General features: G+C 36.1%; 2 protein-coding genes across 2 annotated transcripts; both read left to right on the top strand.

Annotated features, from left to right (window-relative positions):
* The first annotated feature begins 12886 nt into the window (after positions 1-12886).
* LOC126969770 (protein tramtrack, alpha isoform) lies at positions 12887-15613 on the top strand. The gene is made up of 2 exons (XM_050815331.1): positions 12887-12955; positions 14112-15613. The coding sequence occupies exon 2, from the start codon at positions 14129-14131 to the stop codon at positions 15611-15613; it is 1485 nt and encodes a 494-aa protein (XP_050671288.1). The 5' UTR covers positions 12887-12955; positions 14112-14128.
* Positions 15614-24278: 8665 nt separating this feature from the next.
* On the top strand, positions 24279-53237 carry LOC126969763 (sterol regulatory element-binding protein 1). Its single transcript, XM_050815322.1, has 16 exons — positions 24279-24513; positions 24591-25196; positions 27904-28184; positions 28577-28807; positions 31439-31631; positions 34514-34701; positions 36104-36291; positions 37649-37885; positions 39225-39408; positions 40557-40692; positions 41945-42095; positions 43289-43388; positions 46230-46307; positions 49385-49543; positions 50075-50210; positions 52129-53237. Exons 1-16 carry the CDS (start codon positions 24447-24449, stop codon positions 52341-52343), a joined length of 3150 nt encoding a protein of 1049 aa, XP_050671279.1. The 5' UTR covers positions 24279-24446; the 3' UTR covers positions 52344-53237.
* The last annotated feature ends 10233 nt before the right edge of the window (positions 53238-63470 follow it).

Here is a 63470-nt window from a genome sequence, read left to right on the forward strand (position 1 = left end):
TGCCGCTCAGGATTTTTGAAAAACCCAAAAATTCTGAGCGGCTCAATTGCCCTCGTAACCTTGAGACATAAGATGTAAAATCTCATTTGCCCAGTAATTTCTTTAGCTATGGCGCCCTTCAGTAACACAATAATACTTGCACATTACTGCTTCACGGCAGAAATAGGCGCCGTTATGGTACCCATAATCTAGCCGGCATCCATTTAAATGTAAGTAGATATATGTAAATAAATAAATAAAAAACTGGTGAATGCATGTTACCCCAAATATTTAACTTTGAGATGTCTTTGAAAGCTGACATTATATTAGTGATAACCCTCACTTCTAGGATTAATAACCAAGTGAGCTAACCGCTCAGTTAGAGCACCGGCACGGAACGCCGGAGGTCGTGGGTTCGAATCCCGCATCGTTCATATAATTTTATTTGTGTATTACTGCCTACTGTTTATACATAGAAGTGCACGACTAGGTCGACATATTTCATACACATTCGCTCTATTTTGTGTTGTTAACAAACTTTTATTCATACTCTCTACAGTCTACAAGACTAAACCACTCCATCATTTCACATGCAAAGTCGAATAAACTTTTTTTAAATAGACTTAAACGATATTAAAACTTTAATTTAAATTACTGAATCTACCATATATATGGAAGGTATATATATACTCGTATTTAATGGGGAAACGTAGAGCTCGACAGAAGAACATACAAGAAATTAATCGGGCACGCTTCAACAACAAGGCATTAAAAGGCATTTATTTTCTCAAAATTGATTCCTTTAGAATTCTTTTTGATGTAATTTCTAATAACTACTAGATACTACTATCGCTTCGGAAACAAATGGCGCTCTGAGAGAGTAGAAGCGGCGCAAGAAACTCTCCCGGCATTCTTTTTTGCGCTCTTTTCAATAAAAATATACAATATTGTACAGTCATTTCTATCGCTATATAATAATCACAATCAAAAAATAACAACAATTACCCAGGCTGTCATACAATAATTATATCATTCACTAGCTGAGCCGGCAAACGTTGTTTTGTCATATAAAGTATAATTCACGCGATAGTTTTATAAGTAATAAAATATTGCCTATATTATAGCCTGTACATCATTTTGTTCTATTGTCAATAGTTTTTGCAGCGCACGCAAAAATAGGTTTTCGATTTTACACCTTGTGTTACAAAATAGCAATTTTATTACGGATTCCTAATTTTGAAAAAAAAAAATATAGCCTATAGCCTTCCTCGATAAATGGACTACCCAACACTGAAAGAATCATTCAAATCGGACTAGTAGTACCAGAGATTAGCGCGTTCAAACAAACAAACACTGCAGCTTTATAATATTAGTATAGATAACAAATTAGTTGCATCCAATATATGAATCATATTCAAAGTAAAAAAGCGTTTTAAATATAAAATAATTCGTAAAATGTAATAAAAAATTACTTTATATTAAATATTATACATAAAGTATATAATTTAATTACTCTCCCTACCTCTTCTTTCACATCGAAAAGGGTTAACTTAAACGTGGATTAGAGTAATTAATGTTTCAACATATTAAGTTATTATGAATTATTTGTAAGGAGCAAGAGCAGTAGGAAAGGTTTTACGATATTGTTTTACTTTGGTCTTGGGGAGTTTCGCTACAATGAATCGCATCCGGGCACACCCATTATAACCTATAGATACATTATAATAGATTTTGTGCCCAATTACTATTATACGCGATGAGAGCCAGATTAGGTATGAGATATTTTATCAAATATAGATCGAAGATAGTTTAAAAAGCCGACGAAGTACCTAAGTAGTGATACTTAGATATTGTCAACGATATTTTGCAGTTATTTAAAAATCTATATACATAAAAATGAGTTGCTGTTCGTTAGTGTCGCTAAAACTTGAGAACGGTTCGACCGATTTGGCTTATTTTGGTGTTGAATTATTTGTGGAAGTCCAGGGAAGGTTTAAAAGGTGAATAAATAGGAAAATGCTGCTAAATTAAATAAAAACAACAAATTTGTTTTTCCTTTGATGTGTCCATACATAATTTCTATGTGAGAATTTATTGACGCACGGTTTGACAGTTCTGCTGTGAAACAATTTCATTACGACAGCAGGGTGCATAATTTTACGAGTAATTTTTGATGTTATGATATATATTATTGACAAATTCATATAAAAACATTATTTTATTTATTATATACAGAACAACGTCTGTCGGGTCAGCTAGTTAAACATAAAAATAATGACGTACGTGTTTGTATAAAAAGTAATACTAATGAATAATGTTATATTGATCCGTGACGTTTCAACACAGTACAGTAAACAACGAATAAAAAACAAATGTTTTTTAATGTTTTTAATATCATTGACGCTGAATAATAATTATACATTGCGTCACGAAAAGAACTTGTGTTTTAATATGAAAAAATTGTTATGAATATAATAACATATTGTCGATCTTTTTGATCGCAATAATTAACAGGTCCCCATTTTGTAAGATATATTATTAAACCAATTAATTCTCGTAAGCCCATTTAATTGATCCGCTTTAACAATTTTCATGAAATTAACCGTACGAAGGTTTTTGAGGGTTAAATACCAATCTAACTCTAGGTCACGTCTCTGGCGAAACGCGTTGTTCCGAGTTTTCACACCGAGCAGAGCTCTGTCACATAGTTAGGTATTACTTATATCATATACTAGTTAACCCGACAGACGTTGTTCTGTATATAATAAATAAAATAATGTTTTTTATTAATTTGTAAGTAATATATATCATAACACCAAGAATTATTTCGTGAAATATGCTCCCTGTTGTTGTTATGAAATTGTTTTACAGCAGAACTGTCAAACCGTGCGTCAATAAATTCTCACATAGAAAATATGTCCATACAAAACGAATATCGGACGACGGGGGACACATCAAAGGAAAAACAAAATTGTTGTTGTTATTTAATTCCGAACACTTTCATATTTATTCACCTTTTAAACCTTCCCTGGACTTCCACAAATAATTCAAGACCAAAATTAGCCAAATCGTTCCAGCCGTTCTCGAGTTTTAGCGAGACTAACGAACAGCAATTCATTTTTATATATATAGATCTTTTTTTAGGATTCTTGAAAAACCTAAAATTCATAGCGACATCGTAATTGTGCTTGTTACTTGGAGAAATAAGATATTAAGTCTCGTCATCAGTAAATTTCACTAACAATGTGCCCCCTCAAACTGAAACACCATGGAATTAATGGATGAAATGGTTGCATTTTTCTGCTTGGAAGAAGCCTTCCACTGGAAATAATAATATAAACAAACTAAAGGGCTATGTGCACATAGGCTTTGTAACGTGAAGCCTCTGTGTCACACGTGGGATCGATTTGTGAAGTGAAACTATTGAATTGCTTTTCATTATTATATATGATTCATTAATAAATATTAAATGTGGCTCATTTCGGCTACACTAGCTATAATTCATTTATATATATATATATGTCGGCTCTACTTTCTCTTCTCGCGTCATCGTCTTACAAAATTAAAGTAAATAAATTTACTCCACATTTTTTCCTACCACCGCGGGAAGGAGAGCTCTTCTATCCTTCCAGCGTTTAGCCATTCAACAGCTCCTGAAGGCGCCGCGTGTAGAGGCGAAACACGTGTCGAAGTGATGTAGTAAAACTTTATCAAAATTTATAACATTATAAATAGCAATGGATTTACGTACAGTTGCACCTTATTCTACAAATTATATTGTTAAATTATTTTGTACCTTTGTGGCGAACAGAATTAACATGGATAAGTAACTTATATTTTAGGAAATTTGCAATCTCTAGCCGCCGATAGATACCTAATATTGTCCGGCATTCCAAACATGTTCTTTGCGGCTATTCAACTTGTGTGTGGGTTCACATTTATTAATGTATTGGAGAAAATAGGCATTGGCATAGACAGAAGGCCTGAATACTCTAGGCCTGGTCCTCAACGAGGAGACATATCTGTTACTTTGGGCTAAGTGATGAATGAATTATTGTATTTGTTGGATGCAATTACTAATTATGACCATCATGTTCACGAAGCATCCTTACACAAACAATGAGTTCAAGCTCTAAGGGTTGATGCATCCAATAAACGATAATTTATATTTTTAAACATTTAATTATTTATTCCTTTTAATGAAATACTTTATATTATTTAAACACGACTCATATATTGGATGCAGTACCTTACAAACTAATTTATTATGTATATTACAGCCATTGTAAAATACTCTATTTGATTGAAAAGAGTGGACGTTGAGTTTCATGTATGTTTTATTATTTTTTATTTATTAATTTAGATTCACCAGTGGTGATTACAATAATGCATTTATAATTATGCTAATTTATAGGGGTCTTATTACTAAATGCATTAACTTTTAAGGTGAATACCGCATGCTAAATGATGTGTGAAATCTATAGTAATATTATAAAGCTGCAGTGTTTGTTTGTTTGTTTGAACGCGCTAATCTCTGGCACTACTGGTCCGATTTGAATGATTCTTTCAGTGTTGGGTAGTCCATTTATCGAGAAAGGCTATAGGCTATGTTTTTTTTTTCAAAATTAGGGATCCGTAATAAAATTGCTATTTTGTAACACAAGGTGTAAAATCGAAAACCTATTTTTGCGTGCGCTGCAAAAACTATTGACAAAAGAGCAAAATGATGTACAGGCAATATTACTTATAAAACTATCGCGTGAATTATACTTTATATGGCAAAGCAACGTTTGCCGGGTCAGCTAGTAGTTATATAAAATAAGTGCAAGTTATAAAACAACCATTCTATGATATATTCTATTTAAAAGTTATATTTGTAATGACGATTCAGAAGCGCTTATTTTAAGCCTGTTTGAATAAAGTTCATTTGGCTTAAGCTTTGTAAAAAAAAATCAAATCAAATCAAAATAACTTTCTTAATGTAGGTCACGGAAATGAATGTCAAAAAAATATTGAAATTGAATCTACTGCTACTTCGTAAAGGATTGAGCTAATGAGACGACTTCTTCTCATTAGTAAGAAACTCATTGCCACTCTTTTATATCAAGATTAACATTTCCATCGATTTAAAAATCATTTCAATTACAATATAAGATGTAAAATGATGCAACAAACATACTCAAACGTCAAATAGTGAATGCCTTAACGTTTCTATAAAACACCGCAAAATTATTGTAAATAGGCAAAATATATGAATTAATATTTTCTGATTGTAATATTAAAATAGAAACATTGTGCTGAATGCTTACGCAAAATTTTTTTGGCTCTGCTTTTTTCATACGATTACCAACCAATCCTGAAAAGCTGAATTATATTAATGAAATATTAATTAGTTGATAGGTTAGACCTATTGGTTGAAATTGTAATATTAGAAATTGAATAAGGGTACAACCAAAGACAATAAACAGAAGCACTCCGGGAGTGCCGACTGACCTGAAATCTTGAAAAATTACGTGTAGGTACAAGTTTTTTGAATCGTCAGTAAATATTTTATTGTGCAGGAAATACTTATAAAAAAGTGTTTTTTGTAACGATAACGGTGTTGAGAGTTGAATCGTTTTAAGTAATCGTTGAAAGAAGTTTTCACTTCAAAAGTCCCATTAAATTTTGAACACAATCTGATACAATGAAAGCGTAGGCAAAATCGCGGACAGCCGGCTCGTATGCATTAAAAAATGTTTGGTATTTAATCTACAATTGTCTCCTAGTTGCTAATTTGAGATAAGAGGGTAAAGTGTCCCCAGATAATATAAAATAATAAATGGGTGCGGGGCGCGTGGCAGGATGCTGTTGACAAATGACATGGCGGTCGCTCTGCGTGAAATTACAATTATTTATCTCTTTATTCTGTATGCCAACCCTTCACTCATTATGCAAACTCCATGTTTTAATTGTTATCCTCTTATTAACATGTATTTACACAAATATTTCCTTTATTGTATTGTTCTTTTTATGGAAGAGGAGGACAAACAAGCGTACGCGTAACCTGGTGTTATGTGGTCACCGCCGCGTACATTCTCTTGTAACGTCAGAGGAATCACAGGTGCGTTGCCAGTCTTTAAGAATGAAACTGAAACACCGCATAAGGAAGCTCATCCCACAGTTTTGTTCTACGTGGAAGAAAGTTCCTTGTAAGCCGCACCATGGAGGAACGCCATACATCAAGATGGTGGGGATGATATCCTAATTTGTGGCTTGTCGTGCGGCAGGAATCAAGTGAAACAGCTCTTCGGAACTTCGATCTTTTACTTCAGGCAATCATATAAAGTATTCAAATGTTATTAGCTATGAAGAGTCACGAATTTAGTTTCGAGCCAGTATTGGCTCCAGAGGATGCCTTGTACAGGTGAAACACGTGTCGAAATGATTAAAGACTTATCTTAGAGGAATCAGCACTCAAGAAAACTCATAATTATGTATTTCTATTAACTGTTAATTACAAAATACTTACAACGCATTTATTACTCGCACTCAGAATTTACTAACTTAAAACTTAGCTATTTTATAGTCCTTTGACAGATGAAATTATGCTGAGCACAAGCTAAGACAACCCAATGCAAATTTTAATTTCGCGTTTTATCACACTCAACTAAGTTTCACCACAATTGAGCTCGTCACCTTGAGACATTAGATGTTAAGTCTCATTTACCCAGTAATTTCAGTAGCTACAGCGCCCTTCAGACAGAAATACAGTAATGCTTACACATCACTTCTTCACGACAGAAATAGATGCCGTTGTGGTACCCATATTCTAGACGGCTTCCTGTGCAAAAGAGGCAACCCACTGATAAAAGTGGATAAAGGTAGTCTAAGGCATAAGTATCATAACATGCAGTGTTTTAATATAAAGACCTACATCAACATTAGATGCACCGTCCCCCAATATATATTCGGTTGATCAGACACATCATGTCGGAGCCTCAACAAGCCGGCATGCGGGATCGCGTTATTGCTTTTTTATTAGTTTTTTCAATAACCTCCCTTCGCAGTGTTTTTGCTGCGCGTGCGACGCCGTGGGATAGGTCGCGAACGTATTATGCTGGTATTAGAATATTACGCATTGTTTAGCAATTGACGCTGATATTTATAATATCTAAACGAGCAACCGGTCATGACTTTACGAAGATCTCATTAAAAAGGACACCATTGGAGTAGAAAATGCTAGAATAGAAATATATATTATTCACCATTGTGACAATAATATAGCAACAAAACTTGCTAAACAACAGTTCGTTAAAAACATCTTGCCAGTGGAGGCTCCAGTCCACGGGATGCCGGCTATATTATAGGTACTACAACGGAGCCTAGTTCTGCCATGAAGAAGTAATAAACATTATTGTTTAAATAAAACTTAGATCTCGTTTTCAGGGGGACCCAGTCCCCGTCTTCTGTCTTCTGAAAAGGTCTTGAAACGTCGGGTTAACTAAAATAAAAATGTAACTTTTACGCAAACATCTAATGTAAAACCGTTACAATTACACGCGTTTTAATTCTTTAAAAATGTTTTATTTAAATGTGTAACACTCGCGTTAGTCAAAGAAAATACTAAGCATTATTGTGTTTTAGTCTGAAGGGCGCCGTAGCTAGTAAAATTACTGGCTAAATGAGACAATATCATATGTCTATGGTGACGAGCGCAATTGTAGTGTCACTCAGAATTGTTGGGTTTCTCAAGTATCGTGAGCGGCACTGCAATGTAATGGCGTATCATATACCATCAGCTAAACGCCCTGCTGGTCTTGTCCCTTACTGTCATAAAAAAAACATGGTCATCAACGATCAACATCACCAACATCAACGATCTTTGCACTATTTCCATTCTGTGGCACTTGGCATCATTAATTAAGTTATTTAATATATTTTTACCAGATAAATATCTTTTAACAATTCTTTAATATTGATTTACACTTTTGTTTTGTATATTTTCTGGATCGTATTGTAAAATATACATCGTCAAACAAAAGACTTTCTAACTCGACTTCATTGCGGTATCTGCCGTGAAAGTATCACCAAAATCAATACAGCCATTTATATTTCTAATCGAATCATTCACAGTATTGTATTCAACATATGGGTGATTGTATTCGGCGAACGTGTCCGCAAAGTTCCAAAGGTCATGAGGGCTCTAAAACACATTTGCATTTCTGCATTAGCGTTTCCGGGGACTAGCTAAATTATCGTCAAAATTTAACGGTCGTGCGGTTTACCACCGACATTGAATATCATGAGAAACGGTTCGTCGACACATCTTATCTATACTCGTGATCACATTATTGTAATATTACATTACTGATAATGTATTTCTTTATGGAAAAGGAGGACAAACGAACGTACAGGCGCCTGGTGTTAAGTGATCACCGCCGCCCACATTCTCTTGTAACACCAGAGGAATCACAAGAGCGCCCCGGAAACACCGCACAAGCAAGCTCCTTCTACAGCTTTGTAGTACGTGGAAGAAAGTACCTTGAAAACCGCACTGTGGATGTATCATCAAGTGAAACAGCTCTTCGGAACTTCGATCTTTTCGAGTCACGAATTTAGTCTCGTGCCAGCATTGGCGAGTCAACACGTCCAGAAGATGCCTCGTGCAGGTGAAACTCGGGTCGAAATGATTAAAGACTTACTTTAGAGGAATCAACACTCAAGAAAACTCATAAAATTTTGATAATTATGGATTTATATTCACTATTAAATACAAAATCCAACGTATTTTTACTCCTCATAAAACTTCTCATTAGAGTTTATATGTCGTAATAGTACCTATTTACATAAATCTACACCATTTTGCTCTTACAATAATTACTGTCTGGTATACTTAGGTTGAGATCTATAAAGCGTACTAAGACTTTGCTCAGACTTTACTCATGTAAAACTTAGCTGAGTGTAAGCTTGGAATTCGGCGGCAGGAATCAGGTAAAACAGCTATTTGGAACACTACCCGTGCTAAAAGCGGGAGAAGACACACAAATAAATTTTATTTATTTATCTATTATTATAATTATATGATTAAAGGTTAAATTAGTGTTTTCTAAAGTGTTTGATTGCCAATAAACCTGCTGAAGTCCCTCGTCCAACCCCCATTAGATGTCTCCTCTCCCTAGTTTACACTCCTTTTGTAAATATTTTGTGTAAATATATTAAAATAAATAAGATTAAGTTGTAAATATCATTAAGTGCTTATATTAATAAATAATTGAAGTAATTCTATCTGTGTATGTCCTTTATAGTGTAATAGCATGTATATTATTTGTTTCAGATTTTATAAGAAAATAAAACTTTATGTAATCTTAACACCGATCATTACCGTTAAACTTGGAGACACATACTCATAGCTCGGTAGTCTACTATAACGTGATACTGGCAAATCTGTGGTGAATCTTCCACAGAAGCCACAGTAGGAAGAATAGAATAGAATAGAGTGGCATTGCAATTGCAATCGTCACTTTAAGACAAGATTTCACTTTAAGTCTCATTTGCCCAGTATAGCTACGGTGCCCTTTAATGCCCCTGCTTAAGGGCAGAATATGGCGCCGCTGTACTCCTACCAAGCCGGAATCCTGTGCAAAGAACAAAACAGAATATAGTTTAACGTATATAATACTTTTCAAATCCGAACTCACGGCTAAGAAAATTAACGCTAATGTTTTAAGGATCTTTATCAGATCCAGCCATATAGAGGAATAAATAAATTATTAAGGCGACACTAAATGCCAGCGACCTTGAGCGATATGAGTTCACGGCTGCCGGCCCGCCATCTATGTAACAAAGCCAATATTTTCAAAATTCTTGGGTGGAAAACAGTTTATATGCTTACAATCCTCGTTATTCACTACTAATCTGAATAAATGAATCTACACAAAAAAGTACAAGCTATAAGAATAACTTTTCTGAGAGAAGTACAAAAAAAACGTCACGCCATGCCAAAAAACTTGTTTAACTTCAAAGAAAAGTGGTAGTGCAAAATGGCTCGGCAGTGTTAACTATAACCAACAGCAAGCATTAGCAACCTACAAATAAGACTTAAGGATATGTGTAACAGGATTAAGTAGTGTTCATAGCTCGAAATGCTATACCACAAAACTTGTCTAAAAACACCATGTTTGCGTGTTTTCTGCTTACTCTTCGCCTGAAGGTGCCTCTCTCGTTTACTTATGAATAAAAAAACGTTTTAAAAATAATAATAAGCGTCAAAAAAGCAATTGTTTTAAATAGCAAACATTTAATGACAATAAAAATGACGGAATCTTTGTGTCAATTAGACAGTTGATAATACTTAGGTACAAGTGTATTATATGCGTTCACGGGGTACATGTAATAACATTCGATATTCATAAATCATAGTGTAAATATAATCTAACAAAATGTGAGAGTAAATCTGTTGAGTATACAAATTCGTCCATGCACGCAGGTACAGAGGAACGATGTTAGTTAATTATTTTCATAGATTTAATATTATTAATATTATTACAAACAAGACTTTCTAATGCATTGCCTTTGCATTGATATTATTCCCACCAGTGGAAGGCTCCTTTGCACAGGATGCCGGCTAGATTATAGGTACCACAACGGCGCCTAATTCTGCCGTGAAGCAGTAATGTGTAAGAATTACTGTGTTTCGGTCTGAACGTAGCTAGTGAAATTACTGGGCAAATGAGATTTAACATCTTATGCCTTAAAGTGACGAGTGCAGTTTTGGGCCGCTTAGAATATTTGGAGTTTTTCAAGAATCCTGAGCGGCACTGCATTGTAATGGGCAGGGCGTATCAATTACCATCAGCTGAACGTCCTGCTTGTCTCGTCCCTTATTTTCATTAAAAAAAAACTGTATTTATGTAGCTAGGAACTTATACTTAACATAGTGCAACTAAAAATTAACTTTGTTTACGAATTGGGCTCGAATCGATTTATCATTAGAGTAAATTGTTAAGTAAGTCATGCAGGTCTAGAGTTTACCTACTCATAGCTTGTTTTATATTCTGTAATGGACCGCCGTTGGCAGTAGCACTCGAATTTGTATTCACTTCGATTGGTTCCCACATAACCGTTAGAGTACGAAATTGATTGAATTGGTTTGGTACTTGTTATCGATATGCAAACGATACTCAAGTGCTCTACATGCCATTATTATAATATACTCTGTGTTCTAGCGATTTGATCCCAACTTATTCGTGTGAAAGTTTTAACATTCCAATATTATTTTGGTTAGATATTTTTTATTTTATTACTAATGTTGTTTGAAATTGTTAACTATTTCTATGGGTCTGGGCAAAATATGAGAATCAAGAAAAGACCCAAAGTTGTATATATTATTTAATATTTCTCGGAAAAAAGTTGCTCCAAAATTTAATTTAGTTAAATAAGAAAAACACCCATAACAATTTATTGTATTTTTAATACCTATTGCTACAAAACTATTAATTTAGCACTTGGATATAAATACACAGTATAGAAATGGATAAATTTATAGTTTAAATATTGTTGTCGAATCAAAAATCTATAATGAATTTGTAAATTCCCCTCGATTCTCTATACATTTGACATGTGAAACATTAATAATGGTATTAATAGAGTCTTCTACCATCATTATTAAATGAAGATTGACAATTTATCCGTCCAACAGGGCAACTAATATATCTCGACAGTATTTTTCGTTTTAGAGTTATAATGAATTATCAAGTTGAATACCTATACTGAATGTCAGCCGGATGTCACTATTAACAAAAAATATTGCACACAGCCTGTTCTATTTTTGAGTGCATTTCGCGCTATTTTGGCGTTCCCCACACAAGTAATGTGTCAATGACCCGGTTTCGCGTTTGTTCACGTAGAATTGGAAACTTTTGGGGCGCTCTATGATAAACTCGATTTAGACTGATTTTGGTATTTATGCGACTTTCAAATAAACAATGAAACATTACTAATTGCAAATTTGCTATTTATATAATCTGACACATTTAGGCATGTACAAAATATATATCTGTACTTATAATATGTATGTAGGTGTAGCATTAATATATATTTTGAGGTTAATTAGAAAGGTATTTATTACTTATCTGTATATTAAATATACATGTTATTTTTTATATTATGATATTAAACTTATGTCAAAAAATCTAGAGAAACAGTTATTAATATTTAAGTACTTACAATAAATATACAAATGTTATCAATGGTACAATTTGAATTCGCATTTTTAAGATTCATTATACATAATATCTAATAATATTGGTTCTAAATTATAATTAGAAAATAAAAGAATGTGGTCGTCTTGTTATAACTTTTCACCTTAGTGAAATAACAATAAGTTATCAGCCATTCTCTCTAAATAAAGTTAAGAAAGGGCATTTTAATTCGAAACTTATGATAATAAGGTAAAGAAACAAAATACATGCGGATGGCACGACGCGAAGTTCAACCTTAGCATACAAAGAGTCAGGGCGAGGCAACAGCTTTTTATGAGCCGAAATCAGCTTTAATCTATAGAGCACACTAGGATAGTGGTATGCGCGGGCGCAGACACACACACACGCCCGCACACACACTCGCACGAGCCGGTCGCCCTCCTCAGCGCGCTGCAATTCGACGTCGCGCCGTACGCCCGCTCCCTGTCCTCTCGCCCGCACGCAATTGCACTCCGAAGCGGTGCGTGCGTAAAAAGCGCACGCAGAGGCGCGGGGAAAGAGGACCGCGAGTGTTCGCTGGCTCGATGGCGATGGCGATGCAACCAACAGTCGCAGAGAACAGTCACCGCTAGTCGCTCACGAGAGCACGCCGCCCCCACAGGGCGTCCCACGACATTCGCGATCAACCCCTGTGTGCTGCGAACTTTGTTCAGTGCCAATACGAATTTTTTTACATGAAGTTTCAACCGACACTCCGCTTCTAGTGAAATCGGATATTCAATTCTAACAAGCAGGTGAGTGTTTTATATGACTTTTTACACACTTTCGCGCTTCCTGAAATTTTTTACATACCTAGTTTAATTTCTTCGGTGGTTTGACCTTAAAAGTAAGATTTATTTAATTTTTAATTTGCAATTAATTTTAATCACGTGTAAGAATATAAATTAAGACAATTTGTGGAATCGATAAGCATTGAAATTGGAAGGGGATACATTTAGTAGTCCCCCATTCGATTTACCTGAATAAAAGGTAAAAAGTCAATTTGGCAGCAATGAAGGGCTCTGAAGCCGTATGTAAATGGGGTAGGGCGGTGCAGTGTGGCTTGAATTGCGAGTTGGCTGGTGGCTAGTGGCTAGTTGCTCTGGCTACATCGCTACAGTTGTTCAGCGCCAGTTCGCACTGAACCATCGCTGGTGACGAGCGCGGATTGTTAGTTGTTACTCGCGAAGTGCGTGCGTGCACTCGCGGACTTGGCTCAAACGTAGTTACGAAACGGACTTTGCTATGTATCCCGCTTCTTCGTGTGATAGCGTTTTGCCAGGTACGTGTTAGTGTTGCCACTCGCGAATTAATTTATGTGATTATTTTATAATATTAACGATTGCTTGTTAGAATTTAAATAATATAATATTTTTTAATATGTTCAATATAGAGTTTTGTAGATATTTATTATTTGTGTTACACATTGATAAGAGATAAAATTTTAGCAGTAATATTTTTTATTAATTTATAATAAAATACCAGTACCTATGTATAGCTTTAAAATTATTCAAATTATTAAAATATAATGTAATATTTTAAAATATTCAAACTTAATGTTATAAAGAGGTAAAGTTTGTTTATAGTGTATGTTCTTAGTAGCTAATCACTGGTACTACTGAACCGATTATGATATTTCTTTCACCTGTAGAATTCTACATAATTCCTGAGTTATATTATGCTACAAGTATTTACAATTAATAAAACAATTACAATTAAAAGTATGGCACAATAAGTGGATAATCGAATTAAATATAAAATTTAATTAATCGGGAATTAAATAATAATTGTTATTAAAATTTACAAATAATTAGGTAATACTTAATCGAATTAAAACGGTGCGGACTGTGAGTGTGTGTAAATAAAATCTTATAAGAATATTGTCTTATATTCATTTATTTTTGTTCACAGAAGCTCAATTTCGAAAGATGGGGAGCAGTGAAGGTCAGCAAACGTTTTGTTTGAAATGGAATCACCACAAGACGAACCTCGTCGAGATCCTGGACGCGTTGATAAAGGTCGAGACGTACGTAGACTGCACGATTGTCGTCGACGACCAAGTCACCTTTAAGGCACACAGAGTAGTGCTCGCAGCCAACTCCCCTTACTTCCAGTCAATACTAGCAGACGTTCCCATGGATCACTGCAGTATTCTCTTTCCCGGTGTAAAAGAGTTTGAAATGCGCGCCCTATTGGAATATATGTATACAGGCGAAGTGAACGTCACGCAGGCGCATATTCCGAGAATTATGAAAGTAGCTGAGCAACTTGAAGTTAAGGGTTTGTTTGACATGACAGAGTTACGAAGAAGGCCCGGAAGCACGGAGAGAACGCCAGCGGCTTCGCCCCCGCGCGTCGTTCCTGCAGCGCCATCTAGTATCTCCCCGCCTGCACCGATCACTCGTTGGCCGCCGCCGCCAACCGCACCTCTACTGTCCGCAGCTTACGACTCGGCCGATATGAATCCGTTAAAACGTAAAAAACTCTCAAGTATGCTCGCTACTCGCGACACCCCTATCCTCAGAAACGTCCTCGCCCAGACCACTTCTGTAGACTCGTCACAACCTATATCGCTAGTATGTCACCCTATCAATCATAACGAATCCACTCGTCTGCATTCCAACGACTCCACGCACGAGCCTGAGAGAGCTGGCAGCCCGCAACGTCCGTTCGACTACCGTCCTCGCAGATTATCATCAAGGGCATCATCACCTCATTACAATCGTTCAGATCGGTCAGAAGATGCACATTCGCCATACACAGAACGTTCATTTGAAGAAGACACTCAGCGCAGTTTTCATCCCTCGTCACCTCCTACTAATTTCCAACAGGATGTTAGAGGTGGATTAGCCCCGTATGTGCCGCCTCAACAAAAGCCCGAATGGAAAAGATACAAGCAATACACACGATCGGATATTATGAGCGCTATCGAATGCGTTAGAAACGGTATGAGTGCTTTGCAAGCGTCTCGTAAATATGGCGTCCCATCCCGTACGTTGTACGACAAAGTAAAGAAACTGGGCATTACGACCAGTCGGCCAATGAGCCGTGGCGTGAAGAGGGAGCCTAATGGAGCCGCTTTCCCGTACGGATTAAGTGGCACAGGAGGTGATGATGGTAATCCAACTACCCCTCTTATCGACCCTTCGTTTCTGCAGCAGGCCTTAGAAGGTGCCACGAGAGATGGTGGTAGAGAGGCTCTTCATGCAATGGCTCTCGCTGCGGCCGCCCATGCTGCTCTCACTCCAAGGACACCACCAAGATCGTCACCGCATTCACCTCGTACCCCACCTCCTGATGAAGACCACGTTGAAGACCTATCAGTTTCAAGACGTCGCGACCATGACCCACCAGCGGGCGTGATCGTTCCGCCTCGTAACTTTGCTCTTGATTGCAGCAGTGAAAGAGATTGAGCACCACAAAGCTGATCTAATGTTCAACTTGACAAGACTGATGTAGACGTACAAAGTTAGAAATAAGACAGTTTATCGGTAGGGTACTGGTGGGATGCGTTGCGAGAGCCACGTAGACCTGGCGCGCCGGCCGGGCGGTTGCAATGGGCCCCGTGGCCATTCTTATCTTCTACCTCTTTCTATTCTATTTATTTCAGTTAGCTACAATGCCGGACAACGAAATAAAATTTCCGTTAGTTGGCATGGCTATATCTTGTGATTTTAAGTTTGATAATTTTCTTTTTTTTTGTTTTTTCTTTATTACATCTCTGTTGATATATATTGTAGTATAGTTTAGCTTTACCTAGTAACGTAGGTCACGTTGAGTGGTAACCGTTAAGGGATGTGGGCTACCTTGGCAGTGCCGGCCACATCAAAAAAGTACCTCTGGTAGGTCCGCCTCTACGAGTTATTGTGCAATTTATTTTCCGCGACTGTGATGTTTATAGACTGAAATGCCGCCATTACCTCACGCTCGCTAAATAATTAACTCTAGTCCACAGCCATCGCACGTTGCAAATCCGAATTCACCGTTTCAATATGGAAACCAAATAGTTTGGTCCCTGCGACTGTGACTCTCGTACAATATTACGTAGCGATGTTTTACGAAATACAAGTTTTAGCTAAGTTAAAATTTAGATAAAGTTATTGTTTGCAATATTAACATACTTCGTTCATTGTTATTTTAGAAATCCTCACGGTATCCTTAACATGTTAATTATATCTAATGTTAAGCTCTACGATTCATATTAGACTTTAAGAAATTCTTACTTGAGAATGCTCAATTCTTGTAGTTCAATATCTCTCGATAAGGCTTCTCGAAATGTCTTGTAAAAATTACTGTGGTCTTTGAGTATAATAGGGGTAGTAGATTAATGTAAAATGTAATCAAATCAAATCTTAACAGTTGCGATGTAATGCAAGTATATTTTATTTTTATTTCATGTTATTATAAGCTAAGAAGATGTTTTCAATTCAAGCCGCGTTTTAAAGTTATATTAAAATATTTGTTAACTCTACATTAAAATAAAATACCTATCGTTGTTTAAGTTATATTAACAATAATAATTAATTATTCATAATTTGAAGACTGATTTGTTACTTTAGTCTAGTTTGAAAATGCCATAGATACGGTGTAGCAAAGAGAATGTAATTATTAGTGTTTGCATAATTTTTAATTGGGGTGGTCACGTTTTGAGTGTGTAGATACACTGAATATATCACGATTTTGTGCCTTGTTTGTTGATATCGAGATGTATTGTGGACATTCCAGAAGATTCACTTTTATACTGATTAAATTATAATACACGATTTAAGCACTTACGTTAATTATTGTAATATTTAATAATAATTCGTATTTTAAATAATAAAATGTGAGTCAACATGAATATGTTTTAATAGTGCAACTGTGTTTTGTTTTATGATATATTAAGATTCCTAGTAATTATATAGTATACCTCACTATGTTAACTTTTATTACTTATGTGATTGTAAAAATATTGTGCCTGTCTAAGTTAAGATTGATGTTATAATGAACAATCAACATTTAGTTATCAAATTTAGTATCTACTTTTGTAGTTGGTTATGTATCAAGTCAATCGACTGTAGTTTAAATTAAAAAGTTTTTTTTTATGTCGTACCTTCATAATATATACTTAGTAAGAACTTTATCTATATTTACAAATAATATAATGTTACAAATACAAAATAAACGTTTAAACGAGAAACTTATTTTATTTAATATCTAATATACTTAACCTATAATATAGATATCTTCACAACACATAACAACTCCACACTGAGGTATAAGAAGTACCGTACATTTTTTTAAATTATTTTAGGCTATTTTTGCTTAAACCGATAACACATCTCATTCAAATATTTATATTCTCTCACACGAATAACATTCGAGTTTGTCTCGCCTCTATATTATATTTTTGAAATGAAAACTTCTTTACCCACTATGGGCACTTTTTGGTAGGGGAAAACCTTATGGGTTCGTGTCACCGAAATGCTTATAGCAGTATATCTGTAGCTATAGAGGTGAAGTATTACATTAGTGTGTATATCTTATAACTGAAATTGATAGGATTAAGTGAAAAGTTCAATTTAATATATAAAGTGCACTGTTGAAATAATGGTTTTGTTTGATTAATATATTTTTGAAAAAAAAAATAATTTTAACAAAAAAACAACCGCCTTCAAAAACACTATTCCAAAACAATAGATATAATGTGCACTAAAAAGTATAAAAATAATTGCGTATTTTTATACAATCTAATTAATTAATGTTATTCTAGTTACGATTATTGTTATTTTTGGAATCGGTGTCGGGTGAAACAAAAAAAAACCGACGAATTGAGAAACTCCTCCTTTTTTGAAGTCGGTTAATAAGTTTTAAAAATAAACTGAATACTGAAAGATCTAAATTTTGACTTCAATCGGCAGTCTCTACAACCGCCAATTTTTTTCTTCACTTGGCAATAATTACTATGAATAGCATAGTTACCTAATGTTATGATAAGGAAAGTACGAGTCTTCTGATGGTAAGTACTTACCGCCATCTATATTCACTCTCTTGTCACCACAACACCAGAGGACTTGTAATAACAGAACCGTTGCCACCCTTGTAGCCCAAACACACAAACCGATTGGGTCTGATCGAACTTTAGGATGCGGTCCGGTAGCGGATCATATTCGATGTTTTTTTTAGAGAAAATAAGGGTCGAGACGAGCAAGACGTTCAGATGATGGTAATTGATACGCCCTGCCCATTACAGTGCAGTGTCGCTTAGGATTCTTGAAATATCCAAAAATTCTGAGCGGCACTACAACTGCGATCATCACCTCGAGACATGAGATGTCGAGTCTTATTTGCCCAGTAATTTTACTAGCTATGGCACCCTTCGGACCGAAACACAGTAATTCTTACACATTACTGCTTCACGGCAGAAATAGGCACCGTTGTGGTACCCATAATCTAGCCGGCATCCTGTGCAAAGGAGCCTATCACTGGTAGAATGTGCATTGTACAAAATTATTATTACCAGATATAATAGTTTGACTAATAATTTTGTGCAAAGAACAATGCTACATACCATCCAACATGGACCGCTACAGGACCTCGTTCGATGGTTCAATCGTACCAAATTCGATCATATATGCTACGTATATCGTATCGTCCTGAAACCCCCCGCGAGGAACTTTTATTCCATAGTTTGGTTGGAATCCTGCTATCGCAAACTCTGCTTCACATTTTTAAAATTAAATCTTATATATAAAATTCTCATGTCGCGGTGTTTGTTACCAAACTCCTCCGCAACGGCCGACTTTTCATACCCCTAAATGATACGTGGTAAGGTGACTTGAAGGTGAAGGTGTAATAAGGTGGACCCACCACTTAATATTTTATTTTTCGACAAATATTTTTATTTTATTATGATTCAAGATGATCAACCCCTGTTTTTGTATCGCGATTTTCATATTATTCTGTATCGTTCACAGATCTGCAATAGGGTTGTGAGACGGCTATCGAAAATAATAATTATTGTAGTAGGTACGATAAAATTAATATACGATATATTTGGGAGAACTGAGAATCGATCGTCAACTATTTTTTATATCCCAAAAATTTTACATAATTCAATTTTATTTTGTCACTTTATATGGCAATAGAATGTTTGCTGGGTCAGTTAGATTATTTTATATTTTTACAGTTATGTATATAGCTGCTACTATCTTGCCCCAAACAAGGCATAGGCTAGACAAACTACGCTAGCATACCTACTTATTTACACCCATGACTCGGAAACAAACATCCATCAATCATCAAATAAATGCTTGCACCTACTGGGATTTGAACCCGGGATCTAATAATACCTTTATTTATTTACAGTGTCTGATGAAACTGTAAATGTTGATTTGAGTTTCTTGCCACTTCTTCTCATTAGCTCAACAAAAAAAGCTTTTACATTCATAAGTGTCAATTCCTTGACCTCGATGAATAAAGTGATTTTAATTTGATTTGGAAAAGAGGTTCTTTGAAAATCTCTCTGTAGAGGATTGACAAATTTCCAGATCGTGATGTGGCAGATGATTTAATGAATTTGGCAGCCGGATACAGGTCAAACAGCTCTTCAAACACTCCCCGTGGTAAATGTGATAGTAGACACACAAAGAAGCGACGTCTCTACGCGATGCCAAACAATTATACCACTAACGAAGTAGGTACCGGCTGGATCACCGATGTTTCGAGTAGCTCTGCCATCACCGAAGATAAGTTTTATCCTAATATAATGCTTTATTTAAATTATTTGATTTTTAACAGAAAAAACAGTTGTTGTAGGCAATAACCAAGAAAAAAAATAACGCCTGAAAATTAAACATAGCAATGTATTTAGGGACTTATTTTGCTTGAAATATTTTAAGCAAACTATATTAGTTTTAGGTAAAGTGTGAAACACGATCCTCATAAAATCGGAGAAAAAACTAGGTAATTTATGTTTCTACTAATAATTGTGAGGACACTTCGCATGAGGCCGATTGCCGAAAAGGACCGTTCGAGTAATTTATAGTCTTGGAGGCAAACATATTAACAGTGCCATGTTAATGCATATTTGATAAGCAAGTGCTGACCCAGCAAACGTTGTTTTACTATATATATTAAGTCAGAGGCGTGCATATCATATAGGCAATTAGTCAGTGCCTACCTCGTTATGAACCTAAATAAATAAAGTGTTAAAATTAATTTAGTTTAATTTGGTCCGTTATTTTATAACCAAACTTCTATTGAACCCCAAGTTATAAATTTTACTAAATACCTACAGTAAGCAATCTTCAGGCTTAACTACAACAAGTAAGATCTACAGTGCCTACCTTGCTAGAAAACCAATGCACGCCCCTGTATTTAGTACCCCACGCCCGTTCATCTAGAATCTAGATGGTTGACTGAATAATTGCGAATTTATAATATGTATTTCTAAGTGAAAAATATAGGTTCCGGATCAGTAATCACCAACTAATTATATTAAAATACCTTTTCCAAAACACACTGTATCTTATGGCATAAGTAATAGTTATTCGCATGGATTCAGTAGTTAACGCAGTAAAACCGATAAAAAATTATTTGTCTATTCCATCAATACTGGATGACAAGAAGATTAGAGATGGAAATTATACTGTCTGACCTGACTTAGAACATTTCGAGAAATACGAGAATCCTGATATTGAACCAGTACCTTACACTTCGTCCAACTTATAACAATATAAAAAAGTGTCACAAAAATTCGAATAGGAGTTCTTTTTTTATAAGAGAGGGCAAACGAACAAAAGTCTCATGTGATGGAACAGCAAAAAACGCGGCACAACCACGTGTTTTGCTGTCGGACGTCAAAATTATGCAGATGGAATTTTGACGTAATGTCTGTGGTGGAATTCGACTGCTGATATCAACCCAAGCACCTTCTCTGAGCACTCCCCGTGATATCTTCGCAGTGCGCTCTAGCGCTTTCTAATTCGCATCTTCTAAGATGTAGTGAACCACATCGCGTTTTAGACTACTGATACCTGTTGTTCAAAAATATTTTGTGTCGAATTCATCCACGACATCGATTTTTTTTTGTATCACAGCAACATGTAGCAGCCATAAAGAAAAATGCAAAAATTTATTTATTAGAGTTTAAGTAGTATGTATTATTGATTACTATGGTGTAATAAAACAGTAGTAATAATTAGTGTTTTTTTTTTATGAAAATAGGGGACGAGATGAGCAGGACATTCAGCTGATGGTAATTGATACGCCCTGTCCATTACAATGCAGTGCCGCCCGGGATTCTTGAAAACCCTAACAATTCTGAGCGGCACTACAATTGTGCTCGTCACCTTGAGATGTAAGACGTTAAGTTTCATTTGCCCAGTAATTTCACTAGCTACGGCGCCCTTCAAACCGAAACACAATAATGTTAACACATTACTGCTTCACGGCAGAAATAGGCGCCGTTGTGGTACCCATTATCTAGCCGGCATCCTGTGCAAAGAAGCCTCCCACTGGTAGTGTGTTGTTTTTATCCACGGAATCTTAATATTTGAAAAAAAACAAGACTTCTTCCAACGAAGGCCGAACGCGGTAATAAAATTGTGACTGCTACCCACTTGAGTACTAGTTTCTGATAGGCACAAAAGACAGCACGAGTCTTACAATCAAATCACACCCGCTAGATCATATTGCGAACGTGAGCAGTAGAAAATGATACAGTATCTCTCACCATTGCTGTAGGCACTACTTTTGCTAAGCGCCAGTTCAGGTGCCAGTCTAGTCTACTTATATAATAAAATGGAAGGCGTCCTAAAAATATATACTATGCCATTACATACGCGTAAGAAAGCCTTAGATAGTTATAGGTTTGGATGTTAAATTGGATGGTCTTTTGATTGACATGACAAGCAAATGCACGCACACAGACTTATAATAATAATAATAATAATAATAATAATAAATCATTTATTTCAGAGCAAGTCCATATTACAAAATAAAATTACAAATAAGTGAAGTTTAAAACATAAGATATAAAATATAAAACAAAAGTGTACAATTAAAAATAATAAAAATACACACGGTCATTTTTGGTTCTCGCTGTGGTACACGGACAACCAATGCCTGAAGAAATGATTATCCGGGCAATCACCGATGGTTCGAAGGATACGATTCTGAGCGCCGCGCAGACGACTCCAGAACGACTCGATGCGGAGACGCATTATCGCAAAAAAATCGGCAACTCATGTCTCAGCGAACATGCCCGATGCGCTACAGTAGGGAGGTTTTTTATATGATGACCAAAGTTGACAGGTGTAAAAATTTTGACAAAAAGTTGTAAACAAAGTAAGTTTAACCTGATCATTACATTTGGCGAACCTCCGCGCGAGCATGTTGCACCGTACCGACAGGGCTCGCCTTTCGCACTCTATGTCCTGGTCGTCCTTCAAATCATCGGTAAGTATGTGCCCCAGGTATTTAAAGGACCCTACAACTGGCGTGCCATCTAAACAAACTTCGGGTACCCTCTTCGGGCCTCTTTTCCATTTAAATATCACCATTTCTGTCTTCTTGGTGTTGTATTTAAGACCATGTGATTCAGCATATTTAAAACATACACCAAAAAGTTTTCGGAGACCCCTGATCGATGGACTGAGGAGGACCATATCGTCAGCGTAATTCAGGTTATTTACACACAAATCCCCGATATAAAGGAGAGGTCAACCCCCCCTGCCGCACACCGCAAGCTAGCCTATAATCACTAGAGGGCGTGTCGGCCCATCTAACATTGTTAATTTGGTTCTCGTACCAGTACCGCAACAGATCCACAATACTGCCATCAACATCCGTTTTAGCAAGTTTCGACCAAAGTAAATCATAGTTTACAAGATCGAAAGCGCGGCTAAGATCTAGGAAACATGCATATACAGAGGTTTCTTGAGCAACGTAATAATAATTAACGGTATGCTTCAAGCTAAATATTGCGGAATCCGTCCCGAGACCAGTACGAAAACCAAATTGAGCATCATCTATCTCGATCTCCCTTACCAGTGCGGGTTGTAGCAGTCTCTCGAGTATCTTACCAATATTTCCAAGTGAAATCGGGCGTTAATTATTTAATTTAGATAAATCACCAGTTTTATTTTTAGGGACTGGAACCACCACTGTTCTCATAAGGTTGCATGGCAGGTATCCATATTTTAGGCATGCATTAAAGAGTTCGGAAAGAACTCTAAATATTTCAACACCCGTACACTGTATATGTTCGATACTGAGGTGGTCGAAGCCAGGTGACATTCCCCGCTTCCTTTGACGCACTACAGTCGCGACGTCGTCGTCAGGTGAAAAGTAGGAGGTATATGAACAGCTCCGTCGGTGGCTGCCTCAGTCACAGACAAAGCAGTGTGGGTGAGAGCTGATGGCTCAACCTTGAAATGCTTAGAGAACAGGTCTGCAATATCCTTCCGATTTTCCAAATTTTCAACTGTAATTGGCGCACTAGATTTACCATTTACAACTTTAGTATCTTTCCAAAATTTTACAAAATTTTTATTCTTTCTGCTTTCGACTAAATATCATTTTAATAGATTTTTCGTTATCCTGACACCACCTTAACTTTTTCTTAAAAATTTTACGGCTATTGCACATTCTTTCAATTATAAAACCGGTTCTAGGCTAACCGTTATTAAGCCAACACGTGAAGTCTTGGCGAGCTTTTGCATGACTTTGTTGAACGTGGTAGTTCCAGCCCACTACTTTTTCGTTTTTATGACGACCACAGCGAGTACCACTAGTTAAAATGGATGCAGTGTAAAGTACATTTATAATTTTAGCATAAAAAGTGTCAATAGACGTAATAAAACATATATCACTAGATAAATTATCACAGTTCTCATTTTCAGTTTATATATTCGAGTTGTTATTTCAATAGTGTTTACTAGTAACACTTTATTTTATTTTGTGAGTGCTAAGTTAAAAAGGCTTGCCTCCGGGCATAAAATAAAGCTACGAAAAAAAGTTCTATCAATGTCAAATGTAAAAAATGTACCAACAAATTGCATGAAGATGGCTCGGCATTCGCATTTTGCATTGACATTTGAATTTTGATTTGAAATTAGAATGACGCAATATCGCACCACTACAACGGCGCCTTGCTATTGGCTCAGAAGTCAGAATTCGAATGTCAAAGTATGGAAGTAAACAGTGTGAGTGTGTAAACTTACTAGTGGAAAAATATGAAAAATAAATAATTTTACTATCAAAATGGATACTGACGAACCATTACTTAGTAATGACGTATTTAATGTTAATGATATAAATGAAATAGAAGGTAAGTATTATAAATTTCACAAGAAATATTTACATTTCATATTGTGTTTTTACTGTGTGTTTTGTTATTATTTTTAGATTTTCTTAGTGGATGTGATGGAGACTTTATGGTAAAACTCGAAGAGGAACTGGCTTTGATTGATAATGATATTATAGACATTGATAAGACATGTAAAGCAGAGCTTAAAACCTCACCACAGTCTTCGCCATACTATAGTAATTCGAATTCAGGAAATCCCTTAGTGTCTCAATATTCGCAGAATACTAAAGTTCCAGTGCAAACATCACAACCAAAAAGTAGTCCTATCCTAGGAGTGTATGGGAGGGAGGAATCATATAATTTGCCTAACACTAATAAAACTCCAGTATCTGAACCACAATGTGTGACAAAAACGCATACACAAAGTCCAATGTTTGTCCAGCAAGTTGTTCAAAGCCCTGTTTATTTAAATTTGAGCCATGGTTTACAACATTTCCAGGACGGGAGAGTATCTCTCGTCCAAATAGAGGGAGCACAACAGCTTAACCAAAATGCAAAACCACGGACAGCACAGCCATTGTTAGTTCCAAACAATACTAAAAATATGACACCTGTAATCATTAACAATGCAGAGTCACACTTTTCTCCAGTGATATTACAGTCAAATCAAACATTGATGTATTCCAGTGCCCCAACAATACAAGGTAAAGTTATTCTTTATTAATTAAAACAATAATTTTAGTATACTAATTTTACTTCAACATCACAGACAACATTATCCAAATATGTAACATTATTGAAAAAAAATTGATAATTTATTACATAATTATGATACATTTTGTGTGAATGTTATGTAAAATAAATTAATTATTCTTAATTTTACTATGCATCCACAGCTGCCGGCTGAAAAAAAAGGAATACTAGGAAATTTTTGTTTCTCCCATTCGCTTGATTTGAGATTTGAAAGATTGACTTCAAGAATAATTCCAAAGGATTATATATTAGAAGTTAATTATATTTTATACTTATTATTAGGATTTCACCTTGTTAGGTTAATTATAGTATAACAAACATTAAGGATAACAGAAAATCTATTGCTATATATACTACTGAGGCTACTCTATCTTCTGGCTATCTATAAGCAGGCTGGTATCTCATAAACTGAAATAGCTGAATTTATGTACTGAGTTTGTTATTTAAATATAATATACTAGCTGCTCCGACAGATGTTGTTCTGTGTATAATAAAATACTGTTTCATAGGAATTTACCAATAATATTTCAAAACATCAATAATTATTTCGTAAAAAATGCTCCCTGTTGTTATAGTAAAATTGTTTCACAAAGGAACGGTCAAACCATGCATCACTAAATTCTCTTATAGAAAATATGTCCGTACAAAACAAATTTTGGAAATAAAAATAATTATGGATCCCTAATTGCAATAAAAACTATCCTATCTCTCAAGTTGGACACACCTGCACTCCATGGGAATTACTTCCCATTAAAATCCGTTCATTAGTTTAGTGAGTCCATCGAGGACAAACAACATGTGACATAATTTATTTATATTAAGATTGTTGCCATAGCAGAAATGAAAAGTGTGCTAGCAGTGTGCAATAGAGTATGGACTATAGCAATGACATATTATTAAGTGATCTCTATATATTAGTTTGGCCTTCTATAAGAAATAGACAGTGAATTACAATACGCATACCATGCAAAAATTTGTTTCTTGTTTAAAAGTTGTCTCAACATTACATCTTGTGCATGATATGGAACCCATCTGTGTGTCAGTTTCACTTACACTGACTGTTTTTACAAGTTCAATAGTCGAGTGGAAAATGTTTCAGCTGTTGGAACTTCGGTTTGCAGGATTCATATGTGTTTTGTTTATGCAGCTAGTATTACTCATACTTATACTGTGTCAATATATCAAGTCACTCTTTCACTATCATTGTCAGTTGAAGGGGAAGGTCAAATTGGCCCAAAAAAGCTTGGTGTAATGATAATAACTAATGTATAGTGTGAAACAATACTTCACTTGAAGCCAACGTCTGCCGAGCATTCCACAAACACTTGTTTTGCAAGGAACTTGTTAGCTCGCACAGCCAATTTGTGGTATCAATTACCACAAATTGGCTGTGCGAGCCTGTGGTGTCAATTAAGTGGGCTGTAATTTTCTAGAACCGGTATAACTCAGGAACAATCAAGCATAGAGCATACACCCATCATTTAAGGCTGGCAACACATTTCTTGACCACTGGTTTGGCGGAAACTGGTTCATGTAAGCCTCTTGCCCGTTTGCCCTCTCTTATATATAAAAAAACATAAATCTTTAATTTCCATGATTATTTAAGTAGTGCTCCTATTTCCTCCTTGTCTAATGTCTCTAGGCAAACTGCGTAAACAGGATTTCTACTAGTTGCTCAATCTGATTATAATTTTTAAAAGTTACTTATTAAATTGTATTTTATTTAAAAAACTAGCTGACCTGGCAAACGTTGTTTTGCCATATAAAGTATTTGTAATGCTCGACCGTGTTTTCCCACTTTTCGCTCGTTTTCAGACTTATTTTTTAAATCGGACTATCACGAAAAAGTCTTTTCATATTTCGGGGTAATATTGACACTTATAAAAATGTGGCTTTCTATTGGGAGAACCGCGGCCTCCGACGCGCTATTTATAGACACGCTCCCGCCGCCCGGCCGGCCGGAACCGCCGCAAACGCTACGTCCCGCAATTTTTAAATCTGTAATATCTTCGAAAATATTCATTTAAATCATACGCTGTAAAGGGCAATATAGATCTATATTAAATCAACAATGTATTTAAGGTATTTAATTACATAAGGATTAATGCTGTATTGGTTAAAATCGCTTGGAAAATAAGCCATTATTTGTCGTATAAAGTAAATGACAAAAAAATGTTATTGTGGGATATCCATATAAGATAGACATATACTATAACGGAGTTTTTTGTAGACCGTTTCAATGTGTACATTATTTTGATAAATCTCGTAGGGCTCAGCCTGCGTTTGCAATGTAAGCGGAAAAATTTAATTACTTACAACATCACATTAGAAACCTCAAAAGTAACAGTATTTCTCCACTATTTAATGGATGTTATTATACATATAAACCTTCCTCTTCAATCACTTTATCTATTTAAAAAAACACGCATCAAAATCCGTTGCGCAGTTTTAAAGATTTAAGCATACATATAGGGACAGAGAAAGCGACTTTGTTTTATACTATGTAGTGATGAGAAGAAAGCTGCTAAAATCGGAGTACAATAGATAGTTTTTGATCAAAAAATAAAACAATAATACATATTGCGTAAGGAGTTTTTTGATTTGTGGATTTTAATTTTAATTTAATACTTAAGATTTACTAAAATAAAAATGTTTCAGGTTCAACAAAAACTGTATTAACAAATACAAAACCGGCCACAGATAGTATGCCCATACACACATTTTTTACGAGCAGCAACGGCCCAACTGTTTTAACAACGGGCATTCCTGTTGTACTTGATGGTGATAAGATAGCACTAAGCCAGGTACCCGGTACAGGTCCACCTGTTGTAAAAGAAGTTAAGAGGAGTGCACATAACGCCATAGAAAGGCGTTATAGAACTAGTATCAATGATAGAATCATAGAATTAAAAAATATGCTAGTTGGAGAAGAGGCTAAGGTAAATAAAATTGAAGTTAATGGTCATTTGAAGCTTTATTTCTGAGATAATTTATATGTCTCGATAGAGTCTGTTGCTGTTAGAAAAAAGTTAATATAAACAGGCCAGGAATTATTAGTTAAGTGTGTGTGACAAGCTATGTCTTACACTCGCGATTTGTATGACACTTTGTGTTAGTGTGTGTGAATTGCTCAAAATGTAGGTTAGTTCCAAAGTCTATTTTTCCGACGTTTTCACAGCTTTCATAATCTATCTAGACATATAAATGATCTAAGCTTTATTTAAAGATATTTCACAAATAAAAAAAACCCTAGACATGTTTTTCAATTACTTAAACGGAACATTGTGCAAGTAAATATAGATTTAAAAATGTAATTGTTTTTCTGTTACAGTTAAATAAATCAGCTATCCTAAGAAAAACCATAGACTATATTAAGTATTTACAAAACCAAAATTCAAGATTAAAGCAAGAGAACATGGCTCTCAAGCTCGCCTGTCAGAAGTCTGGTATCAAAGATGTTCCATTGGAGGGTGCATACACACCACCCCATAGTGATATCTCCTCACCATATCATTCTTCTAACGGACTTGACAGTGATTCTCCCTCATCTCCTGAATCAAGGGTAATATTTAACTTTGTGTTTTATATGAGACGCTATTTGACAAGAAGGACAAACAAGTGCACGGGTCATCTACTGTCAAGTGATCACTACCATAAAAGGCATTTATTTTCTCAAAATTGGTTCCCTTAGAATTCTTTTTGATGTCATATACAATGAAAAATGTATGAGTATAATAATTTGATACTAAGCTATACAAATGCTTTTAAAAGATATATCCAAAGCATAGAGTTTCTTTCGCCAATTCTTCTCTCAGGGTGAAATTTGGTTGTGGTAGTGATTAAATGCCACCAAAATAATTGGAATTGAAACAATTTTATGATAAAAATGAAACCTATGACTTTGTTACCTTCTATAATGCTTAATGTTACATGAAACACTGGCTGTTAGCTTCATCCAGTTAATGCATCTCTGACCAAAAGTTCACTAACTTCCTACTGCTCACAGACTCCTTGGCGTGTAGTAGGGCTGCCTCAATGCAGCGTGTGCGTAAGTCCTATCTAAAGATGGACCCAGTAGGGTCTTTGTCAACCAGGGCATCAAGCATAAAATTGTGTGACAAATATTCTGGCGCATCGACACAGAAGTAACAAACATTATAAGCTGCCTTTTTCCACAGTGTCTGTCTGTCCACAGTGTATTCCATCCTTATGTTTATCTATAAATAAATTTAAATGTTTTATAAAAAAATGGCTCTGTCGTAAATCCTATTACTCCACTGCTGAATATCTAAATGATCGGACAGCCTGGGACTAGATTGTGATTATTTTATAGCGATAGAAATGACTGTACAATATTGTATATGTTTATTGAAAAGAGCGCAAAAAAAAGAATGCTGGGAGAGTTTCTTGCGCCGCTTCTTCTCTCTCAGAGCGCCATTTGTTTCCGAAGCGATAGTAGTATCTAGTAGTATAAGAAATGACATCAAAAAGAATTCTAAAGGAATCAATTTTGAGAAAATAAATGCCTTTTATGCCTTATCAGTCCTGAGCACCTTTCTTGATTTTAGTCCAGGTCTTTCTGAAGGCTTTCTCTTCGTCAAGGACAGTCCGCTGTCAAGTTGGCTTTGGACGCCTCAATGAATTATTGGATTCTATCCAATCCAGCCACAGCAATTAGTTGCTGTATAAAATTATTTAACAACAAAGTTCGGAAGAGATCTCTATATCAGGATTATCCAGTACAACAACTACCGTCAGTTCACGAGTATGACGAATGGACGAGCCATTGCTTCCCTTAACCATGTTTAAGACAAGAAACTTCACCACGGCTTCTACACAAGTGTTACTATTACGAGTGGGAGGATCCTTTGCACAGAATACCGGCGATAAGCGGATAGATTATGGGTACCACAACTGCGCCTTTTCCTGTCGTGAAGCAGAAATGTGTAAGCATTATTGTGTTTCGGTCTGAACGGCGCCGTAGCTAGTGAAATTACTGGGCAAATGAGACTTAAAATCTTATGTCTCAAGGTGTCGAGCGCAATTGTAATGCCCCTCAGAATTTTTGGATTTTTAAATAATTCTAAGTATGGGGTACCTAAGGCACTCTATTGTTATGGGCAGGGCGTATCAATTAACGTCAGCTGAATATTCTGCTCGTCTCGTCCCTTATTGTCATAAAAAAAGCTAAAGACATGTCTTGCAGATGGGACAGTGATACCCAAGTGCCTGGCTGTGACTGTCATTGAATCGTATGAGTTAGCATATAATACTATAAATTTATTTATTGGAACACCAACAATAGATATTTATGACATTTTTACACAGTATTAAGATTCTATATAGTCTGGTATATCTATTACTTAAAGGTATTCACAGTATTTCATAATAGATATTTAGAATAGGTAAAAACAAGACTTATAAATGAAAACAAAATACTAGTAAATTAAATTAAACTTTTTACAAACGATGATTGAAATTAACAATTTATGAATATATACAAGAAAATCTTATGACAATATTAAGCAATTGCAAGTAATTTTCGTTTGAGATCCGCTAAATTATCGTTAAAGAGATCTAAATCAGCATTATTTAAAATTATTTAGTTGTATGTGGAACAAATCCTATAGCAAGGTGTATTCCGTCCAATATTAGTTCTCGTAACTGGTAAATAGAAAAAAAATGTTTTATTTCGAGTATTACGTTGAGGTACTTTATTTTATTTTTATTTATTTATTTCTTATTAACAAATAACATATTATAGGTAACACAATTATTGTACATACATAAACTCATTTGAGTTTTACAGTGTATAATAAGGTCGTCGGAAGACATATAATATTATTTAAATTTAAAGTTTAACACTTAATTAACTACTTAAATTAAATTATTTATTTTTAAAGAAAAATGAAACAACTTAAAACTACATACAAATATTCATTATACAGAAGAAAAACAAAACAAAGGCATAAACATTTAGGTGCTAAGAAATTTTATGAACAACTTTACAAACTAAATAACTTACAAATACCCTCAATATTAAGACTACAAGTATTGTTGAAATGTTATACAACTTAATATGTCTACAGAATCTATTTTATTGCTTACCATTTTGTACAGATATGTAATATCAAGGATACGCCATAATATTATGATTTACAAGTGAAATTTTATTATATAATATTTTTTTTAGGATGACATCAAGTATTCAAAAATAGTTATGGGCATGGGAGATCATTCTCGTTTGGCGTTATGTGCATTCATGGTTGGTCTGATAGCATTCAATCCATTCAGCTCATTTGTGAGCAGTTTTATGATGAACACTCACACACCTGATTATAATTCAAGAATTGATCAGAGAAGAATACTGTCCGACAGTGATTTGGGTAAGTTTGCTTATATTTTTATTATAACTGGGTATAGATAAAATGTATGTGAGTACATTAAATATTTATATAAAAAAAAAACAATTAATGACCAACAATGTCATCATTTCATCCGGAAGACGTCCACTGCTGGACAAAAGATCCCGAAAGATGACGATCGCTCCTACGCTTCCCTCATCCAACACTAACAATTAGTGTTTAACTGAGTATATAATAGGGTTCCGTTGGTTATCCTTCGGGTACGGAGCCGTACAACTACTAGGTTTATTACTATTGAAGGATTGGCGAACAGACTTAGTTCTGCAGCTTACGCGGTGAAGAAGATTAGACAATTTACTGACATAGATACGGCGCGACTAGTATTATTTAGTTATTTCCATAGTATTATGTCCTATGGTATATTGCTATGGGGCACCACTGCCTATATTAATACAATATTTGTGCTGCAGAAGAGGGCTATTCGCGCTTTTTATAACCTAGGTCCTAAAGAATCATTGAGAGCAAAATTTAAAGAAATTAACATGCTGTTACTTCTCAATATATTCTAGATAATGTAATGTATGTTCATAGGCATATAAGTGAATTTGCTAGAAACTTTCATAACCATAATATTAACACCAGGAGGAACAGACAAACTTTTAATGCCTACTACTCGGCTAAGTCGTGTTAGTAAGTCTTTTGTGGGGTGATGTATGTTTTTACAACAAGATCCCAGATAATGTACAAAACAAAAGTATGACGAAATTCAAAAGAATTGTTAAAAAACGTTTGTGTGCTAAAGGTTACTACTATAACGTAAATGACTTTCTTAATGATACCACACATTGGAAATGGAGCGACCGCTCTCAGGCAGTGAAATAATAAGCTTTTCACTTCTCATGCTCTGAAATCGATTTTTGTGCACAAGTGCGTTAACGTATCTACTCATAAATGTATCTATATTAAGGCAAAGAAAATGAGTCATACAGCCAAACACAATAAAAAGTTCAGAAATAGAATTTGTTATTCTATAATATTTACTTTAATTTATTTGCTTCATTTGTTTTTTAAGACATAAAATACATTAAAATTTTAATTCAAATATACCGTATTTTTATTGGTTTTATTTTTATGGTTATTTAATTAATTAAAAAAAATATATATGACAAAATTCATTTAATAGTAGGCTGTATAGGTCCGGAGCCCAAGCACAATATTACAGTCGTAAGATTTAAAAAAAAACGGCGGGAACCAGGTCTTGTTTTTTCGTGCTTATATTAATTTATTCAAATTTGCTAAAATTGTGTACAATGTGCAGTGAAGAGGATTTTGCACACTCTCCAAATACGCTTATGGAAATTAATGCACAGAGAGTTGTGCAACAGATATTACCGCCAAAGTCTCGGGAAAAATATCTCAAAGTTTACGATAATTTTGTAAATTGGAGAAAAGAAAAACTAGTAACTACGTTCTCAGAAAGTGTTCTTTTGAGTTATTATGAATTATACAAAAAACATCAGCCATCTACACTGTGGAGTATACAGGGTGTCCCAAAGTTATGGGACATGAAGGGAAAGTACCTTAAATATCGTAGATAGGGTATTTTACTGAAAGAAGACTTAATGTTATTTTTAAAAGTTAGTAATTCTGAATGTTATTTTTAAAAGTTAGTAATTCTGCATTCAAAGATTTTCTAAAAAGAACTTGCCTCGTCTGGGAATCGAACTGACTCAAATGTAAAAAAAAACATCCCTACTTTTATGATATGTAGATATGAGAAAGTAGTCAATTAAGTGGGGTTAATTTTATTGTAAATTAATTAATTAAATGCTCAAAATGTGATCCCAGTGAGGTGAATACTCGATATGATATGACACAATTCTGTTTGTAACTCGCCCACATTCTCGTATCGCTTTTAAACAAAAAAAAACTATGCTATAAAGTATTTTAATTATGAAGTGGATACTTATTTACGAATAAACACGGCTATCTATGGAATGATAATATCTCTACTTTTCGGATGTCGTCGTCGGCAATAAATAACTTTCTTGAAATTTGACTCAAAGATTTTACGTTGCTCCTTTCTTTTAAAATACTATGTTACTTAAGAAGAGTTATTAGTTTTTGGCCATGCTTTCGATTGGCATCATAAAAGTAGGGATGTTTTTTTTACATTTAAGTCGGTTCGAGTCCCAGACGAGGCAAGTTCTTTTAAGAAAATCTTTGAATGCAGAATTACTAACTTTTAAAAATAACAAAGTCTTCTTTCAGTAAAATACCCTATCTACGATATTTAAGGTACTTTCCCTTCATGTCCCATAACTTTGGGACACCCTGTATATTCCATGCTGAAAGCAATCATTTCAAATGAAGGACAATGTTAAGCACACAAGCGAGCCAGTCCCTTCTACATCTAAAGATTCCTTGTTATCGTCAGAGCCATCTTCTCACAATAGTCATCTTCTGAAAAATACCGTTAATATGCCGGGAAAAATAATTTCCTTCAGTATTCAAAACTGTACTTATTTTACTTTGAATATAAATTAAAAAAATGTTATGTTATACTATTGTTTTATTTCCTCGCATAGGAAATGAAAAGGTAAAGGTTATTACTCGTCCACAAAACCATTTTACCCTCGACTTTACTATCAGCCTGCTAAAACATGCAAAAAGTCTCGGATAAAAATGGTTCGTTTTGTGCACTCGTTGTAAAATCTGCTATTATTGTATGATATTGCAATGTAACCATATTTTTTTGAAGAAAAAAGAAGCCCGCTGAGTTTCATACGGTTTAAGACGTACTTTTCGAATGGTTGGAGGTTTTTTTCAATCAATAAGTGATATCACATCCTATTTTGAATAAAAATATTTGAATATGAATAACTCTTTGCCGCTTGTTTCAGGTTCAAGCTACTCCAACAGCGCTATCATGTTATTCAACATGTTCTTGATATATATTGTCAACTTCATATTGTTAGGAGGTTGCCTGGTGAAACTTCTTGTGTACGGGGATTCTGTGCCTCGACCACAGTCCAATGAAGCTGGCCTCTTTTATAAACACAAGCGACAGGCTGATAACTATTTGAAAAAGGTTTGTAACGACTACTTTCGTCGTTTTCTCAGCTGTCAGCCTATCTAGACGTATAACGGCCGTTCCCAATATACTATCAACAGATAGAGATAAATTATTACCTTCAACTGTCAGTAATAAGCTGTCAATAATCTGAAGCTGTCCCAATATACCCGATAAGTCATTCTTATCGCCTCATATTGGGACGCGTGAATTGCAATTTCCATACATACTTCTATCGCTGGTAAGCTATACGTCGTCCCATTGACAGACAGCGTGTACGGATAAGGTGAGTTGCCGTCGATAAGTTTATTGGAACACAAAAGTCAACGATTGTTACGATTTTTATATCAAATAAGATATAGACTGAATATTGGGAACGGCCGTAAATGATCTAAGCCTATTTGCATAAAAATATTAACTTGTTTGCCAATTCGTTTACACTTAATTTACTTAGCACTCCTATTCGTAGATGTTAATATAGGAATAGTAATGTAAAATATACTAGAACCTATCATATTACCTTGCTGTATGCAATATTTTATTAGAAACACTAGGTATATTATTTTGTTTACAATTTCATTTGTTTTAATGAGTGACATCTGAAAGTAAAACTTTCCATGTAACCTTTCTCACAATTCTCGAGAGCCTTTTTTTTTTATGGAATAGGAGGACAAACGAGCGTACAGGTCACCTGGTGTTAAGTGATCACCGCCGCCCACATTCTCTTGTAATTGATTGCTTCACAAATTTTTTTGATTAATCCAAATACACTCAATAGATCAGTAATTACCGAGTCCATTGTCCAGAAGTAATGTACCATCGATAAAAATTGATTCATGATTCGCTTGGTGATATTTTTTTAAATCATAAAATTTATATAGTTGCTCCAAAAACATTGTAAGACAATTGGTGGACTGTCTGTGTTTAATAAAATAATAACAGTTTCTTTGGGAATGTATGTTCAAGCGAATTTAGACCTACTGGTTTATTATTACTGTAGAAAAATGACAAAAGTTGGTCACGATTTAATTTTGTCGATAGTTCAATTTGCATGCGCGTTTCATTCAAGCGAATTTGATCCTTAATAGTAACAACGATATAATATGTTCTTACTGACCAGAATTTGATCCTTAATAGTAACAACCATCAAATGGTGTAGTTATAAAGACTGTTTTCCTTCCTATTCCTCCTTTCCATTCCTATTTCCTCGTTTATTATGACTGTAGGAAATTGACAAAGGGTCACGATTAAACTTTGTCGATTGTTCAATTCGCATGCGCGTTTCATTAAAGCGAGAGCAGTTTTTTTACAATTTAGTTGCGCTGCGAATTTACACGCGCCTAGCGAATTGCCAGGCAGCAAATTTTCATTAATTACTAATTGTCTGTTCCTCATTTAAAATTAGTCGTTATTATCTCAGGGCGATCTGACAAACGCCAGACTAGAACTACACCGGTCTCTAGCGGTATGTGGGAAGAGTATACAATCTGGTGAACGAGGACATGTGAAGTATACTGCGTTAGTTGCTGCTGCACTGAGGCAGGTGATGCAACGGCTACCCCTGGGCGGCTTTCTGGCGCGACGAGCTGGGGACCTGTTCAATGATAGGTGGGTTTCAGATCATATTAGTAATCGAGCAATATGTATAGCCATTACTAGTAGACTATTATCTCACTCGTAAAATTACTGTATAGGTACTAATTAATTGTAGGCAAAAGTTACGGATTTGAAATTGCTACGGTTGTGACCATAGAATTCTAAATAAGAAGGTTCTATACGTGACATAGCCGCGTTAAACATTTCCCTTCCAGATGGCTTGTAGTCTACCACCGAGTAATTAGTGATTTAGTATTAATCGGGAACAGCGCACGTGAAAAAATTAGTATATAATTAAAACCATAAAAGTCTTAAATTTGCTATACATACGTGTAGCCAAGTGGATGATATTACGAGTAACTCAATATCGCGCCAACCGATTTCGATGATTCTTTCTTTATTGAAAAGGATATATCTATTCAAAGATAGATATATACTTCAAAGATAGTTTGGTGAGAGTATGGTTAGGTTCTGATTACGAAATCCATGACAAAGTAACGGAACTCTTCAATTCTTAGGAGCAAATTAACGATACTCGGCCGAATCTTTTTTATGATAACTCAATATCGCGCCAACCGATTTCGATGATTCTTTCATTATTGAAAAGGATATATCTATTCAAAGATAGATATATACTTCAAAGATAGTTTAGTGAGAGTTTGGTTAGGTTCTGATTACGGAATCCATGTCAAAGTAACGGAACTCTTCAATTCTTAGGAGCAAATTAACGATATTCGGCCGAATCTTATTTGAATCTTCTTGAATCCGGATATTTAAGTCATCTACCATAATATAGTTATGGCCTAGTAATTGTCGTAGCCGAATATGATGACCAATGGGACTCCTTAACGACTTATAGTAAGGGTGCGATCTGTGGCAGAATTTCTTATTGTCTGTAATCAAATTGCGAAGCGCTTACGTTCATTGTTGCATTGAAAATTTTTGTATATCTACACATATTTAGCCCAAAATGGTTAGTTAGTGTACTTCAAATTCACTAAAAATCATAACATAAAAATTTTTTTAACAAAAAAACATCCGACTTCAAAAACACTATTTCAAAACAATAGATAAACGTATTTTCTAATTAATTAATCTAATTCTAGTTACGACTATTGTCATTTTTGGAGTCGGTGTCATCCAAGATAGGTTTGTAACTACATACATAGTTATAGGTGAGATGTCCTTGTGTTCTGTGGAGGCGAGAGCGAGTCGCGGCGGAAGGACACCGATTCCAAAAATGACTTCCGACGTTTCTTCCTTTTAAAATTCGCCCAGCGAAGCGGGCAGGAACGGCTAGTATTGTTATAAATATATTATGGTGGTTCATCTGATAGAAATATGAAACTAATTACTGGGACATTTACAGCCCTGTGCGGAGAGCTACAAAACACTGGGCAGGCGAAGTATCGAGTGTATCCCACCAATTGGCCCAGTTGGAAATATTATCAAACCACAGTGGCCAAAGTGGGAAAGTGTTATTGGCCTTGCAAGCTGTTAACTTGGCAGAAGTAACTGGTGACCGACAACTGTTAGCTGATACATATGTGACTGCTGCACTGGTGTTTAAGGATCATATGCCTAAGATTGGGAATTGGTTATGTGGGTAAGTAATATCTGCTTATTCTTAATAGAATAGTTTATATTAAATATGTCGTAGTCAAGAACGTCGAGCATAAGAATCGAGTATGAAGATGATTTGGCATTCGTCATAGCTCGGGTGTAATCGGCGTACGGTTGCCTGACAGCGTGCAGTCATTCAGGGAAGAACTATCGAGCGAGGCGGTTGTGTTTCGCATGTCGGGAACACCACTTTCTGAACGAGGACAGATTTATTTTAAATTATTGCGATTTTTTTTTTTTTAAATAATGTGTTCGATGTTGTCATGGACCTATAATTCAAACAGGAATGATTTCTATTGAATAATGTTTATAAAAATATAAGCTTTTTTACTATGTTTGGAAAATCACTTTTCGCAGCGCCTTACAAAGAGGCTCATCGATGCTAATTAGGATTGCTATATCGATGCTGTGTCTTATTCTTTTCATGTCAGCCTTAAAATGTGCGTCAAAATTTTGTGACCAATAATCTTTTTTAATCCACCAGTAAAATCATAAAAATATTAATTGTTCTTGGGACACAAGTCTTGTTTTAGTTTATTTTCTATTGGTAACTCTTTGAAAAACATTTTTCCTGCCAGGAGTTGGACTTATGCTGCTACCTTTTTATTATAAGAAAATAATATAGAAGAGCGCCGGCCGATGCTCTCTGAACCGGTTTGTGTGAACAGACACTTAGGCAGGTCCTACATTGGAAGCGGATTCGATCTGGCCAGCAGGCCCGACCTGGCCATACCAGACTCGGCGCTCCTACACTGCAGCTAGATAGGAGCGGACGAACCAATCAGAATTAATATGCGACGTGCCACTCACCAAAGCTTCCATGCAACTGGAGTCTGGACTAGATGAAAAACAAACCTGTTTGGTTTTTGTCAGACCAGTTCAGACTTGTTTCCCCTCCCCGGAGCGAGCGCTGGCTCCAGCGTAGGAGGGGACACGGCGCGTCAATGTTTGTTTTGTTAGACCGCCTAGACCGTCTGGTCGGGAGAAATTCCGCTTCCAATGTAGGACCGGCCTTAGTCGTATTGAACTTCAGTTGATTCCACAAAGTGGCGGGGTGTAGTGTTTCTAATCCGGTATGTGTCGTGTCCTGCGCTGCCCTCATCCAACGTATTCCAGCAATCTTGACCAGATCGTCGGTCCATCTTGTGGGGGGCCCACCAACACTGCATCTTCCGGTACATGGTCGCCATTCGAGGAATTTTCTGCCCTACCGGCTATATGTCCGTCGAACTATGCCACTTCTTGATCGTCGTGGAAATCTTTGGGGGAGTCCTTTGTCCAGCAGTGGACGTCTTCTGATGATGATGATGTGTCGTGTACAGGTACTACTTACGTAAGAGTAGTTCGTGCGCCGGCGAGTGGTCGGTGCGTACGCGCTGGTCTAGTAGCGCTAGAGGTCAGCGCTTCCTCCGCACCCGCTCCTGGACCTACGACATATCGCCGCCCGCTACAGCACTCTTCTCCAAGATGCCCTGCCCTAATAATCCGCTGGCGTATGCTATGAGGGTTGGTATTATAACTCCCTAGCTTTTAAACAGGCAACTAACAACCGCCCATGTCTAATTTTCTTTTATGTAAAAGGAGGACAAACGAGCGTACAGGTTACTTGGTGATACCACCCACCCAATATTCGCTTGCATCACCAGAAGAATCACAGGAGCGTTGCCGACCTTTAAGGAAGGTGAACGCGCTTTTTTTGAAGGTTCTCATGTTGTACGGGGAAGAAAGTTCCTTGAAAACCGCACTGTGGAGGAACGCCACCAAATGGTGGCCAGATGGTGGGGATGATATCCTAATTTGTGGCGTGTCGTGTGAAGGTGGAATTCGGCGGCAGGAATTAGGTGAAACAGTTCTTCGGAACACTCCCCGTGATTAATGCAGTAGAAGACATACAATGAAGCGACCTCTCTACGAAACGCCAAGTGATCCAGCTGTTCAATGAGCACTGGGTCCCCGATACTTAAGTGTCAAGAGGTGGCGGAATACAGGGCACAATACTTCGGAAGGCCGATGTCACTACCAGAGGTCATCGGCAACATCAAGGGTCTACTTGGTAGTATTGGGTTGGCAGCAGTAACACCGCCTACTCTTCACGCTAAATAGGCACATAAGAAGTCGAGTTGCCGAAAACAGTCCGCTAAAACATATAACATAAGGCTACTTGGTACATTCTTATAGTTTAACAAGAATTCGCTAGCGTTTACTTTATGACTACACCGTCGTTAGTTTGTGCCTACTTTCGTGGTATGGTTAGGTATACCTAATTTGCCGTGAATATTAACAGAAATCATCGAAATCTTCCATTTTTTTTTAATAATATGCACGTGTGATAACGTTCCGCCGTCGTTACGGGGCATAAGCGATGTTTTATTATTTATTATTAGAGGGTGGCTATATTGCTAGTCCTGATTGGGTCCTAGTAACACCGCGTCCAGAATTGAACTATTGTGTTCGCCACTCATACTTATAGCTCGTCGTCAAGCCCTGTCGCATTTACGAACAGCAGTATCTTCTTGACACGAGTATTACAAACAGCATCTGGGAGTAGGGTATAGTCGTCAAGGAGCGATGTTTACTCGTATGCTCAAATATGCCGTATATGTATATGCCCCACTGCATCATGTACAAGAAGCCTATGATTGTTTGTTCTGCAGGCGCACCACCTCGAGCTGCTACAGAACAGTTTGCAGATGTTGTTGTGTGCGGACGAGGGCAGCAATACCCGGGATGTGTTGGATATGGTGAAGCTGATCACTGACGACGTCTCCACCGAAGCGCCGCAGCATACAGGTTCTATAATATTATTATCATCATCTAATTAGCCATAAGACGTCCACTGCCTCCCCCAAAAATCTCCATGACGATCGATCCTGCGTTGCTCTCATCCAACGTATTCCGGCGATCTTGACCAGATCGTCGGTCCATCTTGTGAGGCACACTGCGTCTTCCGGTACGTGGTCGCCATTCGAAGACTTTACTGCCCCAACAGCCATCTGTCCATCGAACTATGTGCCCACTTCAGTTTCGCAACCATCTGGGCTTTGTCAGTGACTGGTTTTCTACGGATCTCCACATTTTTGATTCGATCTCGCAGGGAAACTCAGTTATAATTAATATTTAGTTCCGTAACCTTTATAATTAATGACAGCTCTGCAACAACGTGGCATTGATTCAAGCAATGTAAGACATTTTTCTAGTGTGATTGAGTTCCATGCCTTGTAGAGTTCGTTTTGACTGGAGTTGCGTTTGTTTGAGACTTTCTTTTTAACGAAATGCCACAGATAGATTTCAATAGGGTTTAAATCTAAGTGGCAAACACGCTGTTCCCTAATAATACATTAATTGACACTGTGACATTGACATAACATTTTCCATAATATCATTTTGAAACAACTTGCATGAAATCTAGTAACTGCGCGCTAGCGTAGTCACTCACACCTACTTAAAGCCGTATTATGCGACCACAATGATTAGAATTTTGTTTCCTAATTATGTAATGATTTTTTCGAAAAATTAAAAAATTGATATTTTAGAATTTACTCCTAATTATGTAATGTTTTGTTTGAAAATTTTGATTTTAGAATTTTTATTAAAGATTAAAGTTATATAGGTCTACCTGTGTGTTCATTTAATGTTGCCATTATTGAGCGTCACGTGTCACGTGCGTAATGAGTAAGTGTAAGTAAAATAAGGAAACTAAAACCTTTCGACTAACCTCATACTAAATGTATGGGAGTGTTTTGTATCAAAATTTTTGGATACTTCTCGTTCAATTTTAAAAAGTTGTTGATTTTACAGATAAGGTAATGTACTTTCGGTATCAGTTTAAAGTTTTTTGATATCTGTAATAGTTACAGAATAATCGCCTGGTCATACTTAACTATTACACCATATATATTATTTCATTCGTTATAAAATTATTAATAGATACCGTTACTTATTGGATTTTTTTTAATGAAAATAATGGATCGGACGAGCGGGACGTTCAGTTGAAGCTAATTGATACGCCCTACCCATTACAATGCAATGTAATATTCCGCAGGTTACTGGGATCCAGTGATGGAGTGGTGGGCCAACCTGGTTGGTGTCGCCGCCACGTGGCTGCTTGCCGACACCAAGTTAGCGGCCGACATTGGCGACCGGCTCAACATACTGCCCGAACTACTGGCCGACTGTGAAGACCCGCTACCTGGGTATTTATTCAACTTATTTTTTTTTTGGCGCATCAGGGAAAATTTATCAGAGTGAATTTTTACGTTACACAGACACGTCTGACGTGAGCTAGTCAACAAGACCATTTGCATCATACTTCAGCTACAAAGCCTCTTGTAAATCATATGTCAACTGAACAACCAATGGACGTATGAGTTTTAAAATAAACGAAAAAATTTAAAATGAAATAATTTCGTAATATTTAAAAAGAAATATTATTTGGTTTTTTTTATATTTGTATTTAATAACTTCTTTATTACAATTGTTGTTCTTTCTACAAACTTAGCACGAAGAGTAATTTTTTTAAGAATTTTGTTACGCGAATATTGTTGTTATAAGTTTTTTTTTTAATTTAGGGACGAGACGAGCAGGACGTACAGTTGATGGTATTTGATACGCCCTGCCCATTACAATGCAGTGCCGCTCAGAATTCTTGAAAAACACAAATATTCTGAGCGGCGCTCGTCACCTCGAGACATAAGATGATAAGTCTCATTTGCCCAGTAAATTCAACTAGCTACGGCGCCCTTCAGACCGAAACACAATAATGCTTCACGACAGAAAAAGGCGTCGTTATGGTGCCCATAATCTAACCGGCATCCTGTGCAAAGGAGCCTTCCACTGTACATAAGTATATGCCATGTCGTATCGATCTGGAAATACTGCGCAAGGAAGGGTATCCCACAGTTTGGTTGTAACTGACAGAAAATTCCGAAAACAGCAGATGTATTGCCAGTATTGTTTAGAGTTATTGTTTTATGTTATTGTCACTCATTATGGTAAATAAATATATTTCTTTCCGTTCCGTGCGAGTACTCTTCCACTGAGCTAACCGTTCGAGTGACGTATCGTTGATAAATCTTGTACCTATGTCTTATTCAACTCTCAGGCTGTGACTTCATCTACAGAATCTACTGTACAGCTTATTAAACAAATTGTTTTGATTATATTACTATTCAATTCTATTATATTACATCATAATCATTACTTAATTAAATATTAAAACTTACGACGAAACCACTGTCCCCCGCGAGCGTAGGTTCGATACAACAAAATGTAGCAATAGAATTTCTAATGAGTGTTTTGTTTATAAAACATTGGCACAGTTTATAGTTGTAGTATTAATAACTATTGTCTTGGCTTGCGTAAACATATCTATTGTGACTGGCTCCAGGGCACTGCACATGGCCTACAAAAGCCGCCGCGGACTCCTCAGCTTGGTACACTGCAAAGATGAACGAGCTGCCAAGAAGACCTCCGATACCATTCTCAAGGTATTTCAACTTTTTTTTATTGAAGTGAGAACTTTATATTTTGTGTTAACTTTATATATGTGTTACGAAATTTAAAAGAATTGTTTAAAAACGTTTGTGTGGGAAAGGTTGCTATAACATAAACGATTTTCTTAATGATACCACAGACTGGGAATGAAGCGAACACCCTCAGGCTCTTTAATTTGTACGATATAACATTGTAATCCATATTTTAAAAAAAAGTTAACTTAAATTCTTTTATTATTATTAGATGTCATTATTTTAAGAGTTATATATATTAATATATTTTTAAAAGTGCAAATAAACTGAAAAAGATATATTAATATTTAAGATTTTTTGACTTTGGCTATAGTCAGTCATTTTCCATTTAGAGAGCCCTTCGTTAGTTTTATGTGATGGTAGTCACATTTTTCAAGGTTTCGTGCTCCCTTTAAAAATGGAACATCTATAGGATCATTTCAATCTTTCATACTTTCACCAAGCTTACGACTGGTTAATCTAATCTAATGTGCCAACATTTCATTTATGGAATAAAAACATTTATCTTTTAGCCATGTAAAAAGATCGTTAAATCGTTGCAAGGGTTATACGTGTATGCCTGGAGGGAGTATATTCTTAAGTCGCTTTGGGCACTCTTCGGTAGGGGAAGATCTTATGGGTTCGCGTCACCAACATGCTCTTGCCTGGCGCACGCGAAAAATAAATATACATAGTTAGGCACTTTTTAGTTGGGAGAAATCTCGTGAGTTCGCGTCACCGTCATGCTTAGGAGTATATCTGTAGCTATACAGCTGACATATTGTGCAAGATTAGTATTGTATATATTGTAAGTTAAATTGAATGGATTTAGTGAAAAGTTCTATGTGTACATTCTGTGCATTATTGAAATAGTGTTATTGTTTGATTAATATATTATTGATACTAAGTTTTAAGAATAAATTGAAATTTTAAAACATATTGTTTTTATACATCGTGAAATTTAAAATTTTAATACTAAATGTTCTAAGTTTGACTGCTATCGGCAACTGCCACCTCTACAACTGCCATTTTTTTATTTTTTTTCATCTAGTCGTGGCTATAAATGTTGTGTAAAGGGTTCTTAATACATCAGCATATTAACTATATTTAATCAGCCAGTGTCAGAATGGCCAAGTATCATGTGATCGAGTGATTTAATATACCGTCATCGGTAATCATCAAACGTCCTATTTCTCCTATTTGTTATTTCGCCGTCTTTGTATATAGATATCGAGTACACATTTCTTCCCGCCTTTTTTCGTTATTGTTATATTTTATTAATTGTCAAAGGGGTGCAGAAAATTTTCACATATTTATAGATTATATATTATATATTTAGACTTTACGATAGAGCGCGAAACGAATTCCACCCATAATTTATAACGAATTACAGCGAACCAACGCTTTGGAACGAAAGCATGTGTGTATCAATGCGAGTAAAAGAGAAGGGAGATCTTTATCATGCTTTCTTTTTTTTGTATGTGGACTAGGTAAAAAGACCAACCTAATATTATTTGATTTAGTAAAAATGTAAAATGTAAAAATTGTGTTTACTTATACTCAAATATTTCACATTTTGTTTTAGACCCAACGCAAAATTTCATGCTGAAGAATTCGCGAGCATAAGCTGTTATAACGTACGGATTGTTATTTTATACAATAAATGATAATACAAGTAATACTTGTCTGCGTACGTAAGTACCTATAGTAAAACTAGCTGACCCGACAGACGTTGTTCTGTTCATAATAAAAAAAAAACTTGGAATTTCGTAAAATCCGTTCTTAGCTGATCTCTACTCGGTGAAAAGAATATTCCTACCAAAATTTCAAGTCTTTAGCTCCAATGGTTCCAGAGTTATCGTGATGAGTGACTATATACGTGGAAATCTCTTTTATATATATAGATTAGTTATTTAATTAGAATTGCTAATATATAAAAGTGACATTTTAAAACATCATCAACATATCCGATTTCTGTTTACACAACATACATTACTTTATATAGCCTAGGAGGAGTGGCAACATACAACACAAGCGGCAAATCGGCTTCTATTTCTATTCTCGTTTAGAAATTAGCGATGAAATGAAAATTTATTTGACCATTTCTATTGAACTTTTAGAAAGTTCAATTAATATATCAATCACTGCGAAAGGAACATACTTTGATTCACGGACACTCCGGAGTTTGGACACACATTGTTTTATTTTTTATATTATTAATATTGTGTTTTTCTTAAATATCTTTTAAAAATGAAAAGTCTTTTTTTTTGCCAAAATTAATGCACTGATTTTGTTAATTTCTTTTATATCGTCAGCAAATGCGCTAACGAGTATGTACCTACATTTATTGCATACTAGCTGACCCCGCAAACGATGTTTTGCCATATAAATTATTTTTAGAGTTAGACCGTTTCTTGGACATTGCTTTATTTTTCTAAAATAAACGTAGCCTAAGTTACTCCTTATTACATCAGCTACCTGCCAATAAAAGTCGCCGGATTAGCCGTAACAAACAGACAGACAGACAAAAATTGTAAAAATGTTATTTTGGTGTATATATATTCATAATAGACATTTAGTAAAAAACGGTTATTACAATATTACAAACAGACGCTCCAATTTTATTTAAATGTATAGATAATTCACACAATATTTTTATAATTTATTCTGGTGTGAAAGCTATATTATTGCAAATTTTCATCAAAATCCATTCAGTAGTCTTTGCGTTAAAGAAGTTCAAACATACATCCAGACATACAAACTTTCACATTTATAATATTAATAGGATAATATGCTAAGTCCATACTGTGTTATATACCGCAGGTGTGTGACATCGCGGGCTCCAGGTTGGCTGACTCGCTGGCCTACTACTGCTGTAAAACACCGACCCAGCTCATTGTGGTACGTACTTTTACCTCCATCATTAACTATTCACAACTCCTTACGGCGCTAGAATCCTTTGTTCTACCTACCCCTCTACCTAGGTAGGTAGAGCACCTGCTCATCATCATTAGCCGGAACACGTCCACTGCTGGACAAAGGACTCCCCCAAAGATCTCCACGACTATCGGTCCTTCGTTGCCCTCATCCAACGTATACCGACGATCTGGTTCAGATCGTCGGTCCATCTTGTGGGGAGCCTACCAACACTGCGTCTTCCGGTACATGGTCGCCATTCAAGGACTTTTCTGCTCCACCGGTCATCTGTCAGTCGAACTATGTACTCTACCCACTGCCACTTCAGTCTCGCAATCATTTAGGCTATGTCGCCGACTTTGGTTCTCGTACGGATCTTCTCATTTTTGATTCGATCTCGCAGGGGAACTAGGTCCTCATAATATGATATATCTCATTCAAGGATGTTCCCTAGTCTCTTCAGATTTTCTATGCATCACCTACAACATTAAAGACATAAATCATTCTTGATTTGATATTTTTAATAAGTTATTAACCACAATATCGCTTGCCACCTTGAGAGTCTTGTCATATATTTTGCATTCCTATTGTATAAAGTCGGTTATACATCCGCTATTTCCGAAAAATAATCAGCTATAATGGAAATTATTGCATTTTCATCAATAATAATGAAAATGGTGGGCGTGTTATGACGCCACTTCCCAGAAATAAATGAAAACGCATAATATAACAACCAGATATGAAAGCGATATTGTGATAATTACTTTGATCGGTGTTTCTGTTAAAATGGTCGACTACTATATGGCTTAATATTTATATTAAAACTGGGTTATCTTTGAGTAACTTTAAATTATCATTCTATAAAGCTATTTTATTAGCCATTTTACTAACAACAACATCCAATTGTAACACAAATACTTGAAGCTTGAGGCAGAAAGGCCCGGGTATTATATGAATTTATTTAATGCTCTTACCAAAGTAAATCTATTGTATTAGATTGCACAGAACGGCGCTTTCCACTCATGCATGCACTATTAATGCTTACCAGCCTAGCGAAACTCTCTAAGAAAAAAAAACGATTCACTCGATTGTATGAAACGTTCAGTCATTGATAGATTGACAGATGACGGCTATAACTTTGTAAAAGAACGGAGATAGCTGATATCCACTACGTTTTAAGCAACTGTTCGCTTTCAAACTTAGCCGGATTATACTTCGCCGCCATACTGTAATTACAAATTTTCAAACTAATACCAAATCACTGCACGTTTCATACTAACCTAGCTTAAAAATTTGAATAACGTAGTATTTACATTCTCTTTGATGCTTATGTTATATTCACGTGAATGCAGACTGTCAAGATATTTGTTGAATGACAAGCTCGGGAGTGCATTGTAGTTGCATTGCACTTTATTATTTCTGTGCAATATTACTACAAAGCAGTTCTCGCGCCTAGTCGTGACGTCGCTTGCATGGAGTTCCTTTTCGTAAGTTTTGTTTTGATTTACTTATGTTCTATGTTTATTTGTTTTATTATTTGAACTTATACTATGCTTGGAGTTAAAAGAAGAGATAGATAGAGAAGTAAAATTGAAGGATATATTAAGTATGACTAAATTCAAAGACAATATGTCTGTATGTGGTTGATAGGATATATGTTAAGAGATAAAACAAGAAAAATGGGCTAAGATAATAACATATTGGTATCCAAATAAGGCAAGTAGAAGAAAAGGGCGACAAATGAAAAGTTGGGAAGATGAATTAAAACAGTCGCTGGGCCTAAATTAATCCAAATAGCGAAAGATAGAGAGGTGGAACTGTTTGAAGGAGGCCTTTGTCGAAGAACAAGCTGTGTAAATGATAAATAATTAATAAATAAAACACTTTATACGATTATAACGCGTGTAATTGTAACTGTTATATTATATATTTTTTTGTTAACACATGGTTTCAGGGGATTGCAGATGAAAGATTTCATCTTCAGTAACTAAAATAAAAATAAAAATGTAACTTTTACGCAAAATCTAATGTAAAAATACAGTTACAATTACACGCGTTTTAATTCTTTAAAAGTGTTCTATTTAAATGTGCAATACTCGCGTTAATCAAAGAAAATACAATAATAAATAAATAACGTTTATTTCAAAAATTTCAGAATTAATGGTTGGAGGCTTCCCAGAAAGTTTTCTTAAGACACTTGTATTGGGAATGTGTCGGAACTTCCTAAGCGGATACATAATAAACAATATAGAAATAAACAAAAATGATTAAAAACAAATCTGAAAATATATTAAACATTTGATGGGCGCGGACATTAGTTAGCCAATCATTTAAAGTACGCTGATTGACAGACAAACTAGCGTTAAGTAAATTAGTGCGGACTTCTACTGATCAATTTTGCGTGATCTAGCGGAAGTGCCTTGATGAATGAACGTCGATATTTTATATTTAAGTTTTTATTTATTTAAATAACAAATTTGAATAATAATTATGTTATATTGCTTTATAATTGACAAGTATTAATATTATTATCAAAAATCTTATTTCGTTGATGGGATATCTAGATTTTTTTGAATTGAAAACTTCTTTTAGTGCGGTACGCATATTTTTAGATGAGAAAAAATATCTGGACTCGCGACACCGTTACGAGACGCAGCTATAGTGTATGCATGTAGGTACATATAGCAGACCGCGAACGCGTCTATATAAATAAAATGTAGATATATTATTATTATATATTATTCGAATCAAAAATTTTTTTTCTTTATTTCCTTTTTTAGTAACCTATAGTTTCATTTTAATGATAACTTGTTTTTTTTTTTAATAAAAAATAAATATATTGTCAACGATGATTCATAAAAGAATATTAAATGTATTTTAAAGTTTCTAATAATTAACAAAATAAAATTCATAAATAAAATGAAATTCATACCCCAATAACCCTAGCACACATTTAAAAATGTCTAACGCGCTTAAATATGTTTTGACTTCTGTCGGCACTCCCGGAGTGCAGCCCGTTTTTTTTAGACAAATAAAGTTTTTTTTTGTCGTGTCTCATGCAGTTGATGCAAGTCCTATGCTGCGACTGGTTGCTGGAGGTCCGGGCGGGAGTGTGGGAGGCCAGTGTGGCGCGAGAGGGCGAGAGGCCCGCGCCGCCCTGCCAGCTGAAGGCCTTCCAGAGAGACCTGCACTCCTTGAGGAGGCTCTCGCAGTCGTTGCCCGTAAGTATGCTACATTATATACTTCATTACACTGCGACTCAATCTGAATCACCCTGACTGATCCCACAATCTGGCCAAAAATATTACACTCCGTATCGGTCATCCATTATCCATTTATCAAACGAAAATTATCGTTACTTCAAAAACACTCGTCCTAATTTATTGGCGCAACTACTAGGATTTTTTTTTTGTATTATTAAATTACGGGGAGACGAGCAGGACGTTCAGTTGATGGTAACTGATACTCCTTTCCCATTACAATTTACAATGCAGTGCAACTCAGGATTCTTGAAAAACCTAAATATTCTGAGCGGCACTACGAATGCGCTCGTCACCTTGAGACATAAGATGTTAAGTCTCATTTACCCAGTAATTTCAATAGCTACGGCGCCCTTCAGACCGGTACACAACAATGCTTACACATTACTGCTTCACGGTAGAAATAGGCGCCGTTGTGGTACCCATAATCTAGCCTCCCACTGGTGTATAGTTTCAAATCATTAGCCAGTGTAAGTGTCGTCCTCATTCCAGTGGGTGACGTCACGCGTGTTTCTACAGTCGGCCGTGTGTCGCATGATGGCGGGTGCCGCGCCGCGCCGAACGCAGCAGTTATTGGACGGCAGTCTGAGGCCGAGAATGAATCGCTCCTCTATTATATGTGGGAAAGGTATCCAAATATTCATGCGCACCTTTGTAGATTTGCGCTATTTATAACCTAGCTCCTAGATAATCATTAAGAGAAAAATTTTAAGATCTTTTGACTATTTATTGCATTTATTGAAGTAGGCGTTACTTTGCGGAAATCCATAATAATTATCCAAATGTTTTGAGTTTCCTGTAGTGTTTATTCCGCCGATATTTGTCTTAAAACAAATACGTGTTTCGCCTCTACACGAGGCATCCTCAGGCATGTTGACTCGCCGGACTCTGGCACAAGACTGAATTTGGCGATTCTGGCTCGATCTGAGGATGCCTCGTAAAACGCAAAAGATTTGGATATTTATTAACACGAGGAACAAGCATAAACTTGTTATGCCTGCTTGATTAAGTCGGGTTAGGAAATCTTTTATTGGGCGATGAATATGATCCCAGAAAATGTACAAAACAAATGCGTTACGATATTTAAAAGATTGTTAAAAAACGTTTGTGTAATAAAAGTCATTATAACATAAATGATTTTCTTAATGATACCAGACTGGAAACGAACGCCCTCACGATATTTAATTATATTTTCACTTCTCATGCTCTGAAATTGCTTATTTATGCACAATAGAGGCTGCACAAAATCGATTTTTGTGCACAAGTGCACAAAAGTATCTACTCATAAATGTATCTATATTAAGGCAAAGAAAATAAGTCATACAGCCAAACACAATAAAAAGTTCAGAGATAGAATTTGTTATTTTATAATATTTACTTTAATTTATTTGCCTCATGTGTTTTTTAAGACATACTAGATATTAAAATTTTAATTAAAATACAGTAGGTTATTTAATTTATTTAAAAAAATATATATATATATTACAAAATTAATTTAATAGTAGGCTGTATAGGTCTGGAGCCCAAGCCTAATCAATGTCGTAAGATTTAAAAAAAAAGCGGCGGGAAACAGGTCTTGTTTTTTCGTGTGTTTATTAATTTCTTCAAATTTGCTAATATTGATAAAAATGTCCATGTTATACTACTGTTTTATTTCCTCGCAATTGAAATGAAAAGCAGAATTTATAACTCGTCCACAAAACCATTTTACTCTCGACATTACTATCAGCCCTCGCTTTCGGCTCGGGCTGCTAAGTCTCGGATAAAAAATGGTTCGTTTTGTGCACTCGTTGTAAAATCTTTTTTTGTATGATATTAAATTGTAATCCATTTTTTTTTAAATGTCCGCTGAGTTTTTTGCGCCCGTTCTTCTCAGCTCTGAGGCATACTATTTCGAATGGGTAGTTTTTTGACGTTTATAAGTGATTTTAAATCCTATTTTGAATAAAAAAATTGAATTTGTAAAATTTGATCTAACTAGAAGTAACTCCATCCAAATACTAATTAAAAATTTCAGTAGTCCCACAGAGTAGGTATAAACACGTATCAGAAAGACAGCTCCCATTGTTCAAAGTAAATCCATCGAACAGCATTATATTACAAATATTGCTTAGTAGATATACAATTATTTACTTATAACCATATTGCTACCTTCGGAAAGCAGTACGCGTTTAACCAATTGTCAGGCCGGTCCCAGTTACCATTAACCATTCGTCTATAACCATTGCAGGGCTGGTCCGAGTAACCATTATCATCAATAAATTTTAGAGATCCGCGTATTCATAATTATAATTACTTAACAAGTGTCATAGATTAGTTTAGTACCTTAAATAAATAAATAGTTTTACCATTAAAACTACTATAATATATATATATATCTACCCCTTTTCATGGTCCTTGGAGCCGGATACGAACCAGGCCTATGGATTTAATGTGTATGAAATCTAACTATTGAGTTAACTCTAATTATTGAGTGAATTTAAACATATAAAAATGCATATTATGTTGTAAGAAGATTTCGTTATTGTCGATAATATTATTTTCAGAGCGATCCCTTGAAACGGGGGGAGGCGAAGGCGAAAGAGCTGTGGCTCTATATATGGCGTGCAAACATTTACCGGAAGCAGTACTGGCGACGCCGGGAGAACGGGCCGGGATGTTAGCACAAGCTGCTGCCACCCTGCAGAAGATAGGACACCGCAGTCGACTGCCGCATTGCTACCATCTCATGAAATCACTCACCCTACCCTCTGCACCATGATAGAAAATATGACTACTATCCGGTTACAACATCTCTGGACCCTGACGTCACATAGTCGCTTTGTTATGGTGTACAAAACAAGCATCACTAGGATATTATTAATAAATAAACAACGATTTATTTTACTTATTATTATTACAATTAAAAAAATCAATTAATGAATGGGCTAAGTACAAAAAGTAAGTATTTTTTGTCTGACACAATTATTATCTCACACAGAAGAACAGAAACTACAGAACTATTATATAAATGATTTAAGTTTTCTTTAGTGTTAATTCCGCCAATATTTGTTTTAAATCAATTCGACGCGTGTTTCTCCTCTACACGAGGCATCCTCAGGACGTGTTGTCTCGCCGAAATCTGGCACGAGACTGATTTGAGTCTCACACGTGTCGAATTGTTTAAAAACAAATATTGGCGGAATTAACACTAAAGAAAACTTAAATCATTTGTATAATTATGGATTTCCGCATAGTAACGCCTAATTTAATAATTATAGAACTGTTAAAACCAAAAGTTAAAACGATACGATGAAATCTTCAAAAACAAAGCAGCGATAACGAAAATATCACATGTAACAGTAATGAAACTGCAAACCGTACTAAGGCAACAGGACGAGCGCGAGGGATGTAAAAAGTGTACAGTTCCAGCGAGGTCCAAAGATAATGTGACCGTGTAGTAAAAGTAGCACCATAACCCATATGAATAATGAATGTGTCTTATTAACTTATTACATTTTTTGGTCAGGTTACTGAAACGCCGCTGTGAGTGTAATATAGCTTGCTAATGGAACATAAACTAGAGAGTGCATAGCACATTGAGCGCTATGGTATGTCCCAAAACTGACGATTTATATATTCTATGATAAGGATCAAATAAATTTTGTAATCTTAACAGTTATTTTATTTATATTTGCCATGAAAATATGAATAGCATCACTTTCATAAGCCCCATAAGCACTTCAATGAGACCGGCAAATATAATGTACTTGAACTCTCTAGCACAGAGAGAGAGCAAAAGCGCCGGTGATCACCTTACACTAGATAACCTTGCTGGTGAGTCATACTCGAAGGGCAGCTATACTTCCAACAATGTCTTTGTGTGTATTTCGGAGTTCTTTTGAAGTTGAAAGAGAATGTAAATCCTACGTAATAAGAGGTGGGACTGCCTGAGTAACAATGACAATTTAGTTTAATAGTAGAGACGTTCAGTGATGTGACATTTTGAAAGCGAACAGTTTTTTTTTATATGAGAGGGGGCAAACGGGCAAGAGGCTCACGGGATGGGGAGAGGTGAGGCAACCGCCCATGGACATCAACAACAACAGGTGTGTCAAGAAATGCGTTGCCGGCCTTTAAGGTGGGAGTACGCTTTTTTTCTTGAAGGTCCCTAAGTCGTATCTGTTCGGGAAGACCGCTGCCGGTAGTTGATTCCACAAAGTGGCTGTGCGAGGCAAGAAATTTCGAACAAAACGCGCGGTTGTGGAATGCCAGACGTCTACGTGATGCGGATGGTACTTTGCACGTAATGTCCGATGGTGGAATTCGGCCGCTGGAATCAACCCGAACAGCTCCTCTGAGCACTCCCCGTGATAAATGCGGTAGAAGATGCAGAGAGAACCCACATCTCTACGCAATGCTAGAGAATCAAGCCGATCGGAGATGACTTGATCGTCGATGATTCGAGCCGCTCTTCGTTGTATGCGGTCAAATGGAAGAAGCTGGTACTGGGGAGCACCCGCCCAGAGGTGAGAACAGTACTCCATGTGTGGCCGAATTTGCGCCTTATAAAGTTGCAGGCGGTGGCTTTTAGTGAAGTACTGTCTCGCCTTACTGAGTACACCAAGCTTTTTAGAGGCCAGTTTGGCCTTCTCTTCCAAGTGACCACGAAACTGAACGTCGCTCGATATATCGACGCCAAGTATGCCAATACAGGCCAGTTGCTTAAAAAATTACAACAAAGTGAATAGACAATTACGGCGCAACCTGTAATATTATTATTATTACTAAAATTACCCCTAACGGAATTAAATCTTACGAGACAATGCCACATATTCAACAGATGATTGGGAAATGAATTAAACACAATTACGAAAATTATATTAGAATTCGGTTCTAGTAGTAAAGCGAATTACAAAAGGGGCTCGCATTAATGTTACAACTACACTCTCCAAAGTCATTCGATCTACTGTAAGCCAAAATTCAAAAGATATTTGGGAGCATTTGTTCACGTTCTCGTATTCAAATGTACAAGCAAAAAGGTGAGCACAGTTCACTCACACAGAAAATAAAATCTAATTGTTGTGACCCAAGGCAATATTTTAAATAGTAACCAAAATTCAACCTTTTTCGAAAAGTAGAAAAAGTTGATGACGGTGACGTGAAAAGTCCTGCATCTATATTTTTTTCAAATTATAATCTGGCACCCGACCCAAATGAAACACTTTTGGCTTTACAAAGTAAACACCCACCACCAGATGCTAGTTGTGTTATTCCGGAACCATCTTTTTCCGATAATCATCTACGGGCTAATGATGGTGATGTATTAAAAGCAATAATGTCCTTTAAGCCTGGTGTTGCCGGCGGCCCCGATGGACTGACACCCCAGCACCTTAAAGATCTGGTATGTCCTTACACGGAGGATGCAGATAGATGCTTTGCTTGAGGACATTGTTCTCTTAGTAAATCTCATGCTTTCTGGAAAAGTATTAACTTGTACCGAAATTTTATATGGTGCGAATATCGCATATATTCTTAAGAAAAAAGATGATTGTATTCGTCCTATAGCCGTGGACTGCACCTTTCGACATATTTCTTCTTTCCTATGAACTAAATTAAAAAACTCGAACAACATAAAACGTGTTTTATGATAGATTCGTGCATCGATATCGCCGCTCTTTCAGATTTGTACGAGAAATTGTGACTATTTTGCTAAACGCGTCAAAATAAAAATCCTTTCTTCTTAGTCGGACACTCTTGTCAGAGTGGTCGTGGTTGCGCTGACGATGTACACGGTGGGGTGTTCGGTGGGTCGATATCCTGTCTGAGTGTAGATCTCCTGGCGATGTGCTTCAATTTCTGACGGTTAGAGGCGTTGCAAGTACACTGGATCATTGTGGACTCAGTAGCCTTTGTGATGGCTTCTATCCAGCGGGTTGGCGATCGACCGCATGTTCTCTTGCCTTCCACTTGGCCCTGAACTACCAGTCTCTCCATCGAGTTTCATTCTCAGACGTGACCAAAGAACTTCAGTATTCTTAGTTGAAAAATTGACGATAGTCTGTCTTTAATACGAAGCTCTTTGAGGATGGATACATTGGTGCGAAATGCCGTCCACGGGATCTTTAGGAGGCGTCTCCAGCACCACATCTCTAATGCATCGATTTTACGGCGGTCCTGCAGTCTCAGCGACCAAGTTTCAGCTCCATAGAGAAAGATTGGAAACACAAGGCATTTCATCAATCTGACTTTAGTCTTCTTGGTAATCCTTCTGTCCCTCCAAATCTTTCCCAGTCGTTCCACTGCAGACCTGGTGATGGCGCACCGTCGTCTGATCTCGTCGCCACATCCTCCAGTATTTGATATAGTAGAACCAAGGTAAATATAGTTCTGTACCTCTTCACAGTTGGCTATATAGTGTACGTTGGTTCCAATTTGTTCGGCCCGGTCTACTATCATCATCTTCGTATTGTCTCGGTTAATAGCAAGTCCCAATTGGAGACTGGTACTCTCTAGATGGTTTAGAAAATTTTCCATGTCTTCTATAGTCTGTGCGAGAAGGGTAGTATCATTAGCGTATCTGTGGTTATTTATCACGCGTCCCCAAACAGATATTCCTTTGTTCCAATCTTCCAAGACAATGCGCATAATACACTCTGTGTAGATGTTAAAGAGTAATGGCGATAAGATGCATCCTTGTCGTACACCGGCCTCAGTCTTGAATTCGCTTGAAAGGGCATCATCCACTCGTACCGCTGCAGTACCGTGCTTATACAACCTCCTCAAAAGAACTATTAAATGGGGTGGTACACCCATTTCCGCAAGTATCTTCCAGAGGTGTGTCCATATGACCGTGTCGAATGCTTTGCGAAAGTCCACAAAGCAGATGTAAAGGGTTGTATTGAATTCTCAGGCCTTCTCAATAATCTGACGCAGTATAAGAATTTGTTCGCGAGTGCCTCTTCCCTTAACAAATCCGGCTTGCTCGGGTGCAATCTGCCTTGAGAGGTAGGCCAGCAGTCTTGTATTAATTATGTGGAGCATCACCTTACTTGCCTGAGATATCACGGATATGAGTGGGTAGTTGTTGCATTTCTTGGTGTACCCTTTTTTGTGCAGTGGTATGAAAATGGATTTTGACCAGTCGTCAGGCCATATTCCAGTCTCCTATATTTTACAGCAGATGGTATGTAAAATATCAATTCCAAGTTCTCCCATCGCTTTGAGGATTTCGATTGGGATCTCATCAACACCTATGGCTTTATTGCATGAGGTGTGTTATGCATTGTGGTGTGTAATTGCTGCTCGTACTTCAATACGCATGATGTCGGGTTCACGGTCAAGTATGTTGTGGGGAGAACATATTTATTTATTTATTACACTTTTTTGACACCACATTAACAAAATATAACTTAATTACTAACATACATAATTACATGATATGGTGCAAATGGCGGCCTTATCACTATATAGTGATCTCTTCCAGGCAACCATTTGTAATACAATAAAAGAGAACGGCAGTACATTAAAACGGTAAGAAGTGTCAAAAATATAGACACGCATAATATATACTATACTAAAATATACATACAGATAGATTCTATCAAATAGAGGACAGATAATGTTTTTTTAGTTGATTTTTAAAGGATGCTAATGATTGTGCTTGGATAGTAAGCGGCAGTTGATTCCAAAGAGTGATGGCATTAATGGTGAAAGAAGAGTGATAGCTATCAGATTTATGGAAAGGAACATTTAGTATTTGTTTCGCAGCAGAGCGCAACGAAAGCTCATGCTGAGACCCTAGTAGCACAAATCTGTCTTTAAGGTAAAGAGGAGTGTTTTGGTGAAAAATTATGGAGTAAAGAAGGTGTAGAATGTGGGAATTGCGACGTAGACGTATAGGAAGCCAGTTGAGTTTTTTTCGGTAGGAGGAGACATGATCGTATTTACGTAGGTTAAAAATGAAGCGAATACATAAATTTTGTAGGCGTTCGAGTTTATCCAGCTGAGCCTCGGTAAGGTCGGGATAGCAAATGTCTGCATAATCAAGAATGGAGAGCAGGCAAGTCTGCGCAAGACATATTTTACTAGGTACTGGGAGAAGATTACGTAACCGGCGCAGGGATCCATGTGCGGAGAAAACTTTTTTACTTAATTCATTCAGTTGCGTCTGCCAAGAAAAATTTGAATCTATATGTAAGCCTAGATTTTTGACATTACTACTAAAAGGGATTAAAACATCATTGATACGAGGTCTAGGCAGTACATCCCAGTCAATTTTAGAGATCAGATGTTGCCTGCCTATGATAATTGCCTGCGTTTTTCCTGGATTTATCACTACACCATAATTTTTACACCACTCGCATATGGTAGCGAGATCCTTATTAAGACTATGAACTGTAGATTGTAAATCAGATAACGTGGAGTGCCTATAAATTTGAACATCATCAGCATATAAGTGGAAAGAAGAATTTAGATTGCTAGTGATAGAGTTTATAAATATTGAAAAAAGCAAGGGAGAAAGGACACCTCCCTGTGGAACACCGGCAGAAACCTGAACCCAGGATGATTGTATATCCGCAACTTTAATACGCTGTCGTCGCCCTATCAAATAGCTATGGAACCAACTCTCGGCATCTGCTGATAAATTTAAAGAAGATAATGATTTCACTAAGATGTCGAAATCGACAGAACCAAATGCGTTACTAAAATCAAGTAAGGTTAAGATAGTAAGCTGTTGGTTATCCATAGCGAGACGAATATCGTCCGCAACTTTGACCAAAGCGGTCTCTGTGCTGTGTCCAGGACGAAAACCTGACTGCACGGGGCTTAGAAGACAGTATTTATTAAGGAAATAACTAAGTTGTTTATAAACTAACCGTTCCAGTAATTTAGAAAAAAAAGGGAGTATAGATATTGGGCGATAGTCGCGAAAAGTCAGAGGGTTTGAAATTTTTGGTAAAGGAATTAAGTGAGCTTCTTTCCATGTTTCTGGGAAAGTATTAGATTTAATCGAAAAATTAAGGATGTGGGTTATTATAGGGAGAAGAATGTCAATAATTGGAATAATCATGTTTCGGCCTACACAGTCGCTTCCTATGGCTCTTGAGGAAATAGATAGTAAGTTATTCCTGACATCACTTTCAGTAAAAGGTACGAAAGAGAAAGGTTCAGGAGCTTGTTTCATGAAATTAGAGAGAGTATTTAGAGTAGTTTGCTTTGTATTGTGATCAAGAAGAACAGGAGACCTTGAAAAGTGCCTATTAAGAGAATCGACGTTAAGTGAAGCAGGAAGAACTGTTTGTTGCTGTTTCCCAACACCAAGTGATCTTAAAAATTTCCAAACTTTAGCAGGATCGGGATTATCGACTGATTTAAATATGTGACGTTGTTGAGCATCCCTACATATTCTGTTGCATCGGTTTCGGATACTTTTATATTTAACTCGATCGGAACTAGAATTGCTAATTTTGTACTTTGTTAATGCCCGAGTTTTTGCATTTATTAATGTCCTAATTTCATCTGTGAGCCAAGGAGCGGGGAGATGTTTCTTTTTAACAGGTCTAAGAGGCGCATGCATTTCATAAAGCTGTAAAATTAGAGAGTTGAAAAAACTGATTTTGGTATCAATTGAGTCAGTATTATATACTACAGTCCAATCGATATTGCTAGCATCATAGTTGAGACGATCCATGTTAAGATTGTTGAAGTTACGTAGCCAGACTGTTTGAGGTTTTAATTTAGGTAAGCGAACTTTATATGACAAGAATACCAGATCGTGATATGAAAAAGGCACTGAGGTGAACTGACCATGCTTATGTACAAGGTTATTTTTTGATACAATTATTAGATCAAGTAACGATGATTCACAATTAGGTAGGTTATGAGTAGGCATTAAAGGAAGTAACTGCAAGTTGAAGGAATCAATTATTGATTGGAGCTTTCTGCTGCGATGATTAACTTTGCACATGCAGGTATTGAAATCTCCCATTATGATCACATGCTCGTATAATGGAGTAAGACAGTCAAGAATGAATTCAAATGCACTAAAATAATCAACGCCTAACGAAGGACTGTAAAACACACCCAATAGTACTTTGGAGTGTGATATGCTAACTTCAAGTACAAGATGTTCCGCAGAGTCACCGGGGGGTGGCTGAGGAGATACACTTATTATAGAATATGAGAATCGTTCACGAATATATATTGCAACACCGCCGCCGACTCGGCCGGTTCGGTCATTGCGGACAAGCTGAAAACCCGGTAAGGAGTAGGAAGTGGAAGGAAGACAAGGTTTGAGCCAGCTCTCAGACACTAGAATCGCATGAATATTATTACTATCAAATGAAGCAAGCATATCAGTGTAGCTAGAAGGCACACTCTGAGCATTTATATGTAAAACATTGAAATTATTAACACAATCTATAAAAGCTTTCTCAAGTTCACTACGAAGGGAGAAGGTAGGTGAGATGCTGTAGTAGCTTTCATCAGCGGAGCTTTGGCTGCTTGAGGAATTCAAGGACAAAAAATCAACTTCACTGCTATCACTAGTATCTGCCATTACCAGCTAGAATTTATCAAGATTAAAAAGTACAGAACAAATAAATAATAATTAATAAGTAGGTATGTTACAATAATACTTAGATCAATTATAACTAAACTAACTAACTAAACAATAATACTTATATTAATTATAACTAATGTTATGTATCTAAATCCAACGAAAAATATATGTATATATTATATTGCGTTTTCAAGTTATATTAATGTGTTTGAAATTAATATATTAGTGGTTTTATTCAAAAAAACTGTATCCTGTTAACGCCAGTCTCACATGAATTAATTGAACAGAAATTATTAGCGCAAATTATTACAACTAATCAAATTAACAATAACATTATAAAATTTATAGATTATGTTGCTATATAATGATATGCAATGTTACACCAAGAGTATTTTGAATATCAAATTGATATTATTTTACAATGAAATGTATAGTAAAATGATGATACAGTTACAGAACCGACTTACAAACATTGTTAATTTATGTATTAGTATTATTATGTTTTATTATTACAATGTTACACCAAGAGTATTAGAATTATAAAATTTATATAATTTTACAATGAAATGTATAGTAAATATAAATGAAGATACTTACAGAACAGACTTACAAATATTGTCAGTTTATGCATATGTTTTATAGAAGTTATTAAATTGGATTAACTGAATATATTATATTATGAACCAAACAATTAGAAACTATAAATAAAGTTTAATGCAGTTCATTGTTCACCAAAAAGTAGTATAAAGTAAGTACATAGTTTAACTCTCAACTTAACATTTGATTTTAAGTTTATTAAATATATAGTTAATTAAATTTCTTGTAGGTAAATAGTGACACAAAAATGTAAACAATATTACCTAATATTATATTATGTTGGCTAGGTAATCAAGTAATGCTTACATATTGTACAACATTTATCATATACTACTTTAAAGTACAAACTTATTTCAAGATTCACAGTTTCAGTTTCAGTTCTATCAAATAAGTGAAGTCTAAGTTAGAAATTAGATATCAATTTAACATTGAATAAATTGAGATTAGTATTATAAACAAGAGTCCAGTGTTTAAGAATAACAAATAATTTGTTACAAAATGTTGCTAGCCTTATAAAGTAGACATACAAGTTGAGGAGTAGGGAGACATTAAACAAAATAGAATTAGATGGAGATTAATACTTAAATTTAATAAATTCCTAGCCATACATACTGCAAATCATTATAAAAGCACTAGATCAAGGAGTTTAATTCAAGTAATATAAATGAAAAAGAACTCAGGATTTGATTTGTGTAATTATTACTTAAGTTTAGTTTATGCTTATTTACTTATTCCTGTTAGTTCTCTTTGGCCTGGTGTTACCTGCAGCCTCCTGCCTCTGATCAGCACCACACTCTCCAGCTCTCAATTGTTCGTGCGTTGTGTCGGTGGTAATAGCATCTAATTCAGCGACAGAATTCACACTGTGTTTCGATCCCTTAGAATCAAGTATGAAAATAGTACCATTACTTGTCCAGGTTTTGTTCACCCCAAATTTTCGACGGGCAGTCATAAAAGTCTCATGTCTAGATTTGGTAAGAAACTCAGACAGAGTAATTCCAGACCCTTTTAGGGCAGTTTTACTAAACCATATTGATTTTTTTAAATCCACGTCTTCAAATTTTACAAGTATGGGCCGAGGCTTATCACTTTTATTTTTACCAACACGGTGTGACTACTACCTACATATTGTGAAGCTTGGTACCAAATTGTTGGAAAATAGTGATTGACAATACTCCTTTCACACATTCACGATATCCTTTATCTACGTAACCGTATTCCCAGCGGAGTCCTCAACAGCCCACGTCTTAGGTTTAAATTGGCGTGTTATGTATCGCACCTTATCGTACAGATCTTTGTTTTGATATTTATCGGAGTGCTGTTCCAGTTTATCACATATCTTACTCAGATGGTTATTGCGGTCACGTCGGCAAGCAGCTTGTATGATAGCTGACTTTGCATTTAGCTTCGTAATGCTAGCACCACTGGCCTTAAGTTTTCGGCGCTCTTCAACCAAATGCCAGGTTTTGTTAAGACGGTTTTCGGTAGTGACTCTGCAATCGCCTCCACAATATATGTTTTTGCCGAGATCCACAAGTAGTTAGAGTTATTGTTTCCGATACCTGCTGTCCATGCGGCATGTCTGTTCTGTATCGAGGTGGTTCCATCCATCCATCCGTTCCGTCCATTCTTCTAGCCATTTTAATTTGTCTTGCTCTTTGCAAATTCAAAATAAAAATATTGCAATTGAATTCTTTGTATTATTTTTACTATAGTGGACACATTATAATGTCAATGAACACGAGTAAATCAAAACCGTAAATGTAAATTAATACAAAATAGAAGTTGTTGAGTACAGTAGTTGCATCATCCACAAACACCGTAAATAGATAAAGGTTTTTTGCTAGCATTTTTTAAGCGAACTTTTATGAATCTGAAGCAGAGTTTCTGGTTGCAAGATCATCATAAGTAGCGCCCGTTTACGAGCATGACACATGGGCCAACCATCGCCTCTCTTGACCATATTTTAAGCCCCCCATTCACGGGCACGCCATTTGGCGCCGCTCCGTTTGGAGCAACACCATTTGGAGCGTTATAAAAATTTTAGCTCACTAACGTACATGCCAATTCGTATACACGGCGACACTAGCGGTCGGTGCTTTCGTATCAATAATTTCCCTTTTGAAAAATGAGTTTTGATTCTGATGATGAGTTTAATACAAACTGCCATAGCGGTTTGTTTGTATATAAAGCAAAAAAACACAAAGATCAATTTTGCCACAAACAATGTAATTATATAAATTTCGAAATAAACTCAATTACGATTTCCGATTATTCATCATTATGCAGCTAAGAATATAATACTCTCTGACGATGCAGTGTGCAACCGTGCGTATTATCCAACAACTCGAAGCGGTGTGAGACAAATGGCTCGCGGGTACGAGCGGGACAAACGGCACGGCACGATGGCATGGCACTCTGTACCGTCTGGTTTTCACACTCACGAGCACGCCACACCGACCGGACGAGCCACTCCAATTTAGGGAAGGGAACAACCCTTGTGGCGGTGACATTTAAGCGAGCATGATGAAACCTGTCACGAGAACTCAACGTCAGTGGACCCATGACCAAGCTACCGTTGGCAGGGCTGCAGATAGAGCTATCAATGTGTGTATTTGAGCGAACCGCTTGATATATTGATAGAGGCTCTTTGCCTCGCCTTCGAGACTATTCGCCGTAAGGACTATGCGGACTATGATCGTCAAATTAACGACTCATATGCCGGTGATCTCATTAGCCAAGCTATTC

The sequence above is a fragment of the Leptidea sinapis genome, chromosome 19 (assembly GCF_905404315.1).
Source record: "Leptidea sinapis chromosome 19, ilLepSina1.1, whole genome shotgun sequence".
Taxonomy (NCBI): Eukaryota; Metazoa; Arthropoda; class Insecta; order Lepidoptera; family Pieridae; genus Leptidea; species Leptidea sinapis.

Excerpts from the sequence above, each read along its gene's own strand:
- LOC126969770 (XM_050815331.1), top strand. The coding sequence starts at position 14,129 with ATGGGGAGCAGTGAAGGTCAGCAAACGTTTTGTTTGAAATGGAATCAC.
- LOC126969763 (XM_050815322.1), top strand. The coding sequence starts at position 24,447 with ATGGATACTGACGAACCATTACTTAGTAATGACGTATTTAATGTTAAT. Across the intron at positions 39,409-40,556 it reads CGCTGGCGTATGCTATGAGG|GCGCACCACCTCGAGCTGCT; the intron begins GTTGGTATTATA and ends TTTGTTCTGCAG. Across the intron at positions 43,389-46,229 it reads CCTCCGATACCATTCTCAAG|GTGTGTGACATCGCGGGCTC; the intron begins GTATTTCAACTT and ends TATATACCGCAG.